Raw genomic sequence first — 71348 nt, 5'->3', positions numbered from 1 at the left:
CAAGTAGAGATACTGGGAGACCAACGAAAGACCAACAAAAAAAATACCAATATAGGGATGAGGTAGTTGGGTGGGCTATTTACAGATGGGCTGTGTACAGGTGAAGTGATCAGTAAGCTGCTCTGACAACTGATGCTTATAATTAGTAAGGGAGATATAAGAATTCCAGCTTCAGTGACTTTGGTAATTCATTCCAGTCATTAGCGAGGGCCAGAAAACAAAAAGATACAGGTCGCAGCGGTGGGTAGTATATGGGGCTTTGGTGACAAAACGGATGGCACTGTGATAGACTGCATCCAGTTTGCTGAGTAGAGTGTTGGAGGCTATTTTGTAAATGACATGGCCAAAGTCAAGGATCGGTAGGATAGTCAGTTTTACGAGGGTATGTTTAGCAGCATGAGTGAAGAAGGCTTTGTTGTGAAATAGGAAGCCGAATCTAGATTTAATTTTGGATTGAAGATGCTTAATGTGAGTCTGGAAGGAGAGTTCACAGCCTAACCAGACACCTAGGTATTTGTAGTTGTCCACATATTCTAAGTCAGAACCGTCCAGAGTAGTGATGCTAGTCGGGCGGGCGGGTGCGGGCGGGCAGCAATGGGTTGAAGAGCATGCATTTAGTTTTACTAGTGTTTAAGATCAGTTGGGAGGCCACGGAAGGAGAGTTGTATAGCATTGTAGCACGTTTGGAGGTTTGTTCACAGTGTCCAAAGAGCCAGATGTATACAGAATGGTGTTGTCTGCGTAGAAGTGGATCAGAGAATCACCAGCAGCAAGAGCGACATCATTGATGTATACAGAGAAAAGAGTCTGCCTGAGAATTGATCCCTGTGGAACCCCCATAGAGACTGCCAGAGGCCCAGACAACAGGCCCTCCTATTTGACACACTGAACTCTGTAGTAGTTGGTGAACCAGGCGAGGCAGTCATTTGAGAAACCAAGGCTATTGAGTCTGCCGATAAGAATACGGTGATTGACAGAGTCGAAAGCCTTGGCCAGGTCGATGAAAATGGCTGTACAGTTCTGTCTTTTATCGATGGCGGTTATGATATCGTTTAGGACCTTGAGCGTGGCTGAGGTGCACCCATGATCAGCTCGGAAACCAGATTGCATAGCGGAGAAGGTACAGTGGGATTCGAAATGGTCGGTGATCTGTTTGTTAACTTGGCTTTTGAAGACTTTAGAAAGTCAGGGCAGGATAGATATAGGTCTGTAACAGTTTGTGTCTAGAGTGTCTCCCCCTTTGAAGATGGGGATGACCGCAGCAGCTTTCCAATCTTTAGGGATCTCCGACGATATTAAAGAGAGGCTGAACAGGCTAGTAATAGGGGTTGCAACAATTGCGGCAGAATTTTAGAAAGAGGGTCCAGATTGTCGAGCCCAGATGATTTGTAGGGATCCAGATTGTGCAGCTCTTTCAGAACATCAGCTATCTGGATTTGGGTGAAGGAGAGGCGGGGGGGATTGGGCAGGTTGCTGCGGGGGGTGCAGAGCTGTTGGCCGGGGTAGGGGTAGCCAGGTGAAAAGCATGGCCGGCCGTAGGAAATGCTCATTGAATTTCTCGATTATCGTAGATTTATCGATGGTGACAGTGTTTCCTATCCTCAGTGCAGTAGACAGCTGGGAGGAGGGGACCTTATTCTCCATGGACTTTAGTGTTACAGGATGCAAATTTCTGTTTGAAAAAGCTAGCCTTCGCTTTTCTAACTGACTGTGTATATTGGTTCCTGACCTCCCTGAAAAGTTGCATATCGCGGGGGCTATTCGATGCTAATGCAGTACGCCACAGCCCTTCACAGCCCTAAATACGGAAGACACATTTCAGTTGTTCAACTGACGAGGTATCCCCCTGTCCCCTCTATCCTTTCTATCACAGCAACCTATAAAAAACACATTTTACCTCAGTCATCTTGTAGTGTCCTATCTCAGAAAAGAAAGAAACACTCAGATATCTGCCATGTTTGTCCTGATCATATCAGACATCTGACTGCCCTCTTTCTGTTCTGAGATAATCATCTTGTGAAATGTCCTGTGATATTGTGCTTTTCTGGATCTGAAAGTCCCCCAGGGTACCCATTTTCACGCAAGAAGGGCTGAAGCCGGGGACACTCATTGACTTATGATCTACCTCCATATAACGTTAATCTGTGTGCAGTGCATTACACATCCAAAGTCTTTGTGCATCTACAACAGCTGTTGCAAAGAGCCTTTAGCTGTTTTGAATGATGACATAAAGTCTATTTCACACTACAAGTGGGATAGAAGGCACTGTAAGTAGCTTGAGCACAGGTGGTTCATAGTGTGTCACCATTTACGCCCTACATGTGGCCTTACCTTGTCAATGATGGTGGCAGAACTTGATGCACTGACGGTCATGGACACGATAGCACGGGTGATTCCCACCGCTGCCACCACAAAAACCTGGGAGGACAAGGGTCAGACATCCATTAAAAAAAGAGGGGTTGTGGGCAAACAGGTTCGTCATTATCCATATTTGTCAGTGTCATTGTGTTCATATCAGTGTAAGGTAAAAAACCAATATCTCAAACACATGTTTGAGATAGCAATTACCATCTGATATTGTGAAATGAATCAATATGAATTCAGTTAACCCACTATGTTATCCCTTTATTTTTGCTCAATTCTATATTCAGCATCTGAAGCATGTCAGAGCTGTCAAACTACATGTAATTAGTCTTTTGAAAAATCTAGCAAGAGCCTACTTTTTGTGTATGTCTCCACTTCTCTTATCTGCACAAGTCCTATTTCCAGAGATTGGATATAAGTGGTTACCTACCAGAATGTAGAAGGTAATGAAGATGGGGCTGGAGGCGAGTGTGATTTTAGCCCTGGCTGAGGGCAGTTTCCACATCAAGAACATGAAGAAGATTACATTGGGAATGAGCAGCATGAGGTCCCAAAACCGCACTCTGATGTGGAGATGGGGAGAGACAGGCAAAAGGACATGAAAATGTCTTGGAAGCTTGGGCTGTGAAACTCAACCCTTATTATTGACCAATCCAAACCCTGTCACCTGCTGTGCAGTCTACACAGTGTAAAAAACATTAGGAACACCTTCCAAATATTGAATTGCACCCCCTTTTGGCCTCAGAATAGCCTTAATTTGTCAAAGGCACTTAAATCTTTTGTTTTGCCCATTCACTCTCTGAATGGCTGGCACACACACACACACACACACACACACACACACACACACACACACACACACACACACACACACACACACACACACACACACACACACACACACACACACACACACACACACACACACACACACACACACACACACACACACCTCAAGGCTTAAAAATCCTTCTTTAACCAGTCTCCTCCCCTTTACACTGATTGAAGTATATTTAACAGGTGACATCAATAAGTGATCATAGCTTTCATCTGGATTTTCTTGGTCTGTCATGGAAACTCAGTTTGTTTTCTACAGTGTATATGCTTGTTATTTCAAAAGAGAAAGTGTTGTTCTTCCTACACTACAGTCTTTACAACCACACTAAATACACAACTCAACAGTTCCAGCAATGTGAATGAGCTGACACCTCGTCTTAACATGTTTCAAAATGTTGCATTGAGGTAATGCAGTACGTTGAAAAGAAGCACAATTATAGTGACAGGACCAACATAGCCCCAACTGGCTTACCTTAACTCGCCAATGTCCTCGTATAGGACCTGCAAACATCTGTGAGGCTCTGGTCCCCAGGTTGGTGTTGCTGATGTGTTCTCCACTGGGGTAGGCAATACACTGCCATTGTATTGCGCAATCATCACCCCCGCAGTCACGGTGTCAAACATAATGCGTTCAAAGCCTAGTAGTAGGGGCAGATATGTGTTACAGGGGATACAATTGCCACAATGGGTTGTTGTTATTCAAGGTCAATTAATAGCGGTTTTCTTGTTCCCTAACGTAGGTATATTTACAGATGCAGATAGATTGGGAAATTATTCAGCAAGGTTTTCTTCGACACGCTTGTTGTGTCCGCTCTGTAGCCACACAACCTTAAATTACTGGCTGTCTGTTCAATCTGGTCTTTCTCCACGTCAGGCGGTAAACATTACGTGTCCGTGGAAGGACCGGTCAGTGTCACGAAACTTGCTGTTAACTTAGTTGGCTACTAGTAACGTTAGCTTGCTAACGTTAAGTATAATGCTGACTGACGCATCTAACAGTAAGTTAGTAGTTACTAAGTTAAATGCTGACGTTAGAGAGCCAACTTACACTTTTAGTAGATAAGAAAAAGTTAACTAGCTAACGTCAAAACTGAATAACATAACTTAGCACGCTAACAATCATCTTACCGTTTCAGTAGTCTCAAATTCAAGGGGAAATTGTTTATTGTGCAGGACTTTTCGCGGACAATAATGTTGGTACAAACAACCAAGATATCATACTTTTGTCGACTGTTAAATTCATGAATTATCCGAGCCAGCTAGTCACCTGACAAACCGCTTTCACTTCTTTACCCTCGCGTCATCACTCTTCGCCTCTTTCTCAAAACTGGATGAGAAAGCGAGGTCCCGTCCCCCTGAATTTCTCCTACTATGGGTTTTTGAGAAGATGCGAAAATTGTGCGATTGAGATTCTCCCTTTCACTTCGATTTGGTTCAGTTTAGGGATCGACATATGCAAACGTGAAAAATGCAAATAAGCATTATTATTGCAATTATTAGTACCTATCATGATAAGTAACCAGTAATATGCGATACTGTACAATTCGTATTACAGCTATATGAATAAACTATTTAGGTTGCCAGTATTGCATCTTGTCTTTGAATCAGCTTGGTTGGAAATGAGATTTAACATTTTGATGCCATATTTATAATTATATAAAACATATTTTCCACCAACAGGTTTCTGTGCCAATAAACCACACAACCAATAAACAAAGCATACCAACTTCGGGCACTTCATTATCATGGTTTGAGTATTCAACACCACAATAAATAGACTATGTCAATCTCAACAAACAGAACATTCCCCTCCAACCTTGTTTCGAAGGCTTGGCAATCTCCGAAAGTAATTCAACTTATTGGTGTTTTGTAACAGATGTCTCTATCCATTCATCAATTAGCCTCTGCACAGTTTGGATTGATTGATTGATTTTATTTGTCAGTAAAAAAAGAAAAATACATACAGTACCAGTCAAGAGTTTGGAGACACATACTCATTCAATGGTTTTTCTTTATTTTAAAAAAACAATTTTCTACATTGTTGAACAATAGTGAAGTAATCGCAACTATGAAATAACACATGGAATCATGAAGTAAACCCCCAAAAAGTGTTAAATCAAAATATGTTTTATATTTAAGACTAAGTAGCCACCCTTTGCAAACACTGTGTAGCCTCATAACATGGTTAAAACTATAATTGTTTTATCATGGATGGTCAGTCCTTGCATCCATAGCTACTAATCCAAGTCCATCCCTCAGCTTTTTACCAAAAGAGGCGGGTCAACTGTTTTGTTATTGTTTCATCTGTGGATTTGCCCTTTAAAACAGCTGCATATTATCAAGTGTCAGCAACAAAAGGTAAATAATAGGACTATGGCAAATGCAGCATATGACATTCATTTTTCACATGTAAATAGCACTTTTCAGTAGTGCTCAAAGCATGTCATTCCATGAGTGCAGCATTTTTCAACTGGAATCAATGAGTCCAATCAGTCCCCCATGACAACAAAATCATAAACAACAGTAGAGCTGGCTAACAAATCCTTAGTTTTGGGGTCATGCTCAAGTAAAACAATTTGGCTAATCTATACTTCAATATTTTCAAGTCCTATTCTTGAAGATCAAGGGGTATTAACATTTATTGGAATGACTGGAATTCTGTTAGACTTTGGTTTTTAATGTAAAGAGGCTACATGTGCACCACCAAGTCAGAACATTAAGCTACGTTATGAGGGGGAAAGGGACCCAATTATTAGGATGAACCACATGGGCTACTAACAGCTTACTACACAACATACACTTAGTATTACTTCCTTAGCTACAGTATACATTTCTCCCTGGCAAATTACATAATTTACATTGCATTCAGAAGGTATTCAGACCCCTTGACATTTCCACATTTTGTTACAGCAGCATACAAGACATTTTTAGACTCACCTGGTTGTGCTGTGCTCACAAAAACAGAAAGGTGGCGCGGCGCGGTGGTCCTCGTGTGCACATTTTGTCATCAAAGTTAGTCATTCTCTGGATTTATGGTGCTTTTAAGACAACTGGTAACTCTGGGGGGGAAAGAAAGTTGAATCATGGATGTCAGTGATCTTCAGGTCAGAACTCTAGAAAGAGGCGCAAGTTGGATGACCATTCAAAATGTTTTTTTTTCTGCCAGTCGGAGCTGTTTTTTACCGAGTTCCCAGTTGTCTTGAACTCACTGAAGTCTGAGATTTCCCAAACCCGAGTTTCCAGTTGTTTTGAACTGTCATGCTGGATTGACAGAAACCTTTCTGGCCCATGTTGTTGAATGTTTATCCTTTTAAGTTTGGAAAAGAGACCCTTAAACCCAGACTTGGATCACACACCCACTCCACTGAATAGCAGGCTAGTGATTGCTTTGCAACACTTTCAGTTAGCCACACTGATTCCATCCAAACTAATCATTGTTGAATTTGCAATTTCCAACTTGATGTGTAATGTTTATGTCCAATGGCCTATGAGCACTGATACGTTTTATCCATAATTTCTCTCCATATGACATGGATTGAAAATTACTTTGCCAATTGATTATCGACTTGATTCGTGATGGTGACTGCTTATCTAGCTTGCTTGCTAAGACTTTTAAAGTATGATGTTGACAAGATCAATTCAATCAAAGCTACAGTAGCTATAATGTGATGTGATGTCATCTTATTTGTGGCCAATGACCTTGAGCCTTCTTGGATGGGAACTTCTAATGTAACTCTATAGCAGCACCCAACAGGCTTGAATTTCCGAGCTCTCCCCATAGATTTTGCAGTGACGTTGTGTCCCCATGAGTGACAGTACACTGAGACAATCACGGCGCAACTAGAGAACATTATCAACCCCTACACTCTGTATTTTCTGATGGCTGCCCCACCACCACAGAAAGCACTGAGCGAGGCTGAAACACCTGCATTTTGGGGCTGCCTTAATATACATATCTCACTGGCATATTACACCATTTACAGTGCATTCGGAAGGTCTACAGACCCATTGACTTTTTCCACATTTTGTTACAACCTTATTCTAAAATGTATTAAACAGTTTCCCCCAATCTATATACAATACCCATAATGACAAAACAAAAACTTTTTTGAAAAATAACATTTACATAAGTATTCAGACCCCTCACTCAATTATTTGTTGAAGCACCTTTAGCAGCGATTACAGCCTCAATTCTTCTTGGGTATGATGTTACAAGCTTGGCACACCTGTATTTTGGAAGTTTGTCCCATTGTTCTCTACAGATTGTCGCAAGCTGTGTCAGGTTAGATGGGGAGCGTCGCTGCACAGCTGTTTTCAGGTCTCTCCAGAGATGTTTAATCAGGTTCAAGTCCGGGCCCTGGCTGGCCCTCACAAGGACATTTACACTTGTACCGAAGCCACTCCTGCGTTGTCTTGACTATGTGCTTAGGGTTGTTGGCCTGTTGGAAGGTGAACCTTCCTCCAGTCTGAGGTCCTGAGCACTCTGATTTTCATCAAGGATCTTTCTGTACTTTTCTTCGTTCATCTTTCCCTCAATCCTGACTCTTCAAGGACTCTCCCAGTCCTTGAAAATCATCCCCACAGCATGATGCTGCCACAACCATGCTTCAGCGTAGGGATAGTGTCCATCTTCAATCTTGGTTTCATCAGACCAGTAAATCTTGTTTCTCATGGTCTGAGAGTCCTTTAGGTGCCTTTTGGAAAACACCAAGTGGGCTGTCATGGCTTCCGTCTGGCCACTCTACCATAAACGCAGAGATGGTTGTCCTTCTGGAAGGTTCTCCCATCTCCACAGAGCTCGGTCAGAGTGACCATCGGGTTCTTGGTCACCTCCCTGACCATGGCCCTTCTCCCCAATTGCTCAGTTTGGCTGGGTAGCCAGCTCTAGAAAGTCTTGGTGGTTCCAAACTTCTTCAATTTAAGAATTATGGAGGACAGTGTGTTCTTGGGGACCTTAAATGCAGCAGAAATTCTTTGGTTCCCCAGATCTGTGCTTCAACACAATCCTGTCTCGGAGCTCTACAGACAATTCCTTCATGGCTTGGTTTTTGCTGACATACACTGTCAACTATGGGACCTTATATAGACAGGGGTGTGCCTTTCCAAATCATGTCCAATAAATTGAATTTACCACACGTTCAAGTCTCATAGCAAAGGGTCTGAATACAAATATAAATGTGATTTTTTTTTAAATATTTGTAATAAATTTGTAAACATTTTCTAAAAACCTGTTTCAGTTTTGTCATTATAGGTTACTGTGTGTAGATTGAGGAAAAATGGTTATTTAATCCATTTTAGAATAAGGCTGTAATGTAACAAAACGTGGAAAAAGTGAAGGGGTCTGAAAACTTTCGAATGCACTGTATGCAGCAGCATACAATATATTTTTGGACTCACCTGGTTGTGCTGTGCTCACAAAAACAGAAAGGTGGCGCGGTCGTCCTCGTGTGCAAAGTTTGTCATCAAGATTTGTCATCAAAGTCAGTCATTCTCTGGATTTATGGTGCTTTTAAGACAACTGGCAACTTTTTCCCCCAGTTGGAACTGTTTTTTACCGAGTTCCCAGTTGTCTTGAACTCACTGAAGTCTTGAGATTTTCCAGTTTCGAGTTCCCAGTTGTCTTGAACTCACTGAAGTCTTGAGATTTTCCAGTTTCGAGTTCCCAGTTGTTTTGAACTGTCACGCTGGATTGACAGAATTTTTTTTGACCCATGTTGTTGTGTAATGTTCATGTCCAATGGCCGATGAGCACCGATACGTTTTATCTATAATTTCTCTCCATATGACAAGGATTTTGCCAATAGATTGTCGACGTGATTCATGATTATGACTGCTTGTCTAGCTTGCTAGCTAAGATTTTTAAAGTATAATGTTGACATGATCAGTCCAATCAAAGCTATGGTAGTTATAATGTGACATTTAACATTTAAGTCATTTAGCAGACGCTCTTATCCAGAGCGACTTACAAATTGGTGCATTCACCTTATGACATCCAGTGGAACAGCCACTTTACAATAGTGCATCTAAATATTTTAAGGGGGGGGGGAAGAAGGATTACTTTATCCTATCCTAAGTATTCCTTAAAGAGGTGGGGTTTCAGGTGTCTCCGGAAGGTGGTGATTGACTCCGCTGTCCTGGCGTCGTAAGGGAGTTTGTTCCACCATTGGGGAGCCAGAGCAGCGAACAGTTTTGACTGGGCTGAGCGGGAACTGTACTTCCTCAGTGGTAGGGAGGCGAGCAGGCCAGAGGTGGATGAACGCAGTGCCCTTATTTGGGTGTAGGGCCTGATCAGAGCCTGGAGGTACTGAGGTGCCGTTCCCCTCACAGCTCCGTAGGCAAGCACCATGGTCTTGTAGCTGATGCGAGCTTCAACTGGAAGCCAGTGGAGAGAGCGGAGGAGCGGGGTGACGTGAGAGAACTTGGGAAGGTTGAACACTAGACGGGCTGCGGCGTTCTGGATGAGTTGTAGGGGTTTAATGGCACAGGCAGGGAGCCCAGCCAACAGCGAGTTGCAGTAATCCAGACGGGAGATGACAAGTGCCTGGATTAGGACCTGCGCCGCTTCCTGTGTGAGGCAGGGTCGTACTCTGCGGATGTTGTAGAGCATGAACCTACAGGAACGGGCCACCGCCTTGATGTTAGTTGAGAACGACAGGGTGTTGTCCAGGATCACGCCAAGGTTCTTAGCGCTCTGGGAGGAGGACACAATGGAGTTGTCAACCGTGATGGCGAGATCATGGAACAGGCAGTCCTTCCCCGGGAGGAAGAGCAGCTCCGTCTTGCCGAAGTTCAGCTTGAGGTGGTGATCCGTCATCCATACTGATATGTCTGCCAGACATGCAGAGATGCGATTCGCCACCTGGTCATCAGGGGGGAAAGGAGAAGATTAATTGTGTGTCGTCTGCATAGCAATGATAGGAGAGACCATGTGAGGTTATGACAGAGCCAAGTGACTTGGTGTATAGCGAGAATAGGAGAGGGCCTAGAACAGAGCCCTGGGGGACACCAGTGGTGAGAGCGCGTGGTGAGGAGACAGATTCTCGCCACGCCACCTGGTAGGAGCGAGCTGTCAGGTAGGACGCAATCCAAGCGTGGGCCGCGCCGGAGATGCCCAACTCGGAGAGGGTGGAGAGGAGGATCTGATGGTTCACAGTATCGAAGGCAGCCGATAGGTCTAGAAGGATGAGAGCAGAGGAGAGAGAGTTAGCTTTAGCGGTGCGGAGCGCCTCCGTGATACAGAGAAGAGCAGTCTCAGTTGAATGACTAGTCTTGAAACCTGACTGATTTGGATCAAGAAGGTCATTCTGAGAGAGATAGCGGGAGAGCTGACCAAGGACGGCACGTTCAAGAGTTTTGGAGAGAAAAGAAAGAAGGGATACTGGTCTGTAGTTGTTAACATCGGAGGGATCGAGTGTAGGTTTTTTTCAGAAGGGGTGCAACTCTCGCTCTCTTGAAGACGGAAGGGACGTAGCCAGCGGTCAGTGATGAGTTGATGAGCGAGGTGAGGTAAGGGAGAAGGTCTCCGGAAATGGTCTGGAGAAGAGGGGAGGGGATAGGGTCAAGCGGGCAGGTTGTTGGGCGGCCGGCCGTCACAAGACGCGAGATTTCATCTGGAGAGAGAGGGAGAAAGAGGTCAGAGCACAGGGTAGGGCAGTGTGAGCAGAACCAGCGGTGTCGTTTGACTTAGCAAACGAGGATCGGATGTCGTCGACCTTCTTTTCAAAATGGTTGACGAAGTCGTCTGCAGAGAGGGAGGAGGGGGGGGATTCAGGAGGGAGGAGAAGGTGGCAAAGAGCTTCCTAGGGTTAGAGGCAGATGCTTGAAATTTAGAGTGGTAGAAAGTGGTTTTAGCAGCAGAGACAGAGGAGGAAAATGTAGAGAGGAGGGAGCGAAAGGATGCCAGGTCCGCAGGGAGGCGAGTTTTCCTCCATTTCCGCTCGGCTGCCCGGAGCCCTGTTCTGTGAGCTCGCAATGAGTCGTCAAGCCACGGAGCGGGAGGGGAGGACCGAGCCGGCCTGGAAGATAGGGGACATAGAGAGTCAAAGGATGCAGAAAGGGAGGAGAGGAGGGTTGAGGAGGCAGAATCAGGAGATAGGTTGGAGAAGGTTTGAACAGAGGGAAGAGATGATAGGATGGAAGAGGAGAGAGTAGCGGGGGAGAGAGAGCGAAGGTTGGGACGGCGCGATACCATCCGAGTAGGGGCAGTGTGGGAAGTGTTGGATGAGAGCGAGAGGGAAAAGGATACAAGGTAGTGGTCGGAGACTTGGAGGGGAGTTGCAATGAGGTTAGTGGAAGAACAGCATCTAGTAAAGATGAGGTCGAGCGTATTGCCTGCCTTGTGAGTGGGGGGGAAGGTGAGAGGGTGAGGTCAAAAGAGGAGAGGAGTGGAAAGAAGGAGGCAGAGAGGAATGAGTCAAAGGTAGACGTGGGGAGGTTAAAGTCGCCCAGAACTGTGAGAGGTGAGCCGTCCTCAGGAAAGGAGCTTATCAATGCATCAAGCTCATTGCCATTTTTTTGTGGCCTTCTTGGATGGGCACTTCTAATGTAACTCTATGGCAGCACCCAACAGGCTTGAAATGTCGAGCTCTCCCGGTAGATTTTGCGGTGACGTTGTGTCCCCATGAGTGACAGTACACTGAGACAATCACAGCGCAACTAGAGAACATTATCAACCCCTACTGTATTCTCTGCTGGCTGCCCCACCACCACAGAAAGCACTAAGCTAGGCTGAAACACCTGCATTTTGGAGCTGCCTTACTCAAGAAAGCAAAAAACAGACCATGTTTGTATGCAGCTTTATTAACTCAATTATGTTTTTTTACATTGTTTGCAAACTGATGTGACACATATCAATGCCAAAATAACATGCAAAACAGGCAACAAAAAAACAAAAGGTGGGGCTCTGGTTATATTGTATATCTTAAATGTATGTCTACATTCAGATATACCCTTCCATGTAGTTTCGATGGGCCAATTTGTGGGGAAGTTCTCTGCATTTGAAGCTATTAAACCCAAGAAACTGGTGTGCGAGATTCTTAATATGTTTAACAAGCTCGGACTCCATGTTATCAGATCAATTGTGTTGTGTGCCTCTTTCGCAAGACCCCTGCTTGTTTTACACTTCTATACACAGGGTATGATGATATCTGCAACAATAAAAATGCACCATCTTGATTCCATATGGATGACACATTGCAAAAATAATATACATATTATTCATAAACCGGAGACTCTGTAATCACCATTTGGATGGGGTATGGTGATCATTGGCTCAACTTACCCAAAGGAAAACATTTTGACCATATTAGCCCACACAGCTACAAGGATGCACTTTCATGCTGGGTTTATTCCATGCAGCATAAAGAGAACCAAACTGATTTATAAAACAAATCTTAAAACTATCTGGTTTAGATACAAGAATCATGAAACCTATAAGACAAAATATTAATTTGACTTTGTGAAAAGTTTTTTGGACCAGCTTGCTTACTACTTTATCCATGTGGTTTTCCATGTGGTTTCTAGACTCCATTAAATGATAATCTATTATACATTTTGTGTATGGTTTCCTAGAAAAAAGGGGTGGCTCAACTTACTCCACTCTCCCCTACCGCTAGTAACAGACCAAAACAACTATGTCTCTACAACCATGAACAACATTAAATGTAAACAAGAAATGTTTGGTATTAATACAGGATTAATAACACAAAATTATGTAATCTTGCTAGGTTCTCTTTTGTACCAATGACCGTTCAAGAGCATACTGTTATGCGTGCCTTCGGTTGGCCTGACATCATCCTATAAGCCAGATGCACCGGCTCCGTGAGGTTCGCCTTAAAGGTGTACACGTGAGTCTTCCCACTGCACTGGCTGACGTTATAGAAGCTCAACCTCTGAGTCTTAAAACTCAGCGTGATCTCCAGTCTATGTACTGCCGGGGTTCTCTTCAATGGGACATCATGGCCCTGCTCAAAGGACCTGAGCAGGTTATCGAACCACATCAGGCACCAGGAGCCACGGCTACTCTCTAGGGCACTCGCTAACCCGCTGCGTGCTAGCGCCCCGCTGTAGCATATCCCTATGATCCAGGGAGAAGATCCGTCCAGCTCCACCTCCCAGCGATGCTCGCCTCCGTAGAAGCTCTGGGTGCTCAGCACCTGGAGGAAGTTGCTAAACCTTGTTGGCAGGGCCGGGTAGGGCTGCTTTTTGGGGCTGAAGGTCACCGTCTTCAGGTCCTCCGACAGCACCAAGCTGGGGTGGGCAGTGTCTAGGTCAAAGGTCACCTCTGAGGGGTTGAGGACATTGCGTAGGGAACGCTGGGCCGTCCCGAGTCCCTCCCTCAACTCTGCGCTCCTCCGTTCCAGCTCGTCGCAAGCTCGGCCTGGATTAACTTTCGACTCAGGACAGGTGTTGTCATGGTCCAGCTCCTCAAGAGGTTGCTGGGCCATCAGCTCCATGATGCGCGGTTGTGCCTCCTGAAGCCCCTCACTGAACACCCCACTGTCTTCCTCGGTCAGGAGGGATTTGGCTCGGAGTTGGGCATCCCTCAACTTCACTCGGATCTCGGAGACTTGGTGTACTCGGCTGCCTAGGCTCTCCTCGGTGGGGCGCAGTTCCTCTTCAATCAACTCTGTCATCCCAGTAACATAGTTGATCGTCATCTCAGTCATCCGCTCCAGCAGCTTGGCTGCCTGTCCTCTCAGAAGGGCATTGGCGGCCCGGACCTCAACCTCCCTCTCCTCCTCCCTCCTCAGCTGGTCCTCAGCAATCTGCAGCCTCACCGCCAACTCTGTTACATGAGACGCTAATAGAAGTTTAGACTTCTCCATCTTGGTCGGTTGGTTTTTCAGAAAAGTAGGGGGCGCTGCAGCTGCATCTCCCAAGCCTGTGTGTTGTAACTCTTCTTGCTCTATGTCTAATAGACGTTCAGAGGTCTTACCATCATTTCTCTGGTTAGGTGACAATACCCCCTGTTGGCAATCACCACCATCTCCATCTGTGACAGATCTGACCTTTCCTGTTGTGGTGGCTTTATAGCTCTCGATGATGCTGCACATCTTGAAGTTCTTCACGAGGGCCTGGAGGCCCGGGTACTCAACCTGGCATTCGGGACAACAGTGGTGGGCCGTGTCAGTGTCCATGTACTTCTCAAGGCAGGCAGAGCAGTAGACGTGGCCGCAGGGTAGGGACACAGGGTCGGAGAAGAGTTGCAGGCAGATAGGGCAGCTCAGGTCCAGAACGAGGGGTCCTTCAGTCTCAAACAGTGACATGCTGGCAGCGGCAGGCTCTAGAATGCACAATAAAAAAGCAACAAAGTTGTAAAAACACAAAATTCATGTAAATTCAGGTAGCTTTGCATGCAATTAGTAGTATGTAGGGATTTCTTACTTTGAATTACATTATATATAGTTCAATACAACTGAAGGAGACCTTAATGTATGAGTCAAGATCACTCCGAGTCATAATACAAGCCAAGATCTACCTATATATTTTTTACATTTGGGCTTTTCTAACAGTCAATTTCTGTGTTCTGTTTGTGCTAATAACCCATTTCTTGTGGTTATTGTTCATGCAACGCCTGAGAGAAATCCTCACTATAGTATCTGCAATTTGGCAGTACGCCCAGACCCTTTTTTGAGAACGATATCTCAGTTTCAATGTCTCAGCTTGGAGAGAAGAAGAGGTAGGTATTGGTCTGTCACATGCATGAACCAGTATTGGTCTGTCACATGAATGAACCAGTATTGGTCTGTCACATGAATGATAGCAAACATGAATGATAATTCATTAGTTATGAATAAGCTAAATCATGCAATTACTACTTTTTGTGTAAGTATATATGAGAACTAACGGGACTGCCCCGTGAGAGCTCCTGATCGACATGTGTACTTGGTGCATTGAGTTGGTTGGAACCTCTCCAGTGCGCTGATAAAGAATGATTAATTTAAGATTGACTGAGTGTCCCAGTGTAAGAATTTCCACAACATAACGCTCCAATTTTTAAAAATCACGGCTTTAAAAACGTAAGCCTATGCAACATTAACCAACAAAAACAGTTCTGTAGCAATGAGGTTTGTGGAGTAGGCTGTGGATCCAATACATTAGCACGGCATATTGGCTATGCTTGAATTGCCCTGCCAATGTTGTTCTTCTCTGACCATTTTGAAATTATATTTCAACATGCTAGGTATTGGATCACACTGGTAATAGATCATTTGTTGTATTACTTGTGAGGCACAGCTGAGTGAGCATAATAATTTCCAGATATGTTTTTTACTGGACTGATGACCTGCATTTAATGGTCAGTCTGAGGGGTGGGCGGGCGCAGCGGTGAGGTTAACTCTCACCTGACTCATATCCCGCTGCTCGCTTTCCCTCCCTCCACTGAGCAAAGTGGACACCGTCTTCCAGCTGATGGTGAAACACAAGTCATACTGCATTATTTCTGCCTCATGCACCAATTCATGTTGTTAATCCAATGACCAGAGAACGTGAAATATTCCTTGATATTGCAAAAGACAAGCCGCTAATAATAACAATGCAAGCTCTGAACACTTTGCCATACTCACTCATTACACTACAACCAGCACTGCAGATGCAAGTAGGGAGAATGCACATTTTATGGCTTATAAGTGTTGAACGAAGTGTTGACAGTATTGAATAACAACTTAAACGTGAACTTAAATTTAAAAAACAGCAGCTTTGTGCTGTATTCGTTGAGTGTCTCTGTAGTCATGGTTTTAAAAGATTTGCAGTCACAGTATCAACTTTGCGGTACATTCAATACTCAATTTTACAGTCTATGGCTCGAGGAAACTGTGCACACAGGGTGATCGAAGCTATCTGATTGGCCAGTGGTAGCACTATAGGTACACTTAACAATGTGAACACTTTGCCTTCCTGGCGCTAGCGCTGCTGAATCAAGTGCAACTACTGCCAAAAGCGCAGAATTCTTTTAATAGAAATGTTGGATTTTTTTACAGAAATGTTTGGTGATTGACTAGGAATGCTTTGGAGATCAGATCGACCAGTTGATCTCATCAGTTGGTGACCACTGCCTTTTAGGGACAGCTTGAAATTTACTGTGGGGGAGCTGGTCCAACTCAAGGTGTCAAAAACAAAAATGCAACCCCTCCCCCCCAACGTTAAAAATATTTTCGCATGACCCTCCCCTTGTACTGTAAATAAACTGAACACTCCCCCCCACATATAATTAACTCAAAATAATATTTACCACCACAAATAACAATAACATGGATATTGACTTTGCCACTTCAGCATGCTTTTGTGGCAAAGCCAATGCTACGCAGGGCTACGGTCCAGAAGGTTGAGGGTTCGCCAACCACCACAGACGAGCTCACTCTCTCTGCCTGTTTCATTACAATATAATCAGAGCTGGCTGCAGATAATGATCAGCTACGTTTGAAATGAGATTTAACATTTTGATGCCATATTTACAATTATATAAAATATATCAAACAAATTTTCCACCAAAAACTTTCTGTGGCAATGTACCACACAACCAATAATTCAAAGCATACCGACTTCTGGGACATCAATATCATGGTTTGCATATCCAACAACACAATAAATAGACTGTCAATCTCCGAATGTCATTCAACTTTTTGCTGTTTTGTAACAGATGTCTCTTTCCATTCATCAATTCCCGCTGCACAGTTTGGATGGATTGATTGATTTTATTTGTCAGTAAAATAAAATAAAAACATATATAAAGAAAGATTTTTCAAAGTGCGCAATAAAGTCGGGAATTTGCATATTATATACATATTATATACTATATTGAAATGCCAATATGCAATCTACAAAAAGGTGGAATAGGCAAAATATGATAACACAAATGATGGCAGTAGCGAACTACTGTAACTAACTAGAAAGCTAACGTCTGTAGCTAGCCAGCAAGCTAGCAAGCAACGCTAAAGAGATTGCAAAAGGGTTAGCATAACTCCTTCCAAACAAAAAAAAATAGTTTTTCTAAATATTAATCGAGCTGGCTAGCATTTATGAGGCCAGCAAATACGTTCCTTGTGTATTTCCTCCAACGTTATAATGAAAAGGTACCACTCGGTCCCGAGACTTGTGGGAGGAGTGCTGATGACATCGGTCACTTTATGCGCTTTTCGGTAGCCTGATTGGGTCCAGACTGAGGAGAAATCTACACAACACAACACATCCATGACCACCTCCTGAAGTGGTCAGCCAGATCTGAACACAATCTGACCAAAAGTGACTTTTGTGCGTCTAGATGGGTCTTTTCAATGCAATTTTCGTATTCTGATAGCAGAAGTTGCACATAAGTGTCAAGTGTAGACAAAACCTTAGGTGTCCACTGTATTACACACGCACACAGTAACAGTCAAAAGTTGACACACCTACGCCAGGGTTTTTATTTTTTACAATTTTCTACATTGCAGAATAATAGCGAAGACAATCTATTAAATAACGCATATGGAATCATGGAGTAACCAAAAAATGTGTTAAACAAATCAAAATATATTTTATGTTTGAGATACTTCAAAGTAGCCACCCTTTGCCTTGACAGCTTTGCACACTCGTGGCATTCTCTCAACCAGCTTCATGAGGTAGTCACCTGGAATGCATTTCAATTAACAGGTGTGCCTTGTTAAAAGTATATTTGTGGAATTTCTGTCCTTCCGAATGTGTTTGAGCCAATCAGTTGTGTTGTGACAAGGTAGAGTTGGTATACAAAATATAGCCTTATTTGGTTAAAAACCAAATCCATATTATGGCAAGAACAGTTCAAATAAGCAAAGAGAAATGACAGTCTGTCATTACTTAAAGACATGAAGGTCAGTCAATACAGAAAATATTTGGGATGAAGGAAAAGCAGCTAACAAGTTCTCAGCATATGTGGGAAATCCTTCAAGACTGTTGGAAAATAATTCCTCATGAAGCTGGTTGAGAGAATGCCAAGAGTGTGCAAAGCTGTCAAGGCAAATGGTGGCAACTTTGAAGAATCAAATATATTTTGTACACTTTTTTTGGTTACTACATAATTCCATGTGTTATTTCATAGTTTTGATGTCTTCACTATTATTCTACAATGTAGAAAATAGTAAAAAAAGAAAAACCCTTGAATGAGTAGGTTTACAGAAGCTTAGGCCTAAACCCAGAGATAGAGATATGACAGGGGCATTCTACGACACAGACATGCATGTCTTTAAGTCAAGATGGCTACTGCGTCTGCTATACATAAACTCAGCAACGTAAAAAATAAAATAAAAACTTTTCAGGACACTGTCTTTCAAAGACAATTAGTAAAAATCCAAATAACTTAACAGATGTTCATTGTAAAGGGTTTGAACACTGTTTCCCATACTTGATCAATGAACTGTAAACAATTAATGAACATGCACCTGTGGAACGGTCGTAAAGACACTAACAGCTTACAGACGGTAGGCAATTATTGGTCACAGTTATAAAAACTTAGGATACTAAAGAGGCCTTTCTACTGACTGAAAAATACCAAAAGAAAGATGCCCAGGGTCCCTGCTCATCTGCGTGACCGTGCCTTAGGCATGTTGCAAGGAGGCATGAGGACTGCAGATGTGACCAGGGCAATACATTTCAATGCCCATACTGTGAGACGCTTAAGACAGCGCTACAGGACAGACAGCGTCCTCACAGTGGCAGACCAGTGTAACAACACCTGCACAGGATCGGTACATCTGAACATCAGCCTGCGGGACAGGTACAGGATGGCAGCAACAACTGCCCGAGTTACACCAGGAACCCACAATCCCTCCATCAGTGCTCAGACTGTCCGCAATATCCTGAAACAGTCTTCCTCGCGTCACGTTCAACTGTCGGAGACAATTGGAGCACAATGGTCTGCCTTTATATCATAGGCCTGAATGATCTAAAGCTTAATAATAGCCACACCATACCAAACTGTCACAAGCATTTCTAAACTGTATTAGGGTAATATCAAAAAGTCAAGCTATTGTTTATAGGGAAAATACGAGCAGAAGAGCAACAGTAAACCAGGCAAAAAACACACAACCCTCCCATGTGCTCAATAAAGCCTTCCCCAAAATAAAATCTCCCCTCAGTAAATTTCGATCTGTCCCTTAGAGTATGTTTGGATGGCCAAAACACGTAGTTACGTCTCAAGGTTGTCAACTGAGAAAACCTACAGCCAGGAGAGGTTTAATCATTTGATTAATCCAACTGACACCTCAAACAGCTACCATCAAACAATAGTATTAAACCTACTTCCTCTTGTACAGTAGAGCAGGCCGTATTATATCATGTGGATGTGTCAGGGAAATTTATTTGACTCGATCTAGTCTAGAAATGAAACAAACCTTACCCGCATGCCCTGTAGCCCTTCTGAATGAGGTAGAGCCTATATTAGTTCATAATTCATAAAGAAACTCAGACATTTGGAAATCTTAGAACACAATCCCAAATGTATACCGAGTGACTAGGCTAAACATAGGCAACATATCAGAAATCTCCAAACTATGGCCCTTATGAGCTCAATGTCCAATATGTCTACGACAGGAGAGGAGTCGCAGATAACTTTCGATTTCCTGGGAATTCCGTTTCTAATTCACGCTGCCGCGCAACATTCACGTAACCTCGCGGGATTAGGTGGTTTTGGAATTTTCTATTCCCGGTGTCGCTGTAATACAAAACATGCAATTAACCATAACAAAAGTATCTTACCTAAAATCCTGTTTAGTAGGACACGATATTTTCAACGTGGAGACCTTGTCGTTGTTGATATTTCATTAAAATTCGACTTTTTTTTCTCACGCTCATTCGGATAGGAACTGCACAGATCAGCACCTGTTCATCACCGCACAACTGGGGATGGTAATTTAGATCAATACTAATAGTGAAGACAAACTAGAAACATGATAGTTGTCTTGAATTAGCCGTAGCCTATTTCCACCGTGACATCAAAAGTGCCTGTCCATGATGAAATGAATTATTAACCTACTTCCTGTTGTGTTGAAAGTTACCTGGGCGTTCACTGTAATTACAGTCAATACAATAAAGTGGAACAGTCCTATCCTGTAATATTAAAAAGGAATAGCAAACCCAGATTACAACATTTATTTTCGGTTCCCTTACCGTATAAGCAGTCCATGCTTAGAAGTCCCTGGAATTGTTTTCACATGCTAACGTTTTAGCATTTGTGGCATAAATCCCATTATATCATTTTTTGGCCATCATATTCAAATTGCCAGGGAAACTAAACCAAAGCATGGCTTGCTGTCAAAGGTGTTCCATAGACTCCTTAAACCTTCCGCATGCTTCGAGTTTAAACTCGGCAAGGCGAACACCATAACCAGAATTAATCTAAGAACGCAAAAAAGTGTCATTAATTTTGACATTTGTCAAGGAGATTTTACATCCAACTAAAATGTTTGATGCAGTATTTCAAGTGATTTTTTTTTTTTTTATAAAAACGATTTGTAAACACTTAATTGAAGAATCCCTACTGTTAACCAATCACCTACGTAGGGGCGTAGACTTCGGCTACTGACTTTGGCTTGCCCAAGACATTTTTGTGTGTGCACTAGCAGCCGAAAACCAAAACAAACAAGTCATAAAATGCTGTTGCCAGTTAATTGAATGTTCATTTATCTTCCATTTTAAGTAAATAATTTGGCAGTACATCCAACCAGCCTCACAACTGCAAACCATATGTATGGCATCGTGTGGGTAAGCGGTTTGCGGATGTGAACAGAGTGCCCCATGGTGGCGGTGGGGTTATGATATGGGCAGGTATAACCTACAGACAACACAATTTCATTTTGATGGCAATTTGAATGCACATACCACAACAAGGTCCTGGGCCCATCGTCATGCCATTCATCCGCCTATATCACTTCATGTTTGAGCAAGATAATGCACGGAACAATGTCACAAGGATCTGTCCAGAATTCCTGAAAGCTGAAAATGTCCCAGTTCTTCATTGGCCTGCATACTCACCAGACATGTCACCCATTGAGTATATTTGGGATGCTCTGGATCAACGTGTACTACAGCATGTTCCAGTTCCTGCCCATATCCAGAAACTTCACACAGCCATTGAAGAGGAGTGGGACAACATTCCACAGGCCACAATCAACAGTATGATCAACTCTATGCAAAGAAAATGTGTTGCACTGCATGAGGTGAATGGTGGTCACACTGACTGGTTTTCTAATTCACACGCCTACCTTTTTTAAAGGAATCTGTAACCAACAGATGCATATCTGTATTCCCAGTCATGTGAAATTCATAGATTAGAGCCTAATGAATTTATTTAAATTGACCGATTTCCTTATATGAACTGTAACTGAGTAAAATCTTTGAAATTGTTGCATGTTGCTTTTATACTGGCACATTTACTAAAACATTGGAGGTGGCTTAAGGTAGTTTAATGTTAATTTCTCTATCTGGCAACAGCTATTGTGGACATCCGTGCAGTCCACATGCTAATTGCACGCTCCCTCTAAACTTGAGACATCTCTGGCATTGTGTTGTGTAAGAAAATAGCACATTAGAGTGGCTTTTTATTGCCCCCAGCACAAGGTGCACCTGTGTAATGATCATGCTGTTTAATTAGCGTCTTGATATGCCACACCTGTCAGGTGGAAGGGTTATCTTTGCAAAGGAGAAATGCTAATTAACAGGGATGAAAAACAAATTAGTTCACAAAATTTGAGAAATAAGCTTTTTGTGCACATGGAACATTTCTGGGATCTTTTATTTCAGCTCATGAAACATGGGCCCAACACTTTACATTTTGTCTTCAGTGTAGTAGATCATTTGAAAATAACAAGGATCTTCGGGTCCAATGCAATGTCTCTCTAAACAGAGTAATTGGTATCACTTAGGATGACAAAAATATATATTTCTAAATATAATTAAAGGGATACTTTGCCAAAATGCCGATGAGGCCCTTTATCTACTTCTTAAGAATCCAGTGAACTCGTAGATACCATGTCTATAGCTGTGTTCGAATACTACATTTGTCAAAATACGAAGTATACACGCAGTGGACACTCTTTCCGTGCTTAAGGGCCTATAATGTAATTATTCAGAAAATGGGCGTGACTTCAACATTTTCAGACTTGAAGAAAATAAGCAGCCGAAGTCCGAGAGCGGATACAAATTCATTGGTTTAACTAATTATGACAAACGCTCAAGAACATGAGAAATGTAATAAATTACTTTTCAAATAAGTTACCTTATTGGCTGACAATTTGTTAGCTACACCATCCTTACAATGCGCATAGCATATCATTACAGAACTATGTACCAGTATGTTAGCTAGCTATCTAAGGTTAGTTGGCTACTAATACATCGAACTTGCCAGTATATTTACTATATGCTATCTAACTAACTACCCAACGTTTAGTGACTTGATTACTCCCGTTATTCTTAGTTTAGCTAAGTGGTATAGTCATTGTGCGTTCACAATGGACATTTGTGCGTTCATAAATTCGCTCTGGCCATCTACTTTGATTCCAGAGCACTCTCGTCTGAGTGCACATGTGGCAGAGCGTAGAATAACTGATGAATTTACTAACGCTCAACCCCCAGTTGAATATAGCCACTGACAGTGAACATCGGCCAAAAAATGCATAATTAGATTGTTTCCAGCAGCACGGTCACCAACGCTCTGGAAAACCAGCTCTGCTTGGGCGAGTAAATGGTCAGAGTGAGGTGTTCTTTCATCTGTGTCTGGAAGTAGCTAGCACGTTAGCTTGAATGTTTGACTGCCCTTGTGTGGTCAGAACGGGCCTGTATCCAGTGTGTGTTCTGAAGCTCAGAGTGAAACGCTCTGAATTTATGAAAGGACAATCTGACAACGCTCTGAATTTACAAACGCTCAGAGCGCACTCCATGTTGAATTTACTCGTAAGATGTCTTGCTAGTAATTTGTTTGCTAGTAATTTGTTATGCTAGCAAGAAGTTGCGGTAGACAGGGGAAGCGCTAGTACGCTCACCTGAAAGGACGTTTACAGTATGTATACTAAAATGAACTAATAGTATATACTCATTAAGTATGTTAGTATGGGTATTCGAATACAGCTTCTGGCTCTGTGTCCAGTATGAAGGAAGTTAGAGGTAGTTTTGTGAGCCAATACTAACTTGCATTAGCACAAAGTGGTAGCAGATACCAATAGACATCCAGTCAACTGACAACGTGTGCTAGTTAGCAACTTCCTTCAAACTGTACACAGAGAGATACAAATTGTATCCATGAGTTCATCTGACCCTCGGGAAGTAGATACAATCCCTAAGTATCCCTTTAAATATGAAAGCATATAAATCATAAGCAAAAAGGCACCGTTTCAGACCAGAACATGGCCATTTCAATTACCCAAACAGTCAATTTACTCAACCCTGGAATGTATTTGGGATGTTCCCAAATACTGGAAAGGTGGGCCCGAGTCAAAAAGTTTGGAAAACCCTGTGCTAAACGACTAAAATGTAAATATAACTGGAATTGTTGAGCAGCACAAATGCACATTGCGCCAGTATCATTTGGATAATGGCAATATGGTATGGCCAGTGCAGTGTCTTTTTGTATTGCACAATATGAAGTCTATAGTGTTGAGTAAAATGCAGTGTCATCTGTGCATTTAGCTGAAAGCTAGAAACTTTAGTTTTCAATTGCATCAGATGAATCAACATAAAACAGAGTATATTAAATGAGAACCTTGCACATCTACAATATTCCTGGCCATCAATGCTTATCAATTAAAAATATTTCTGAACTCAAAGGGATCGAAAGAGGGGAAAAAAGGGGTGATGAGAGGGGAGAAAGGAAAACCAGTCAGTTGTACAGTTGTCTAGTCAGTAGTACAACTGAAAGGATTCTACTGAAATGTGTCTTCTGCATTTAACCCAACACCTCTGAAACAGAGAGGTGCGGAAGGCTGCCTTAATCAACATCCACGTCTTCAGCGCCTGGGGAACAGTGGGTTAACTGGCTTACTCGGGAGCAGAACGACAGATTTTTACCTCGTCCTCTCGGGGACTCGATCCAGCAACCTTTTTGGCTAGGCTACCTGCCGCCCCAGACAGTGTGTGTGTCTAATCCAGAGTGGACCGGTCCAGTGGCGAGTGTGTGTGTCTAATCCAGAGAGGACAGGTCCAGTGGCAAGTGTGTGCATGTGTCTAATCCAGAGTGGACAGGTCCCATGGTGTGTGTGTGTGTGTGTGTGTGTGTCTAATCCAGAGTAGACAGGTCCCATGGTGTGTGTGTGTGTGTCTAATCCAGAGTAGACAGGTCCAGTGGTGGTAGGGGCTCTCTCCAGTAGGAGAAGTGGCTGAACTCGGGGAAGTCGAAGGAGGACGACCTCCCATCCTCAGAGATCATAGGGAAGAAGTGCTCCACCAGCTCGCTCAGGTGACTGTACCTGTGGCACACACACACGCACAATAATGTGCCGGAGCTATCACAGCTCTATAAATTCAGCTGTAATTATTAGGAGTGATCGATTCTGCATCTTGGAACAGACATGACAGCAAGCTCTAAACCAAAGCATGCTGTTATCAGGAGCATTTTAACATTTTTAAAATAATTATTAAATCAAGACAACTGTACTGTATGTATTTAGTGTGCACTTTTGAGGGGTGGACTGATGACCGTCACTCCTCTGTGGCTAGTGTACTTACGAGGACTTGCTCCCTTTGTTCTTCTCCTGAATGAGCTCTCCCTTGGGGTTCACAGTGAAGATCCTGGTGTCAGGGACACCCACTTCCTTATAAGCATTGGCATCCTGGGAAAGCCCAGACAACACTTGATTTAAGGTAGATTTAAAATACAAAAAATCCATCCCCCAGGGAATGGATTGAGAAACGATTGCCAAACACAGACAGTGAGTCAGCGGTGTGTGTGTGGCAGTGTCTAAAATCTGTCTTACCTACTAAAACTACATACGGTGGACTAATCATACTACATACTATTTAGAAAGTACTGTTTAGTAAAAATGTATACAGTGGGCCTCCCGAGTGGTGCAGCGGTCTAAGGCACTGCATCGCAGTACTAGTGGCGTCACTACAGACACGGGTTCAATCCAAGGCTGTCTCGCAGTCGGCCGCAACCGGGAGACCCATGAGGCGGTGCACAATTGGCAAAGCGTTGTCCGGGTTAGGAAGGGTTTGGCCGGGCTGGGATGTCCTTGTTCCATTTCGCTCTAGCGACTCCTTGTGGCGGGCCCGGTGCATGCACGCTGACTTCTGTCGCCAGTTGTACGCTGTTTCCTCCGACACATTGGTGCGGCTGGCTTCCAGGTTAAGCAAGCAGTGCGTCTAGAAGCAGTGCGACTTGGCAGTGTCATGTTTCAGGAGGACGCATGGTTCTCGACCTTTGCCTCTCCCGAGTCCGTACGGGAGTTGCAGTGATGGGACAAGACTAACTACCAATTGGATATCATGAAAAGGGGGTAAAAGTACAAAAATATATATGTTTGGTATACAGTGAGCAAAAAAACAACACACTTGGCTCAAATGCATGTGTTATTTCCCGCCATTTGTTCATTTGGTACAGCCCGTCCCCTATAAAACGTTATAGTTTCCTAAAAGGCCTGTGTGTGTGTGTGTGTGTGTGTGTGTGTGTGTGTGTGACTGTGTGTGGCTCACATTGGTCCTGTTGCCAAAGGCTGCATAGAAGGGCTTCCTGTGGGGGTTGAACAGGTCTCGGATGTCGGTGAGGCAGGCAATCTTGAACACCTCCGGCTTCTTCTCTACCACCTCTCTGTGCAGGGCAGAGAAGAAACTGCTGGGGGCCAGCAGCACGGGGCCCTTGGGGAGGACGGTGCCTTTGTCGTTCACCCACTGCAGGTAGCCCTTAGTGATGTCAGCCATGCCGATGGCCCGCGCCGAACAGTAGAGGAACTTGTATCCGTTTCTGGAAGGGAGAGCGAGAGGGAGAGGTTACCCATTGATAAAACAACAACTGGATACAAGCATCTTGTAAGTTATCACTGGCTTCCAATGAGAGGCACAGAATGGCACATGAATTTAGAGCAGGTTTCACGATTTTCTCATTTTGGCTCAAAATAAGAGTTTTGGAACCAACACATGCACAGTAAATACTGATGGTGGAGGGAACGGCTGCTTCTTGTTCATTATGAACCTAACAGAAGAAAACAGACTGAAAAAGAGAGGGACTATCTAGACATCTACTGAACAGGACCCTGGTGTGACTTACTGGTGGATTTTGTGGTAGAGACGGGCAATGCCGTGGTGTGTCCAGTCTTTCCCCAGCTGAGGTAGGATATGACCCAGGGCATCAGACCTGTAATGGGCAAGGAGAGAGATCATAAAGCATTGAACACACATTCACATGTACATAAAGATTGGATCATACTGGGCCATGATGGTGCTAAACAGTCTCTAAAAGCACAGGGTAGTACCTTTCTTACACACACAAACACACACTCACTTTGTGATGGTGCCATCAATGTCTGAGATGACGACGTGGTCGTCCCAGTTCCACAGGTAGATGGCGGCTTCGCAGCGACAGGTGCCCTGGTACTGAGTGGTTACGCTGAACATAACCTTGTTGGCCCCCTCACGCAGGTTCAACCGCTCCTGATCACAACACAGGGTAGGGATTATGAGGCAGTGTGTATGACTGTGTGTGCAGGTTTTTTTCTAGATCAAATGGGCGTAGGTGGTGGAAGTGGCAGGGGGACACAGTCGGCTCGTCTGCCATGCCAACATTTTGGAGGCCCCCCATCTTGGTGGTGTAGAGAACGTTTAGCATTTTTTAAAACAATTTACTGCAATTCTGCACATTTCTCCATGGACCTGAGAAATGTTTGCAGTTTTAAAGCTAATGTCCTGCAATTCTACATATTTTGGCCTGGAGCTGAGAGAATGTGGCCATTTAAAAAAAAAAAAAAAAGGTAATTTCCTACAATTCTATGAATTTTGCCATGGCTAATATTTTGCTCAAACTTCTTTTTACTGCTAAATAAATTGCTTTTGGAATGTTCAATTCTTCCTGACGGTCTAACTTTTATTTTTGTGATTGTTAGTTAACAAACACCAAAAGTTTAGACCTCCTCATTCCAGGATTTTTAAATGTATTTTAAATATTTTCTACATTGGTCAAATAATAGTATAGATATATCAAAACTATGAATCATGCAGTAACCAAAAAAAAATGTGTTATAATTCAAACAATATATTTTAGATACTTCAAAGTCGCCACCCTATGCCTGGATGACAGCTTTGCACGCTCTTGGCATTCTCTCAACCAGCTTCATGAGGTAGTCACCAGGAACACATTTCAATTAACAGCTGTGCCTTGTTAAGTTCATTTCTGGAATTTCTTTCCTTCTTAATGAGTTTGAGACAATCAGTTGACAAGGTAGGTGTGGTATACAGAAGATAGCCCTATTTGGTAATAGACCTAAGTCCATATTATTGCAAGAACAGCTCAAATAAGCAAAGTGAAATTACAGTCCATCATTACTTTAAGACATGAAGTTCAGTCAATGCGGAAAATGTCAAGAACTTAGGTTTCTTTAAGTGCAGTCACAAAAATCATCCAAGCATTCTGATTAAACTGTCTCTCATGAGGACCGCCACAGGAATGGGAGACCCAGAGTTACCTCTGCTGCAGAGGATAAGTTCATTAGCGTTACCAGCCTCAGACACTGCAGCCCAAATAAATGCTTCATAGGGTTCAAGTAACAAATCTCAACATGTTCAGAGGAGACTGCGTGAATCAGGCCTTCATGGTTGAATTGCTGCAAATACACCACTACTAAGACACCAATAAGAAGAGACTTTCTTGGGCCTCGAAACACGAGCAATGGAGTCCAAATTTTAGGTTTTTGGTTCCAACCGCCGTGTCTTTGTGAGACACAGAGTAGGTGAACGGATGATCTCTGCATGTATACTTCCCACCGTGAAGCATGGAGGTGGTGGTGTGATGGTGTTTGCTAGGGACACTGATCTATTTAGAATTGAAGGCACACTTAACCAGCATGGCTACCACAGCATTCTGCAGCGATACGCCATCCCATCTGGTTTGCGCTTAGTGGGACTATCATTTGTTTTTCCACAGGACACTGACCCAACATACCTCCAGACTGTGTAAGGACTATTTGACCAAGAAAGAGAGTGATAGAGTGCTGCATCAGATGACCTGGCCTACACAATCACCGACCTCAACCCATTTGTGATGGTTTGGGATGAGTTGGACTGCAGAGTGAAGGAAAAAAAGCCAACAAGTGCTCAGCATATGTGGGAACTCTGTTCGAAAAGCACTCCATGTGAAGCTTGTTGAGAGAATGCCAAGAGTGTGCAAAGCTGTCAAGGCAAAGGGTGGCTACTTTGAAGTATCTCAAATATAAAATAGATTTAGACTTGTTTACTACATGATTCCATATGTGATATTTCATAGTTGATGTGTTCACTATTATTCTGCAATGTAGAAAATAGTTTTTTTTTTTTTTTACAAAAAACTTGAATGAGTAGGTGTTTCCAAACATTTGACTGGTACTGTTGATCCATCACCTTTTCTATACAAGTTAGTGCTGTTAAAGTATTTGCACCCTTTCTGATTCTCTGTTTTTGCTACAGAATGTTAAATTTGATCTTCAAACAAAACTTAGTAGATAAAGTGAACCAGAGCGTACAAATATGTATATATATATATTTTAAATTAACAAAGTTATTCAACAACAGATTCCCCTGTGTAAAAAAGTAATTGCCCCCTTACACTCAATGACAGCAACCAAATGCTTACTGTAGTTGTTGATCAGTCTTTCACATCGCTGTGGAAGAATGTTGGCCCACTCTTGTATGCAGAACTGCTTTAACTCAGTGAAATGTGTTGGTTTTCAAGCATGGACTGCAACAACATCTCAATTGGGATTAGTTCTGGACTTTGACTAGGCCATTCCAAAACTAAAAATGTCTAGTTTTAACCATTTAATGTTGACTCGATTGTGTGTTTTGGATCACTGTCTGTTTTGTTGCATGTTCCAGCTGCGCTTCAACTCACAGATGGAAGGCCTGACATTCTCCTGTAGAATTGTCTGATACAGAGCAGAATTCATGGTTCCTTCTATTAAGGCAAGCTGTCCAGGTCCTGAGGCAGCAAATAATCCCAAACCGTCACACAACCACCACCATGCTTGACCAAAAAGATGACTCAAGTTTGCCAAAAATAACCTGGATGATCATCAAGACTCTTGGAAGAATTCTATAGACAAGATTAGTCAAAATAATAACTTTTTTGGATGAGATGGGTCCCATTATGCCTGACAAATCAAACACTGCATGCCATAGTAAGAACCTTACACCAACGGTCAAGCATGGTGGTTGTAGTGTGTTAATTTGGGGATGCTTTGCTGCCTCAGGACCTGGACGACTTGCCTTAATAGAAGGAACCATGAATTCTGCTCTGGGGACAAATACTTTTTCACAGCACTGTATATCCTGTATATCGGGTTTCAGTCATTTAAGTTTACAGGGAAAACATTTTTCGATCCCAAAAAAGGAATGGACTTAGGCGATCTGAAAAAATGCTTAGGCAGCCCACCCAAGGATATCAATGGCAGAAAAATGACTGGCGTGTGTGTGGCAGTGATGACGTACTATCTGTTCGGAGGTGAGGCGTAGGGACTTGCGGTACATTTGGCTAAAACACTGGGCAGTGTTTATGGTCTCTGATGATAGGTTGCCCACTCTGCCTAGGCCCGCCTCCTCGTCACTAGTCAGGTCATCCAGAGTCGCCCTGAAAAGTCACACATGGCAGAATTACTAGTCCATCAGCTAAAATAAACTCAAATCGGTCATATGCGTTACGCATAAGGAACTGTGTGTGTGTGTGTATATATGTGTGTAATCACTCACAGTATGGTTGTTGAGGGACCAGTGACAGACATAGAGGTTGAGACATCATTCTTGGTCTGTGCCTCCTCTTGGTCCTGCTTAGAGTTCTCTCCAGTCTGCCATAGGGAAAGACAGAAACATATTGTTGTTGTTAGGCGGCTCTTTACCGTTATAAAACGGGTAGTTTGGACCCTGGATGCTGATTGGACGAGCAGTGTTCAAAGCTGTGGCGTATTTGCTGAAATTGGCACACCTATGCCTGCTAACAGTTCCTTCAGAGTTATCACTGCGCCGCCATAAGAATATCATCATGTCCACGATGCTGTCCGAACCTTCTCTTGAATTTCTTTCAACAGCATTTATCTGTGACTATATTCATGATATAGCACAGCCTTTTGTGCCTTATTGCTTAATTAAATACGATGATGATTCATGAAATTCCAAACTGACTAAAAAGTTAATTATAAGGTGTGCTGGACAGGAACAACATGTGTAATGGCTGGGGGTTCCCAGAAAACCTGGGTCGTGTTAATTATGTGACACCCTAGCAAAACATGTTGCAAAATGATTGTTTCTTATTGGACAAGTTCAGATAGTACCTTCCTTTTTTCTTCCATTTTGTGCATACTGAACACAACCCTAGCATGGATTGAGAAACGCTGTGATCGTCTACCTGGTTTGAGTTAGTGTCCATGTCCTTCCTCCTCCAGGAGAACCACCAGCGGCCAGACTTTTTGGGCATCTTGTCCTTCACCAGCTGGTCAATGGCACTCTACATACAGTACAATGTTAAAGATAACACCTGTCACCACTTTCCCTACTTCCTCCTGAAGTGTGCACTCGTACACTACTCCCCATACATTGGTGTCAGTAGGTATGAGCCAGAGAGAAACTTCCTTCATATTTATTTATACTTGTCATTTCATTTCAAATTCACGAAGGGAAGTGAACAAGGGTAGAGATTAGAGATTTACCTTTGGTATATTCTTTTGAAAAACTTGCATTGACAGGACCATAGGGGCAGCCACTGCCCAGTTATAATACCTAAAAGAGCACAAAAAAAAAATATGAATGTGTCAATGGACAGACATTCAAAATATGATGGCAGAACTACAAGCAAACAACGTATTGTACATCACCAAATGCAACTCTAACACTTACTTTGAGTTGATGCAGATAACCAGGTTTGGATCTTCGATGATTCCAGGGTTGCTCACCAAATCCTGGTAGTTCACAACGTGCTCCATAAACTGATCTGGAACAGAGGCAAATGGCAATAGAGAAAGTCAAGAAAAAGTCTCATCAATCCAACTGTTAGAAATTGGTAAGAATGCATAGGTTACCACGTGTTCATTTCATCTAAAAAAGGTCCGTCTTCATTGTTCTCTCTAGCTTGTTAAAGATCATCACTAGAAGCAGCTAATGGTGAGCGGATGTGGTTCCTTCCATCGGACACATACACAGCTGCACAGAAATAGACATCGCAGGAAAGTTCTTCTGCAACAGGGTGATCAAATTAGGATACACACACACCTTTGTTGATTTGACTGGTGTGGCCGGTATGGCCGCAGAGGGACATTGTAACGTCCATGTGGTCGGTGGTAGAGTCAGACAGGTACTCTGTGCCGCTGTCCATGGCCCCACTGCCCACCGACTGGGGAGACTGGTTACCAGAACCGGACCCTTGCTCCGCACTGAGCCGCGAGCATCCTTCTGCCTCACTGAGTGGAGAGGCATAACCATTAGCAAAATCTTCTACCACTATGCATTTTACGTGTTTACTTGAGAAGTGAATTGCCTGAGTTGAAAGGGAATTGATCCCCATGCTAATTCCATGTACATAATGGATAATCTAACACTAATATTTCATCACTATGAGGGAATAGAAAGTTCCAAGCTGTTGCATTTATCAGGTGCTATTCAGGAGTGGGATCAACAGGTTCTAACTTTGAGAAACACTCAAAAATGACTTGATTTGGTATAGGATGTGATACAGTCTATGACATCTTATGTTTGCTGATGTCCATGTGAGTCCCTACCAGTGTGACCTGCCTTGTGAGGACAGTCAAGCCTAAGATAAGATAACATTACTCATGATCTGGTTAGGGAACGCATCCTGCTACATTATACACATAGTTAACTGATTTGTGTCATCCTTGACACTAAGTAAGTGTGGATTGCGGAAGGTATGCCAACTGGGAACTTGGGTCATTTCTCGACAGAAGTGGGGGAAAGGTGACAATTTGGGCTACATATTATGAAATCCATTGCCTGTTGACCTTCATTCCATGGGAAATACCAAAACATAATTCTGTGGGGCATGAAAACTCCAGTTTATAAAGAGTAATGTCCGTTCTAACTATAAGTAGCTCCATGTTAGAATCCATGCACTCACCTACTATGTAAGCTCACTGGCCATGTCCGAATACCTGTAATTGCATTCTAAATAGTAGGCATTTTGGGTATACAAAAATAGAAAGTTAGATAATGTGACATTAAATATTTTGTATGCTTTAACCATCTAGAGGGAACATTGAGTTTTGCATTACTGCTATTAGCCAATAGAAATGCATTGAATAACAGAATCACTACATGTTACAACAGATAGTCCCCCCAAAAAATCTAAAGGAAGTTTGTTCTGAAATGTCGGTCCTATTTCTGAGAGACATAAGAAATATTTTATATTTGGTTTTATATGCATTTATCTCCATATATACACACTTCCATTCATTTTTAAAACTAGTACTGGGGAGCTTCAGAGGAGTCCCAAGAGGCTTGTGGGGGTCGTATTGAGTCATCTGTCAATATAGGGTTCATAATAGTTCAGGCCAAACCGTTCGGACGCTACAGACGTTTTCGTGAGAAGACCGATTTTTGGAATGTATCATGGTCTGACAAACACTGCTCCAGCTCTACCTCATTTCACCGCTGATGTGGAAGGGTGATATCAGCAGATTTGGTGGATTGAGAAGCAGACAATGCAACAAAAAAAGCATCTCTCTACCTTAAGCAAATCAATTCTAAATGGAGATTTTATTATTTGATTTCCACGGGGTGGAGGGTGTGGGAAAGAGAATTGTAGGACAAGGGTTAAACGCAGGTTTACGTTCACTGTCATGAATCTTGCCCTGGAGGCAGAACTGAGCAATTTTCACTAGATGGGCCAATTTGAGTCAAAATTGGCTATATACATTCCTGAAAACAAAAAGGAGATTTTTTGGTCTTGGTTAGGGTTACACTTTAGGGTTAGTAGTGTGGTTAAGTTTAAAATCAGATTTTCTGACTTTGCAGAGCTGCCTCCAGTGCAAGATGCATGACAATAAATGCCAACCTGCACTTTCAATGCTAGGATGTCATACTTGTTTCTTCTTTTCGTCTAATATGAATTCACTGCATGCTATTGAGGAAGAAAATGAAGGACGGACGGAAGGAGAGCTGGGAGCCCTTTACCTTTTAGGTGGGAAGTAGAGAGCTGCCACCTCTGGGTCCAGGTTAGACAAGTCATCCAGGTAGATGTCAGAGGGTCCAAGGTGCTGACTGCGTTTACCTGTGTTCACACAGCACAGCAGCAGAGACAGACCACACAATTCAATGTCATGTCAAAACCAACACTCAAATCCTCTTGAAAATGTTACTATAATTTGTATACCTTTCAAATCCTCTCAGATCTACAGGATGCGTGCCCAGGGTTTAGGAGTGAGACGAGATCGGTTTCTCACCTTTCTTCTTGTCCTGGTGCTCTGCTGAGCTAGACTGCTCCTCCCCCAGAGCCTCAGTGGCTAACAAGTCTGTCACTCCGACACTCTCTGCAGCCTGATTGGTCAGGGAGCAATCTGTGGCTTTGTCCATCATTACAGAGCCATTCTCTGTGTTCTCCCCTCCCTCGGTGCAGGGCTCAATCCCGCTGCCACCCTCACTCAAGACAACTTCTGGCCCTTGTCCATTGGGTTCTAGAAAGGCACTGTGCTGTTCTGGTTGTGCTCTGCTACCCAGGTACTCTGTGGTAATGAGACCTAAGTTGGCTGCACTGGCATAGCTAGTTGTGTTAGCCAAACTAGCCTTGTTATCTAAAGCAGCTGTGCTGTCGCTAGCTAGCCTGTCTGCGCTATTTGTGCCAGCTTTGCTACCTTTTATGGATGGGATATGTGTGTCTATACAGTCGTTTTCAACTTGGCTAACCATGTTGTCAGCTACACATTCAACATTTGCTGTGCTTTCTTCGCTAGCTTGTCTATCAGTGTTGTCTACATTAGCCATACTAATTGTGTTAGCCAGGGAGTTTCTGGAGTCTTCCAGCTCCGGGTTGGATGGGGACTCCTCGGCTACTTCATCCCCTGCCTGCTGGGTCTCTACTTGTGGCTGCGTTTTTGTTTTTCTAGGCCCTGGGGCTTGGGGCGATTCTATGCTAGCCATCGCTAATGATGCCAATGTTAGCGGCTCTGAGGTGTGGTGATTCGGGGTGGAGTGGGTCATATTGGAGGATCTCTCCAGGTCTATGCGTGAACTTTCTGTGGGTTGGACCGCTGGTCCAGTCCTGGGCGTGGGCCTGACCACCACCGTGACGCTACTGCTCTCTCGGACAAAGTGGACCCCGGGCTCCAAGCCCATGTCGAAGGAGTCCTGCCGCTGGATGGTGCGGAAGTGGGAGCTGTCCGAGCAGTGGATGCCAGCAGAGACATGCTGCACCTCCACCCTCCCTCTCTCCGTTGGACACATCTAGAGGGAGCAGGGAAAACAAAGCAGTGTGGTGATGGGAGCTACTGAACAAACTGTTTATAACACCTGTACGTCCTGTGTCATGTAGGGATGTGCCTTTCAACCACGATTCGATTCGCATCTAGATACATGGGCTCTGATACAGTACAGGAACGACTGTACTGTGTGAGTGTGTGGGAGGGGGGAAATCCCCATCACCCACCAATTAACTTGGCATTTTCGCAGCACATTTTTTGGGGCGCTTAGTAATATGTCAATATTTATCTGTAGAAATTAGCAATTATTATAGAACAGCTTTGGATTTCACCAGTCTTAAAAGTGAACGGTTTTGACCATTTGGGGCGGTAGGTAGTCTATCGGTTAAGAGTGTTGAATCCCACGAGCAGACTTGGTGAAAAAAAATCTGTCAATGTGACCTTCAGCAAGGCACATAACCCCAATTGCACCTGACTAAATCACTCTGGATGAGCATCTGCTAAATGTTTAGAACATTGAGAGCTGCTCTACTCCGACTCCCGCTCAGACCATAGGCCTACAATGCAGCTCAAAATAAGTACAGCCGAAATTACAACTTTACCCTGTCCATGTAAAAATGACCAAATAAACTGACTATTTAAAGCAAAACTACCTTCATCTTTCCAATGGTGAACCTGGCAATCGAAAAGCCCCAATCAGCAGCAGTGAGTTGTGACACACCGGTAGTATACACAACTCTGTCGGTAAAAAAACAATTCTACAGTGCATTTGGTAACAATGACCAAGCAAATAACATTGGGTGTCACCCAACTAATAAAGCCTATGAGTTGACATTGCGAAAGACATTTTACAAACATTTGAATGCTGAAGATGCTAGGAATATTAGATCAGGGAGGCTCTGGTTGGCATGAGCACCTGCACTCTGCGCAGTTGTTATCAGACTTAAAGATCAATGACTCATACACAGTTACATGCGTAGTTAGTTAGGCTACTGAAGTAAAAGACTTAAATGTAAGGAGAGTACACATCAACTCAGTCACAAAATATTAGATATTTTTGGAGGGGGGGGGGGGGAATACAATTATACGAGTAAAAAAAAAAACAGTGAAGCGCCTGTTGATGTGTTAAATAATTATCGGACCAATTCATGCCACTTTTGAACTGGGGATGGACGCCCATCAGTGAATTGTTACATCCCTAATGTCCTTTTATGACACCTGTACTTCCTGTTATGACCCCTCTGTCCCATTATGACACATATGGCGTGTTATGATACCCATATGTCCTGTTATGACACCTGTACACCCAGTTAGGGCCTCAATATGCCCTGTTATGTTATACCTCGGGAAAGCCGCCCCAGTTCCACTGCATCGGAGGCCCTGAAGACTCCGGAGGCTTCACCAGCAGCTCAGAGTCACTCTTGGGGGAGGAAGGACGACTATAGAACACACTGGAAATAGAAGACACAGAGAGAGGCTAATTAACTAAAGGAAAGAGAGACAGAAAGAGATGGGGGCGGGGGGGTCAGAAGAAGCTCCCAGAAGGCTCTGATGAAGGTCATGCATACGTAAGCTAAGCTAGATAAACAAATGATAGCGGCAAGCGGAGCGTGCAGGTTTTTTTCTTTCTTATTTCAACAATAATTACAAATAATTTGCACACACCTGCAACAATTAACCTCAGATGTGTGACTGTTTTTCCTAATTAGAGAGAGCAGGAGAAAAAAAGACAGGAGGGGAAAAGTGACAGAGGGTTCATAAACTGGAGAAAGAGGGGGACAGGCAGTAAAAGAGAATGAAAATACAAACTTATTTTAAGTGACTACCAGGGGCGGTTGCTAGGACACAGATTAGACTATCCTAGTCCTGGTTCAAAAAGCAAACTCATTGGATAATTTTTTTTAGGGTCTGGTAAATTGTCTGACCTGTTGTCTGGCCAAATGTACTCTTAAGTCTCTAATTGGTACAGCCAGAAGAGGACTGGCCACTCAGAGCCTGGCTCCTCAGTTATTTTTTCGTGGCCACGGTGCTTCTGCCTGCATTGCTTGCTCTTTGGGAGTTTAGGCTGGGTTTCTGTAAAGCACTGTGACAACTGTTGATATAAAATGGGATTTATAAAATACATTTGATTGATTGGTGGTGTGATTAGTGGTGTGGGGGCTGTGCTTTGGCAAAGTGGGTGGGGTTATATCCTTCCTGTTTGGCCCTGTACGGGGGTGTCCTCGGATGGGGCCACAGTGTCTCCTGACCCCTCTGTCTCAGCCTCCAGTATTTATGCTGCAGTAGTTTATGTGTCGAGGGGCTAGGGTCTGTACTTCTCCTGTCCTATTCGGTGTCCTGTGTGAATCTAAGTGTGCGTTCTCTAATTCTCTCCTTCCCTCTTTCTTTCTCTCTCTCGGAGGACCTGAGCCCTAGGACCATGCCCCAGGACTACCTGACATGATGACTCCTTGCTGTCCCCAGTCCACCTGGCCATGCTGCTGCTCCAGTTTCAACTGTTCTGCCTTATTATTATTCAACCATGCTGGTAATTTATGAACATTTGAACATCTTGGCCATGTTCTGTTATAATCTCCACCCGGCACAGCCAGAAGAGGACTGGCCACCCCACATAGCCTGGTTCCTCTAGGTTTCTTCCTAGGTTTTGGCCTTTCTAGGGAGTTTTTCCTAGCCACCGTGCTTCTACACCTGCATTGCTTGCTGTTTGGGGTTTTAGGCTGGGTTTCTGTACAGCACTTTGAGATATCAGCTGATGTACGAAGGGCTATATAAATACATTTGATTTTGATTTGATTTGATTGATTGTATTGACCTCTCTGAGGGGGACCACTCTCCATCAGAGTGAGGGTGGACGTCCCTGGTCTGCACGGCCACCAACTCTTCATGCGGCTCCTCTGACAGCGAGAAGTACACAGACTTACTGTTAGGGAGACAAAGAAATATATTTAAAAAGTTAGCCACAGGGTTTCAGAACACTAAAGCTGATCACTCAAAGCCACATACCGGATGCAAAATCTAACAATTAGACCTGGGTTGAATATGTATTCGCCTTCCACCTGCCTGATTTGGCTTGGACGGCACAATGAAACCGATAGAATAGTAATTTTCAACCAAAGAAATCAATGTTTTCAAATTGTAGTTGATAGGTTGTTCAACGAAGAGTACATTTTACATCCCTTTGATATTTTAAGTAACATTTTTTCACCAATATTTAATTTTTAAAAGCCTGTTATCTTACATGAAGTGCCCTTTATTATAGACCACATGTAAAATTCAATAAATTAGATTTTTTATATTAATAAAGACTTTCTTTATTGCCAAAAATCTGTCTCTCTTCTAGTTTTTCAAACTTCTAGCAAGATTTTAACCCACTTATCGCCACCATTTGTCCACGTTTTCACCATCATTGTAAGGCCCTACTTACGTTCTGGCTTTGACAATCATTTCTGAAGATGATCATTTATTTCATGTGATTACTTTACTTCAGTCCCTCATTTTAAGGTCAACCCTGATAGGTGAACTTAACTCTTTTTAATATGATGAAATTATACCTTTAAAATTATATTTTCAAAAGAAACATTGAACATGGAATCAAATTATACTGTAAAAGCAGGACAGCTGGATGTAATCTTTTTGTCCATTTTCTGGTGTTTTGTGGTGGGAAACTGAGCCTGTCGAGCATATCATGTCAACCGTTGCCCACAGATAGTCATGAGGTCAGCTCGGTTTGAAAATTAAAAATTATCAAGTTTTCAATTATACAAAAGTCCCATGACAGTAGTGACTGCTTATCACTTTTTAACCATCAGTTATTTACATTTCTAAAATATTTAAGTTGTTGTGTATCTTACATTTGTTTCATTTGTTGTTAACCTTGACTAACCTGTGCCCCCGCACATTTACTCTGTACTGGTATTCCCTGTATATAGCCTTGCTACTGTTATTTTGTTGCTCTTTAATTATTTTTCTATTGTATTTTTTAAACATTTTTTTTTAAGGGTGGCTACTTTGAAGAATCTCAAAATGTAAAATATATTGATTTGTTTAACACTTTTGGTTACTGTATGATTTCATAGTTTTGATGTCTTCACTATTATTCTACAATGTAGAAAATAGTAAAAATAAAATATAAACGTGAAATTAATAGGTGTGTCCAAACTTGGACAATTAGACATCGAAAAATAACTGACATTTCGGTTCATCGCTGAGCACTAATAGATAGTCTAGAAATCTTTAAAAAATGTAAACTTTTTGGTGAAGCTTGCATTCAATTGCTCTCCCTGTTGCACACACCAAGCTTCTATTCCCCCTGTCACAAGGTTATTTATGGATGATTTAAGATGGAAAAACTCAACTGTCATTTTATTTTGAGATGGGAAAAATATAGGTTTTATTAAGTTGAACGTGTGCTCTATATAATATATAGAATATAAAAAAACAAAAATTTAGTTTCAGAAGTGTCATGTTTTTCACGCTGCGTTTTGTCATTTCTGCTCAGACTAATTTTGTGATTCAGCTGCACTCGGATGAGAATTCACGAATGGGCATTCTATCAGCAGAGAGATGTAGGCTACAACCAAGAAAAGTAGCTACACTTTTCTCGGGTAAAATGCAAGACTAATTTCAAGCAAACGTAGCTGGCTACATTCTTTCTATGACAAACATTAGAAATATGCATCGTTTTGGCAAAAACATACCTTGCCTTTTCATTGTAAGCTCAATTACATTTGTGGCTGCCAGCCAACTTGTGTCAAATTGCATCTGATGAATGAAGCTATTTTCTGCCAAATGTGTTGCAGCAATGTATTTTCATCAAAGGAAAATTATAGTTGCACGCCCCTGATCGAAGCAACAAAAACAAAGTGACTTTCAATATAAAATACAGGTGAAAAAGTTTCAAATGCTGATTTCTGAACTCTAAAACGACACCTGTTACACTACCCAAAATGTACTCTATTCGTGGAACAACCCTGATAGTGACCTGGCAAGCATGGGCGTGCTGGGCTCTTCTTTGGAGTGGCTCTCCTGTTCTCCTGACTGCTCCCTCGCTCTCTCCCTTTCGTCGGACGAAGAGCTACCATCTTCTCTTAGGTGGGAGTCGGAGCGTATGCGCACTCGCCGCCTCTTTTTCCTTCGTGTGCTTCCGGAACTGGGGAGCCCCTCTAAGGTTTCCTCGGCCACCTCCAGCAGCTCCATGTGGATGGGCGACGTGCAGAGGTGGGCTGGCACTCTGGACTGGGGGGGTGCACATGTCAAACTAAGGTTTGAATTACATTGGGAAAGTATTCAGACCCCTTGACTTTCTCCACATTGTTACGTTACAGACTTATTCTAAAGTTAATCAAAGTTGTTCCTCATCATAAAAAAACAAAACAGAAATACCTTTTTTACATAAATATTCATTCCCTTTGCTATGAGACTCAAAAATTGAGCTCAGATGTTTCTAAAACTTGGAGTCCACCTGTGGTCAATTCAATTGATTGGACATGATTTGAAAAGGCACACACCTGTCTATATATGGTCACAGTTGACAGTGTATGTCAGAGCAAAAACCAAGCCATGAGGTCCAATGAATTGTCCATAGAGCGCCGAGACAGAATTGTGTCGGGGCACAGATCTGGAGAAGGTTACCAAAAAAATGTCTGCAGCATTGTAGGTCCCCAAAAATACAGTGGCCTCCATCCTTCTTAAATGGAAGATGTTTGGCACCACCAAACTGAGCAATCGGGGGATAAGGGCCTTGGTCAGGGAGGTGACTGACAGAGCTCCAGAGTTCCTCTGTGGGGAGGGGAAAAACTTCCAACAGAACAATAATCTCCGCAGTACTCCACCAATCAGGCCTTGATGGTAGAGTGGCCAGATGGAAGCCACTCCTCAGTAAAAGGCACATGACAGCCCGCTTGGAGTTTGTCAAAAGACAACTAAAAACTCTTAGACCATAAGAAACAAGATTCTCTGGTCTGATGAAACCAAGATTGACCTATTTGGCCTGAATGCCAAGTATCACATCTGGAGGAAACCTGGCACCATCCCTACGGTGAAGCATGGTGATGGTGATGGCAGCATCATGCTGTGTGGACGTTTTTTACAAGCAGGGACTGGGAGACTAGTCAGGATTGAGGGAAAGATGAACAGAGCAAAGTACAGAGAGATCGTTGATGAAAACCTATTGCAGAGCGCTCAGGACCTCAGACTGGGGCAAAGTTTCACCTTCCAACAGGACAATGACACGAAGCACACAGTCAAGACAATGCAGGAGTGGTTTCAGGACAAGTCTCTGAATGTCCTTTAGTGGCCCAGACAGAGCCTGGACTTGAACATCTCTGGAGAGAACTGAAAATAGCTGTGCAGTGACGCTCCCCATCCAATCTGACAGGGCTTGAGTGGATCTGGAGAGACGAATGGAAGAAATTCCCCAAATACAGGTGTGCCAAGCTTGTAGAGTCATACCCAAGAAGACTCAAGGTTGTAATCGCTGCCAAAGGTGCTACAACAAAGTACTGAGTAAAGGGTCTGAATACTTATGTAAAATATGATATTTTAGTTTTATATTTGTAATAAATTAGCTAAAATTTCTAAAAATGTGTTTTTGCTTTGGGGGGGGTACAAATTCAGCCATTTTAGAATGTATTTATTTATCCGTTATTTTACCAGGTAAGTTGACTGAGAACACATTCTCATTTACAGCAACGACCTGGGGAATAGTTACAGGGGAGAGGAAGGGGATGAATGAGCCAATTGTATACGGCTGTAACGTAACAAAATACGGAAAAAGTGAAGGGGTCTGAATACCTTCCTAATGTACTGTACAGCATCAATAAGCTACAGAAGAAACAAAATAGGTTACATCATGTCACCTTCCCTATTAGCTCAACATAACTATAAAGAGAGGTTCACCTCCATGACTGAACAAACCTATAGGATCAGATAGTCAAAACAAAATGTTTAAAAACATACCTCAAAATCCTCATTTTCCTCCACAAAAAAAGCTTCTCCATTGTCCCCCAGTTTCATTTGCAGGTGAACTGGCTCCCCATTGATCTCTATGTCCACCTGCAACACACGGTCACAGGCAGTGTGTGTGTGAGAGACGATCCGCTTACATACAGTACATGCACCCTCCATTTGTAAACACCACCACCCACTCCAATCTTCTTCTTCATACTCACCACTTTCTCCTTGGAGCGCAGCACCCCCAGCTTGCCAAAGCGCACATGGAACGGAGAGCACTGGAGGCTGCCGTCGGGCTGACGCACCACGATGACGTCGATGGCCCCCGTAAGTGTGGCCGGGTTCAGGCCCCGGTATAGTTCTTTGACCGTCACAAACACAGTCTCCGCCAGCTGCCCCACGTAGTTCATGGTCTGGGACTGGAGGGGAGAGAGCAGGTCAAGGGGCAATTCTTGTCCAATGTTTACACAATTCTTTACCAATCTTATTCATTTGAGATATATCATCCAAGTTTGTTGGCAAAGCAGAATATTTACATACACTGAAAGTACAAAACATTAGGAACACCTGGTCTTTCCATGACATAGACTAACCAGGTGAAAGCTATGATCCCTTATTGACATCACTTGTTAAAACCATTAAAAAAAATATCAGTTTAGATGAAGGGGGGGTTTGGTTTAAAGAAGGATTTTTAACCCATGAGACATGGATTGTCCATGTGTGCCATTCAGAGGGTGAATGGACATTTCAAAGTCACTTACATGTTCTGATTTAGGTATGGTAATAGGTGCAAGGCGCAACGGTTTTGTGTCAAGAACTACAATGCTGCTGGGTTTTTCCTTCTGAACAATTCCCATGTGTATCAAGAAGTGGAGAGGATAGTAAGTTAAGATCCTCGGCGTACACATCACGGACAAACTGAATTGGTCCACCCACACAGACAGCGTTGTGAAGAAGGCGCAGCAGCACCTCTTCAACCTCAGGAGGCTGATGAAATTTAGCTTGTCAGCAAAAGCACTCACAAACTTCCACAGATGCACAATCGAGAGCATCCTGTCGGGCTGTATCACCGCCTGGTACGGCAACTGCTCCGCCCACAACCGTAAGGCTCTCCAGAGGGTAGTGAGGTCTGCACAACGCATCACCGGGGGCAAACTACCTGCCCTCCAGGACACCCACACCACCCGATGTCACAGAAAGGCCATAAAGATCATCAAGGACAACAACCACCCAAGCCACTGCCTGTTCACCCCGCTATCATCCAGAAGGCGAGGTCAGTACAGGTGCATCAAAGCTGGGACCGAGAGACAGAAGCTGTTTTTCAATCTCAAGGCCATCAGACTGTTAAACAGCCACAACTAACATTGAGTGGCTGCTGCCAACATACTGACTCAACTCCAGCCACAATGGAAATTGATGGAATTGATGTGAGAAAAAAAATGTATCACTAGCCACTTTAAACAATGCCACTTAATATAATGTTTACATACCCTACTCATCTCATATGTATATACTGTACTCTATATCATCTACTGCATCTTGCCATCTTTATGTAATACATGGATCACTAGCCACTTTAAACTATGTGTTCCTAATGTTTTGTGTACCAGGATCAAGTCCACTGTCAAATCTTTTGTCATGCTAAACTAAGATGCTAATAGGCTAGCCTAAGTGTTTGAAACAAGCTTTACTGACCTTTGGAATGAAAGAAATAGGTTAAAGATACTCTGATCAAGATCAAGGTTCAGCACTGCAGAACCAACACAACAATCTAGCGATGTGATTTAATTGAACTACTCATGATGATGAATAAACACACCTTATATAGTTCCTATTCATTGGGTGAAATATGATAGATCTCGCTCTCTTAATTCAAAGGGGATAGCTGCACTTGCTACATCCATTTTTAGACACTTAAATGTATTATACATTTGTCCATTTAAATCAGTGTTTGGTTGACACTTTCTTATTGTTTGAACTGCAGATTACTGCTAACTATTTTGTTACTAAGACAGGTCTGAGGTTATGACAATGTAACAGGCTCTAGGCCTAACAAATCAATACATTTAGAGATAGTGGTACTCTACTTAGACCTATTGTCTGAAATTCTATAAATTCTATGTTAAACAGCTTAGGCTACAGTAGGTATTCTTCAATAAAGGTGAGTTGGTGCACACTTCACAAGGGGGTGAGGAAGAAAGTATGGTGTGAGTAGAGGTCCACACAGTGCAATTGACCTAATAACCTAGCCATGCTGCTTCTAGAAAAGTAGGCCGGGACACTGGAAAGCTCCTGGGCTAGAGCGATGGTGGTGTGATTGTGTTCTTCTCTTTGCTATTTCAGGCTTTTCTAGTTGTGGTTGCTAATTTTTGTGATACATTAGGCTATTTTGTGAAATAATACGTGCGGTCAGAAGTATTTTTATTTTTATTTTACCTTTATTTAACCAGGCAAGTCAGTTAAGAACAAATTCTTATTTTCAATAATGGCCTAGGAACAGTGGGTTAACTGCCTGTTCAGGGGCAGAACGACAGATTTGTACCTTGTCGGCTCGGGGGTTTGAACTTGCAACCTTCCGGTTACGAGTCCAACGCTCTAACCACAAGGCTACCCTGCCGCCCCATGTAAAATTAAAGTAAAATGGAGTCTGGACACAAAGCCCACAATGGACAAAATGGAGGTAGAGCAAATTGAGTATGGGGGTGTGGTAAAACTGACATTTGATGATACATTTCTTACAAACCAAGAGTAGGCATATTACTTTACATGAAGACGTCCATCCATGATTAAGCTAGTTGATCTGTAGTACTACTGCAGTAAGGCTTCTCAGATCACTATGAATGGCCGGTATGCGAATGACTTGTGACTTTGCTGCTGATCCTTTCAAGCGTTAGACAAAGCATGCGATTTCTACATGTCCTGATGTGTCAGACAGGCTACAACATGCATCTTAGCCACGACATGCATCATAGTCATGGGGAACCATTCATTCAGATTAGCCTAAGTGGTAGAGATAATTCAAAGGCAAACAAGCCCAGAGGCAAAAAAATTAATAGACTCATCCCATCTGTTAATGTCATCCACTTACTGTGTGTACCTCTGACATATATGCTACCAGCATGCCCCTGATGTGGAGCAAATAATGGCCATGACATGACCTGTAAAACAGGTGTAGGTGGAATTTGCCATGGTCACATGATCTAATAGCATCAAATTTGATGCCAAAATCCTCACTCCCTCAATAGTGAGTTTGTTAATTTAAGGGATGGGTCAGATTTCAAACAAGGTATTATTTGGACAAAAACTGTGACATGCCTAACTGGGTGAGAACGTCAGATGTCTTGAACAGAATTGACCTCGGGGCAGGCAGCCCAATTCTGATTTGTTTGCCCATTGTTGGAAAAAATATCTTATCTGATTGGTGAAAAGACCAATGTGGGAAAAACTATCAGAATTGGGCTGCCTGTGTAAATGTAGCCATAATATTCCAAAAATAAAGTTGACATTGTGGCTGTGCTAACTAGCTATAGTAACTAACTAGTCAGTCAAACAAACCGCGCTTCCAAATTATGATTAATTTATTATTTTTATAATGACGAACATCCAGACACTTAGCCTGGCAGTCTGCATGTCTAAAACAGACTACATTCGGTAACCATCTATCGTTTTCAAACCAGTTGCGTAGCTAAAAGCAGTTGGTGGTAGGCTACCAGCTAGCCAGCCATCATAGCTGATTTAGATAGTTGTCAGGGAATTCATATTCTGGATAACAACAGGATCGACCCAACTCCCCGTCTCTTGCGACGCGGCTGGCTGAAATAGCAACTATTAGATTCACTTTACAAAACAAAGCTTTATAACATATCAACGTATGATTGTCTCACACATCAACGCCAATTGTCATTTTGGAACTCTTAAACAACACTAAAGTCACGATTCTGTTGATTTTTATCTTACCTGGCAGACAGAGTTTCCGAAAAATTATTAAGTGATACTTCCTACTTCAGGCGCATGCACACACGATTCTATGAATGGAAGAAGACGCAAGTCAATCATTCGAATAACCAATTAAAATATATGGGGAAAAAGCAAAGAACACGCCTCTGGTTTGTTTTGTAGTCAATGCGTGCACCCAGAGCTACGTATTTAGACGTAAAGGGTTAATCTGGGGCAAACGCAATAAACATGCCGTAGTTTAATAAAATGTATTAAACTACGGTATCAATAGCCTTTATTTACACTTGTAAATGAAAGTAATTCTTATTGAACTTATATAAAGGTTAAATAAATAAAACATATATTATCGAATGCTGGTTGGGGAGTAACAAATTACATGTCATTCCTTACATATAAGGGATTACAAAAACTAATTGTAATCCGTTACATTACCAGCAAAAATATTGTAATCAGATTAGATACTTTTGAAAAACTATATGATTACTTCGAGGATTACTTTGAAATTCAGAAAATATGTTTGTGAAAAAAATCTTTGACAATTCTTTATTTTCTCAATGACATTCACATCAGCATCGAAAAAAGGCTCACATTTATATTTGTTCCACCTGAGCGAATCTGACCACAAATCAGAGACCCGTATGATGACACACCACCGATCGCGGAAAATAGCAGGAATAGGTTTTTGTCCGCTACAGTCGAAGCAATGTCTTCCAATGGTGCGACTGCTGTCGGCATCCACATATTATCCAATTAGAACAAACGCTTGGAGGTAAGGATGACAGCAGTGGTGAAGTCGATAAGGATGTCACTTATTATTGTGCTTTACAGATGGTGGTTGTTGTGGATGGCTGTTCACAAGTCTAAATGTGTATTTGAACCCAATAATGGTTAAATTAAAGAAATAGTAGCTGCCTATCAATCATTGTTTTTGAAACCAGTGGACAGCCAATGAAAAATGCGCTACATAGTGCGGATCCAAATCTATGGAATAGAAATTGGGCTTTTATTGCACAATCAAATTCATACGGATAAAAAAAAGCCCATGTGCCTAATGGACACATGTTCAAACGTGCACACTTTTGATAGATTTAAAGGTCCAATCTGTAGTTGCTACATCAATATTTTGTACATTTAAATTATATATACCCTACCATTAAAAAGTTTGGGGTCACTTAAAAAATTGTCCTTTAAAATAACCTCAAATTGATCAGAAATACAGTGTAGACATTGATGTTGTAAATTACTATCGTAGCTGGAATGGCTGATTTTTGTATGGAATATTTACATAGGCGTCACAGAGGCCCATTATCAGCAACCATCACTCATGTGTTCCAATGGCACGTTGTGTTAGCTCATCCAAGTTTATAATTTTAAAAGGATAATTGATCATTAGAAAACCCTTTTGCAATTATGTTAGCACAGCTGAAAAGTGTTATCCTGATTAAAGAAGCAATAAAACTGGCCTTTAGACTAGTTGAGTATCTGGAGCATCAGCATTTGTGGGTTCGATTGCATGCTCAAAATTGCCAGAAACAAACAACTTTCTTCTGAAACTCGTCAGTCTATTCTTGTTTGAGAAACGAAGGCTATTCCAAGAAACTGAAGATCTCGTACAACGCTCTGTACTACTCCCTTCACAGAACAGCGCAAACAGTTTCTAACCAGAATAGAAAGGAGTGGGAGGCCCCGGTGCACAACTGAGCAAGAGGACAAGTACATTAGTGTCTAGTTTGAGAAACATACGCCTCACAAGTCCTCAACTGGCAGCTTCATTAAATAGTACCCGCAAAACACCTGTCTCAACATCAATAGTGAAAAGACGAATCCGGGATGCTGGCCTTCTAGGCAGAGTTGCAAATAAAAAGCAATATCTGAGACGGCCATTAAGATGGGCAAAAGAACACAGACACTGGACAGAGGAAGATTGGGGTAAAAAGTGTTAAGGACAGAATCTAAGTTTGAGGTGTTCGGATCACAAAGAACAACATTTGTGAGAAGCAGAAAAAATGAAAAGATGCTGGAGGAGTGCTTGACGCCATTTGTCAGGCATGGTCTAGGGGTGCTTTGGTGGTGGTAAAGTGGGAGATTTGTACAGGGTTGAAGGAAGGCTTGAAGAAGGAAGGCTATCACTCCATTTTGCAATGCCATGCCATACCCTGTGGACGGGGCGCTTAATTGAAACCAATTTCCTCCTACAACAGGACAATGACCCAAAGCACAGCTCCAAACTATGCAATAACTATTTAGGGAAGAAGCAGTCAGCTGGTATTCTGTCTATAATGGAGTGGTCAGCACTGTCACCGGATCTCAACCCTATTGAGCTGTTGTGGGAGCAGCTTGATCGTATGGTACGTAAGAAGTGCCCATCAAGCCAATCCAACTTGTGGGAGGTGCTTCAGGAAGCATGGGGTCAAATCTCTTCAGATAACTTCAACAAATTGACAACTAGAATGCCAAAGGTCTGCAAGCCTGTAATTGCTGCAAATGGATGATTCTTTGACAAAAACAAAGTTTGAAGGACACAATTATTATTTCTATTAAAAAACATTATTTATAACCTTGTCAAAATAAAGAAAACAAGGACATTTCTAAGTGAGCCCAAACTTTTGAACGGTAATATAAATATATATCTTCATTGATTTTTGAAGAATATAACTTAAATGTTTCATGAGCTTAGTTCAACTGTCACACTCACGAGAACCAAAAATATAAGCTTGTTTTATTCCAATGTTTGTAAACATTGTAAATGTAAACAAACACTGAATAGCCTCATAACATGGTTAAAACAAAACAAATTATATCATGGATGGTCAGTCCTTGCATCCATAACTACTAATCCAAGCCCATCCCTCAGCTTTTTACCAAGAGGCAAGGCAACTGTTTTGTTATTGTTTCATCTGTGGATTTGCCCTTTAAAACAGCTGCATATTATCAAGTGTCAGCAACAAAAGGTAAATAATAGGACTATGGCAAATGCAGCATATGACATTCATTTTTCACATGTAAATAGCACTTTTCAGTAGTGCTCAAAGCATGTCATTCCATGAGTGCAGCATTTTTCAACTGGAATCAATGAGTCCAATCAGTCCTCCATGACAACAAAATCATAAACAGTAGAGCTGGTGAGTAAATCCTTAGTTTTGGCTAATCTATACTTGAAGATAACAGATCAAGGGGCATTACATTTATTGGAATGACTGGAATTCTGTTAGACTTTGGTTCTTAATGTAAAGATATACTTTAATCATATTATTATATGTAGTAGAAAGCGATGGGTTAGAAGAAGCCTACATAACCAACACATAAAGTAAAATTTAACATCCATATATAGCCAGCAATGTAAACTTTAACATTGATTTATCCTGCAATAGATGTCGTTCAAATGTCCTTGCCGTGTCTGAATCCTGGCTTAGGAAGGCCACCAAAAATTCTGAGATTTCCATACCCAACTATAACATTTTCCGTCAAGATAGAACTGCCAAAGGGGGAGGAGTTGCAGTCTACTTCAGAGATAGCCTGCAAAGTAATGTCATATTTTCCAGGTCCATACCCAAACAGTTCGAACTTCTAATTTTAAAAATTAATCTCTCCAGAAATAGGTCTCTCACTGTTGCCGCCTGCTACCGACCCCCCTCAGCTCCCAGCTGTGCCCTAAACACCATTTGTGAATTGATCGCCCCCCATCTAGCTTCAGAGTTTGTTCTGTTAGGTGACCTAAACTGGGATATGCACCCAGGCAGTCCTACAATCTAAGGTAGATGCCCTCAATCTCACACAAATCATCAAGGAACCCACCAGGTACAACCCTAAATTTGTAAACAAGGGCACCCTCATAGAAGTTATCCTAACTGGCCCTCCAAATACACCTCCGCTGTCTTCAATCAGGATCTCAGCGATCACTGCCTCATTGCCTGTATCCGCTAAGGGTCCGCAGTCAAACGACGACCCCTAATCACTGTCAAACGCTCCCTAAAACACTTCTGCGAACAGGCCTTTCTAATCGACCTGGCCCGGGTATCCTGGAAGGATATTGACCTCATCCCGTCAGTTGAGGATGCCTGGACATTCTTTAAAAGTAACTTCCTCACCATCTTAGATAAGCATGCTCCGTTCAAAAAATGCAGAACTAAGAACAGATATAGCCCTTAGTTCACTCCAAACCCGACTGCCCTCGACCAGCACAAAAACATCTTGTGGCGGACTGCAATAGCATCGAATAGTCCCCGCGATATGCAACTGTTCAGGGAAGTCAGAAACCAATACACGCAGTCAGTCAGGAAAGCAAAGTCCAGCTTTTTCAAGCAGAAATTTGCAACCTGTAGCTCTAACTTCAAAAAGTTCTGGGACACTGTAAAGTCCATGGAGAACAAGAGCACCTCCTCCCAGCTGCCCACTGCACTGAGGCTAGGTAACACAGTCACCACCGATAAATCCATGATAATCAGACTTGAACAAGCATTTCTCACCGGCTGGCCACGCCTTCCTCCTGGCTACTCTAACCTTGGCCAACAGCCCCCCCCCCATTTATCACTCCAGTGTTAATCTGCTAAATTGTAATTATTCACCTACCTCATGCCTTTTGCACACAATGTATATAGACTCTCTTTTTTTCCTTTTTTTTACTGTGTTATTGACTTGTTTATTGTTTACTCCATGTGTAACTCTGTGTCGTTGTCTGTTCACACTGCTATGCTTTATCTTGGCCAGGTCGCAGTTGTAAATGAGAACTTGTTCTCAACTAGCCTACCTGGTTCAATAAAGGTGAAATTAAAAATAAAATTAAAAAGTATAATTTTTGAATGATGGGATCGATTAATTAATAAGATGAAAAATTATATAACAGATCAGAATTGTCACAATTATAGTACTGTATTGTTTTTCAGGGTTTCCCAAACTGGGTGGGGTGCACGTTTTGGTTTTTGCCCTAGCACTACACAGCCGATTAAAATAATCAAGTAATCATCTAGCTTTGATCATTTGAATCAGCTGTGTAGTGTTTGGGTAAAAACCAAAACGTGCACCCCTTGGGGTCCCGAATAGAGTTTTGGAAACACTAGTTTATGATAGAATCAGAAAACGATCATTATTATTGTAGATTATACAAAAAAAAATAACTTTCTCTGGCCACCAGATGGCATCCTTTTCTTGTTTACAGGCCATGGTATGCAATGGACTCCAGTATGCTCTGCACACATTAGTAGCATAGGCAATATAAAGCAAAGTATAGGAGTTTCATAGGAGCATCATTCCAGGCAGACATTTATACCCATTGCATGTAAACAAATCAAATGTGTATTTGTCACCTGCACAGGATACAGCAGGTGTAAACAGTACAGTGAAATGCTTACTTGGAAGCTCAATACACAATTGTTTTTATTTGTACATATGAAGTACAGGTTATTCTGCAAATGTAAAAATGTGGTCAAAGCAAAACTCTTATTGCAAATCTATATTGATAAAAAACACAATTTCCATAAACACATCATTTGCACAAGTCCACTGAAAGAGAGAACCTGAAAAGTCATTGACAAACCCTTCATACACTTTAAACTTACATCCATAATACCCTATTTTATACTTCTCTTAAAGATGTCCTACAGCCATTTTTGAACTTCTCCCGTTTGAAAAGCAATATCCCAAGTATTAGTACAGTAAAGTACACACACTAAAGCAAAATAGTGTTTTTTAGACAACTGCAAACTTCCAAGGAGTAGGGCATTCAAGGAGTTGGTCTAATGGTCAAATGTGATGTCATCAGCCGTCCCCCTTGGTTGAGGAACAATAGAGGAGGATGGAGAATAAAAGAGGAAGCCCCCCCGACCTGGACCACCTATTGGATTTGCCATTTGTTAATAAGTAAATCAGGTGTTAAAAGGTGAAACGTAAAAGACATTTACCAAATTATGTTAATACAATTACTGTGTAGTTACAAAAAGTGCATCTGTGCAACTCATGTGACCAGATATTTTGTTTCTTGGTATTTGCAAGAACAATAACACAATCTAAATGTGTAATTTCATTGGAACAGAATAACAGTTGTTCTCAATATGGCAGAGAACAGTACCACAGAAGAACTTATGCTACTGTACAGCAATGACATGATAAAAAGGTGTTCCCTAGAGATCCAGACAGTAGCTTGGCCAGACAAACTGCCTTATTAAGGAGTCCCCCAGGCAGCTTTTCAAACAACTGGGAGCTTCAGAACACAGCTCCTATCATCATCGTCTCCCTCCCTCCCAGATGTAAAACCACAAACCATAGACAGATCGTCCGCACAGCGGCCCTTTAGCTTTTTCTCTAAATAAGGCAGCTTATCAGAGTTCCTGTCATTTCAGCCATATTCCCATTGCCAAACAACCCTGGCTCCGCAGGCCTGCACATTCTTTTCCCTTGTATGGGTAAATGCCTGCGCAGGGCTGGCTCTGTTTGGGACAGCCGGGCAAGGCGATTGGCCAATGGAGGAGTGGGATGGGCCGGTTGAAGACTTTCTTTAAACAAACTTTTCAGTGGGACTGCCTGCTTCCCTTCCAACTAAGCACTGAGACCCAGACAGAAGGCCTCAGAGAACCCCCCAAAACATCTACAATTCACCTGAAGCCAAGGTGAGATGGATTTTTAAAAACATTTTCCTTAATGTTGTTTATCTTAGAGGGATTTTATGTTGGTATTAGATGTGGCACTTTTAAAACATTAGTCAGAATTGTATGGGAAACTGTCAACATTTGTAAAAGCTGTGTAAAAGGTGAGGGCTGGATAGGGTTTCTGAGTTCTTTTTGTATGCCTAAAGCAACCAGTCACAGGTTTAGGGTCATCTGGTGTAGCTACTCATCGCGGTGTTGTGGAATTACGATTTGACCAGTTGTCACCACTCTGTGCACCATATAGAGCTTTTTAAACACTAGAGCAGGGGTATTCAACTCTTCAACTCCTACTCGAAGAGGTCAGAAGCCTGCTGGTTTTCTGTCCTACCTAATAATGAATTGCACACACCTGGTGTCCCAGGTCTAAATCAGTCCATGATTAGAGTGGAACAATGAAAACACGCAATGGAACTGCCTCACTTCTAATCTAGAGCCTTATGTTTACCTGTTTTTAGACACCGAAAGGTTGGTTTGGTCTGTTGAAGTATGTCGCATTTAGGAACTTCCCCAGTGCTGACCCCTCAGAAGTAGTAGTGGTGTCCGTGATGAGAGGTTAGGTGGTTAGGTCAAGACAGTGATTGACATAACTGCTAGTGTGTGTGTCTGGTCAGTGGGGCCCTGACCGCAGAGATGAGGTGTGGTTGGTACACTGATAAACACACAGTACATCCCAGAGAATAACAAACCAATGATGATCTTGAAATGTTTTCTAAACTTAATCGGTGAGTCAGCCAGTCGAGAAACCTGAGGAATTCAATTGGTTGCAGAAGCAGTGAAGAAATAATGGCCTAGAAATTAATTCTAGAGTGAAGTTGGGAAACACATTTCCAAGGTGGCTTCAGACTAAAGATCTAGTTAGTTAGAATGAGATGAGGGTTTGGACAAGACTAATTGATCCGTTTTAAATGGTTGTGCAAGATGTGCTTACAATGACATAGGGATCTAGTCATCCCTCTACAAGAATGTGAAATATTACAGGAAATCGGGCAACTCAACCCTGAGAGATTCACCTCTAACATTCTCATTTTTGAACAGCCCCCTAGTCATAGTGATGTGTTATAAACGCATGGAAAAGAGGACTGAGAACTTCTGAGAAGAAACATTTGCCCGCAGGCCCAAATCTTAAAATTCCTTAATTCTTTGAAATGAAACTGGACAATGAGCAAGCAGTTCGCCAGTGACAACTCCCTTACATCTCTATTACCTCCAATAGCAAGCGGAGACACTGAGTGAGAGAGACTTGTCGTTTGCCTAACATTTGACTGGGTTATGTCACTGGACAACTGGGTCTTGTTCAGTAGGGATGAAATGGTAGAAAATATGTTGGTACCAACTGACATTGCCCCAATGAGAACGTTTTGACATTTAAAAACAATCTCTAATTTGTGCCTGCTGAACACAGCCATGATTTTGTGATCTACCTCTATCACACTCATGCAAACACACACGTCGTTCCCATCTATGCTCAAATAAGGCTTGCTAAATGATGTTATGGTAGCCTGCTTTATATCTTGGTTACCAGTGATTTTATCTCCTGTACCACATGCCAGTAGAGAGAGAGAGTATATTTTGTTTCTCTGTCAGTCATCCAACATGAGGAAGAGATTTTGTGTGGAGAGCGTCCCTGAGTCTAAGCGAATCATTGATATGAATAACATGCTTCAGTGGCTCTCAATGCATTATGTCATAGTCTGGCAGTCAATGAACTCATTATACCTCTAAATGACTCAACCTTAATGACATTACTTCCTGTGTGGTATTGGCTCTCGCTCTGTCTGTATTCTGATGTGCCACCACCCAGCAGCACTGTCCCCGCCTGTGCACACATCGTCAATGACGCACACTGAGTGACGGGTCTAAGTTTGGCCTGTTCTCCAGGATACCAGGTGGCTATCTTGTGACCTCTTCACACTGCTCACTGCAGATGACAGTTAGCAGTGGCACAACCTGAATCTTTGGTGCGGAGAGAAAGTGTCATTTGGAGGTCGATGGCATCTGGCACCAATGCAGAGACTGAAAATTGAATAATTGAGACTAAGTAATCAATTTTCTGGCACCAAGTGAAGTCCCTAGTCTTACCTAGACAATTTCTGTACATTTTTGCTCATGTATGATCCTATTCAGTGCATATCACAATCACGCTGATGAGGTTGACATGTAACTAAATCATCACTGTCAGGCTTTTGCATTTATACTCTTGTGCCATGATAAATTAAAGGCATTTTTCTTTATTCAATCTTTTTTGGGGGGAGACATTTCCCGTGGGAGAGATGAGAACCACCCTCTTCCCCAATACAACAGCCCACTTTGGGGAGTCGTATCTTTCATCCAACCGTAACCATCCATATCCTATTTTGCACGCCTTAGGCCCATCCAACCACCATCATGTCGAGCAAACGTGCAAAGGGGAAGACCACCAAGAAGCGGCCCCAGAGGGCCACGTCCAACGTGTTCGCCATGTTCGACCAGTCTCAGATCCAGGAGTTCAAGGAGGCCTTCAACATGATCGACCAGAACCGAGACGGCTTCATCGACAAGGAGGATCTTCATGACATGCTGGCCTCACTGGGTAAGACATAGTCCAAAGGGGAACGCATAGGAACCTGTTGTTAGTGGGTTGACTATATTCTATATACAAAACCTAACGAGCGTATACTCTAATTCTAGACTGAAACATCCTTCCCAAAAACAACCTTAGAGATGTATAGCAACAGAATGTTTCCCAGTTAAATACCAGTACTGTCAGATAGAGCACTAACAATAAGCATGCAGACCTGTAATAATGTCCAACCGGGCACATAAGTCAATTTAACATTGGTTCAACGGACATCGAAAGTATGTCCCAATGGGGATTGAATCATAATATTCCTATTTCCTCAATGTCTACCTTCAAACAGAATTCAGATTTTACCACTTAATGTTGACTATGGTGTGAGTGTTCTGTTGTGGTCCCCAGGTAAGAACCCGTCAGATGAGTACCTGGAGGGGATGATGGCGGAGGCGCCGGGGCCCATCAACTTCACCATGTTTCTCACCATGTTCGGAGAGCGCCTCAACGGCACCGACCCCGAGGACGTTATCCGCAACGCCTTCGCCTGCTTTGACGAGGAGGGTTCTGGTGAGGCACACTCACAAACACTCTTCAATGTCAACCACTAGCATCCACCTTCACAGTAATGTCAAACACTAGCATCCACCTTCACAGTAATGTCAACCACTTGCATCCACCTTCACAGTAATGTCAAACACTTAAAAGGGGAAAAAAAACATTTCTTATCCTCGATTCTTCTCAGCCTCTCTTCTTACCACCTTCTCAACCGTATTGGGAAGGTTCAAGGTCCCCCCCACTCGGACCTTCTTCTCCAATGTTTAGAGAAGGAGAGAGGATGAGAAGAATCAAGGAAAGAGCCAGATGATGACCCGCCTCACTCTCCCGTTTGCAGGAGTGCTCCACGAGGACCACCTGCGAGAGTTACTGACCACAATGGGCGACCGCTTCACTGATGAGGAAGTGGACGAGCTGTTCCGTGAGGCGCCTATCGACACGAAGGGCAACTTCAACTACGCCGAGTTCACCCGCATCCTCAAACACGGAGCTAAGGACAAGGACGACATGTAGGGAGAGACAACTGCTTTGCGGCCCGCACACACAGTGCTTTTTTAGATGGAATGGACTTCTCTTTTATAGTCAATGGTGATTATCCATTGAGGAGTGTATCTCAGCTAAGTGCATCTCAATAAGTCTGTAGTGGCTTCCTCTCTGTATCCTTTCTGAGATTCCCAGTGATCTGAAAATTGCTTTACTCTAATCCATTCCAGGAAAGGTGAAAAGGTGAAAGGAAGCAATATTAGACTCTTGAGATGCACTGAACGCCTTTGTATGTGTGCCCCACTCCCCCTAAAAAGCATTCCGCACTACGTACCAGCCAAGTACCTCTTCTTGCCTCACACCAGCACCACCTCTGTAAAGAACTGCACCTTCTATCCAGGAGCTGTGTTGGAAAACCACATTGTAATGGACTTTCTTCTATTCTATTAATGTAATGTTTTTGACCGGTTGTATGTTACCTTCATTGCTTAAATGCTTATCATTCCACCCTTCTTTCGTTGGACATGTTTCCCAGTGCTAGTCATATCTCCTTGTCATCTGGTCAGGTCTATTCCAACTCTGTCTGCATTGATGCACCACAGCCTCATTCAAGATAAAACACTCAACATGAAGGGTCAGACCTGTACAAGAAAGCGAGAGATGATGTCGTGAAGAAAGTCAGCCTTTTGAAATTGTTTACTCGTTGCTCTTTCATAAGAGAGAACAGAAGGAAGAGGTTGGGCTTGGTTGTGTTCAGGTATAATCATGGTTGGGTTGAATTATTGTTTAAGGAAAATGATCATGCTTGTATAGGACTAACGAAGGACCCTGAAGTGACATTCCACTGTGTCCTTTATTCCAGATGAGTAATTTCAATGTCCTGTCCTTCAAAACCTTTTAATATTCTATCAGAGAAAATAAAATATAAACTGATTGATATTCTCTTACATTGCAGTTGTGACACTTCACACCACTTTGAGAAGAATACTTAATATTTACTGTGTCTTCAACTCTGCATTGTTGGAAAAGGACCCGCGAGAAAGCATTTCACTGTTAGTCTACAACCTGTCATTTAAGAAGCATGTGACATAAAAAATGTATGATCGAAAGAAGTGGTCCAGGTTAAAGCACTAGCACCAGATGTGGACTAGGCAGTATTTCAAGAGTCACCGAGTCTCAGGTGAAATCAGTAGCAGTGAAAGTGCCACCCCATTTGCGATATTACAATATGTTACTTCAAACAGTGAACACCCCCCCCCCCCCCAGGACATCATTGCACATGAGAGAACAGTTATGTACAGATTTGTTATGATGCAAAACCAAAAATGTGCCTGGGGCAGCCAGTGGGGACATTTCTCCTAATGCAGATCAACTTTAAAGGTCATTAATATTGTTTCACCTCATGCATCAACAAAAAAAAGCTAAATATAATAAAGGAAAAATATCAACTAAATAATGAGGCTATATACAAGGGGCACTGGAACCAAGTCTATGTGCAGGGGTACGGGTTAGTTGAGGTAATATGTAGGTAGGGGTAGTGACTGCATATATAAACCTAGAGTAGCAGCAGCATGTGAAGGAATATGAATGTACAGTGCATTCGGAAGTATTCAGACCCCTGGACTTTTTTCACATTGTTACATTAGCCTTATTCTAAATGAAAAATCCTAAATCTACACAAAATAGCCTGTAATGACAAAGAAAAACAGGTTGATATTTTTGCCAATGTAAAAAATAAAAATACCTTGTTTATATAACTATTCTGCCACTTTGCTATGACACTCAAATCAGCACAGGCGCATCCTGTTTCCATTGATCATCCTTGAACTAGGAGTATGTCTGTGGTAAATTAAATTGATTGGACATGAGGTCCCACAGTTGGCAGTGCATTTCAGAGCAAAAACCAAGCCATGAGAAGGAATTGTCAGTAAAGCTCAGAGACAAGATTGTGTCAAGGCACAGATCGGGGGAAGGGTACCAAATTATTTCTGCAGCATTGAAGGTCCCCAAGAACACAGTGGCCCCCATTCTTAAATTTAAGTTTGGAACCACCAAGACTCTTCCTAGAGCTGGCCACCTGTCCAAACAGCAATCGGTGAAGAGCCTTGGTCAGAGAGGTGACCAAGAACCCAATAGTCACTCTGACAGAGCTCCAGAGTTCCTCTGTGAAGATGGGAGAACATTCCAGAAGGACAACCATCTCTGCAGCACTTCACCAATCAGGCCTTTACTATTTAGTAAAAGGCACATGGCAGCCCGCTTGGAGTTTTCCTAAAGGCATCTAAAGGACTCTGACCATGAGAAACAAGAATCTCTGGAGTGATGAAACCAAGATGGCCTAAATGCCAAGCGTCACGTCTGGAGGAAACCGGCACCGCTCATCACCTGGCCATTACCATCCCTACGGTGAAGCATCATGCTGTGGGGATGTTTTTCAGACAAGTCAGAATCTAGGGAAAGATGAACGGAGCAAAGTACTGAGATCCTTGATGAAAACCTGCTCTAGAGCTCAGGACCTGAGACTGGTGCAAAGGTTCACCTTCCAACTGGACAACGACCCTAACTACACCCAAGTAGACTCGAGGCTGTAAAACGCTGCATCAAAGTACTGAGTAAAGGGTCTGATTACTTATGTAAACGTGATTTTTTTTAAACATGTATATTGTTTGCTTTATTATGGGGAGTAGTGTGTTTAAATTTTAAATAAGGCTATAACATATGGAAAAAGTGAAGGGGTCTGAATACTGACCAAATGCACTGTTTGGCATCAATATAAATGAATTTGCTTTTTGTGTTTATCCAGGTATTGTGTGGTTAGAGTCCAGTGAGTGTACGTCAAGCCTGTGCTAGGGTAAGTGCAGAGGGGGGGGGTGCAAATAGTGCAGGTAGTCATTTGATAATTTATTTAACTATTCAAGTCCGTTAAGAACAAATTCTTATTTACAATGACTGCCTACTCTGGCCAAACCCAGACGCTGGGCCAAATGTGCGCCGCCCTATGGGACTCCCAATCAGTCGGTTGTGATACAGCCCGGATTCGAACCAGTGTCTGTAGTCACGCTTCTAGCATTGAGATGCAGTGCCTCAGACCCCTGCTCCACTCAGGATGCAGATGAACTGTTCCAAGTCTTATGGCTTGGGAGGAAGAAGCTGTTCAGGAGCCTTTTGGCCCCAGACATGGTGCTCCTGTACAGCTTGCCATGCAGTAGCAGAGAACAGTCTATGACTTAGGGAGTTCCTCTGACACCGCCCAGTATAGAGGTCCTGGGTGGCAGGAAGGTGACCATCTAAAAAGGTTCAGTAGACCTTCGGACTCAACTTAGATGAAAATTGTTGTCTTGGATAGAACTGGGGGAGGGCATCCATGGTACAATATCTTGCGCATGTAAATTCGGTGTCATTAATCTTAGTGCTTCAAGACAAAAGGACATGGTAATGTGACACTACAGTAATGTGACACATATATATATATATAAAGAAACAAAGCACATGGATCAGCATATGAAAAAGAAAAACTTTTATTCTCTGAAATGCTTGTACAAAACACATTTAAAGTTTAAGGCATATATTGCACAGACTATTCAAAAGTTTCTATGTAGAAGGGGTATATCCCTCAATCCCATGTTTAAGGCACGATAGCCAGTTATACTTTCAATACATCAGCCATGATTCATACAGTGAAATGGAAAAACATCTTTAGGATGCAATTGGTCATATTGAGAAGATACATTGTCATTTCAGCTACAATTCATGCCAAAAGAAAAACACCTGACCTTGATGAATTTACATGCATTTTCACATTGGCATCTACGACCCAAGTTTATTCTGCATCCAAAACCTGATATATATATATATATCTTTCTAAATAAATGTCCAGTATCCAGGTTGTTTCCAGTATCACAACAAGTAACATGAAGTCAGTGGCATGTAGTAATGAATAAACCACGTACCCGCTTAATCTATTCACACCATTATCTCTTACAAATCACAATGACCAGGAACCCTTCCTTCCCCCCAAACTGTTTAAGGAGGAGTTAAGGGCTCAGACGCACCAAAAGTGTTTGCTGGCCGAGAATACTTAGCACCTGTGAACATAATTTGCCAACCGAGTGCGCACCGATTTTACACATAGAAACATTAAACATTTTGGCAGTCAATATACAGCAGGTCCCCAAAAGACAGCGTGCTGAATGACAGGCAGAATGCTGTCCCCAAAAGACAGCGTGCTGAATGACAGGCAGAATGCTGTCCCCAAAAGACAGCGTGCTGAATGACAGGCAGAATGCTGTCCCCAAAAGACAGCGTGCTGAATGACAGGCAGAATGCTAGATCCACATTGGGTGCAGCGTGTTTGAGCCTCAACTCTTCAGCAAATCTCCGTTAGTGGAGTACCTGTACGATCTACCTTTCCCAACGACAAATCAGGAAACAATGCCGACATCCAGCCGTATGAAAGAAATCCAGGGGTAGCCTACATATCTGGGAGACATGACGGAGAGAATGGGATCAGTGCGCGTCACAAACCCAGGCTAATAAAAACAAAAAAAGCTCTTCTCATGCTTCTTTCTAGCTGGAAGATCAAACATGTTCTGGAATTGTAACACAATGGTCTTTTCAAAGCTTAAGAGTTGAAAAGAATAGAGAAAAGTCTAAGTTAGACCTGTTTGAACTGACCTGACAGAATATAAGGCTTTGCAGCAGCACAGTGTGTTGACGTAGGGTCTCACTACTGTTTGTGCTGTGTCAAAAGTTAGGATTTAGCCATAAAATGTGGTATATAAACTAAGACCGTTTCATGGAAACTACAACCGTATAAGAATGAGTAACACTGAGGAGAGGATATAGTCGACTAACAGAGAGAAAATACAGAGAGGAGAGTCAAATTTTCCAGACAGTTTGCTTCTCAATAACCTCAACATTGATCAATGAATTCAATACAACACTGACCAGCCTTTGTCATCCGAGGGAACAACTAAGAGTATTTCAATTAAGACATTTTGGTTTGAAATACAAGGACCAGATCTTAAGGCTCCAATGATTTGCTAATTGGGTCAAACCCTCTCCAAACAGGATGACCCAAAAGCTTGAAAATATTTGTAACAGTCTTCATCCATCAACTATGGCATAGTAGGGCACTAGCCTGACGGCGTCACCCGAATAAGCCTTCAGCGTCGACCACAGAAATTGAGTTCTGTTACATGACCTTATGTTCACACACACAGGGATGTCACCTCCTTCACATCCACACTAAAACCATCCCAGGAAATCATACAACATACATAAAGATAACAGAGAGCGATACAAAAAAAAACATTCCTCTTTCATATATATATATATACACACAAATACTGCTTACCTGCTGAGATACTATTTTGGAAATGGGTTAAAATTAATATTTTTTTTAAGTAAAACAAAAATGGTAGTGTTCATATACTTTGCGACTGATTTTGGGTGCGTGTCTTCAATGTAGAATCCCTGGTGGCCACATGTTTACAGTCGCTTTAAGGCAAGGAGAGAAGGACATTGGAGCTGTGCAGTCAGGCACACTGCAGTACAATCAATTTCCCTTCCGCCTGTCTTCCGGCATTGTGAGGAGGGGGAAGGGGGCGTCGGAATGCTTGAGATTGTGAAGGCCGGACTAAAAAATGAAAATCTAAAGTGCATAAACTGTACTGGAGGAGCACGACACTAGCGCTTGAAACAAACAAACACTGTTGTCTCCGCCCCAAGTCCGCCCTTGTTTAGCCTTGGTGGGAATGATTGACAGGCTAGACAGCCAGGGTTTAAAGTCATAGAGTCCCGCTTTATACATTCAACCAAGTCCGGTACTGCTACTGATGAGGCTAGATCTGCTGGTGCTGGCTTCAAAACATTAAAAAATGTTTAACAGGGGAAGGAAACGTCCTCATTTGGAAATGGTTGAGATAGTAAGAGTTCAAAACTACATAATATAACTTTGTGTTGTTGTTCTTATGTTGACGTCACATTTAACCTATACTCTGGAATGTTGACAAGTTGACAGCTTCTGCCCAGCAACAGGCTCTATTGGATAAAATATTTTGTTAAAGTCCTGATTTTAAAAATGCTTTTAAAAAAGCACATAGTCTTTAAAACACTTGTATTTCCATCCGTGTCTGATGTATATGACAGTCCTGTCATATTCAAACTGCAGAGCAGAGACATACAGGATCAGTGGGTTGATGAAAGGAATATGTTCTCAGATATACAGACCAGGTTGTGGGCCGTGGCTCTAGTTGACTGTCTCGCTGACAGCATGCAGGGTGTGCTGCGCCCCCCACACTGTGGCTATGGGAGTCTGTGCCACGGGACCAGGCTGTCGAACTGGAACATCGCTGTGGACCATGCTCCACACACTGGCCACCGACTGGGCCCTCTGGACACTGCTGCTGCTGGGGATGGAGGAAGAAAGGCCTAGGAATGGGGTGAGGGCTGGCGGAGGTGCTTGGACTAGGGCTAAAGTTGGGGATGAGATTGGGACAGGGGATAAAGTTAGTGAAGGGGGGAAAGTTTGAACAGGGCTTAGGGCTGACACAGGAGGTTTGATTGGTGCTGGGATGAAGGTTGGGACAGGGGTTGAAACTGGCACTAGGACTGGAATTTGGGCCTGGCGAGGAGGCAGACTTGGCGCAGGAATGAAGGAAAAGGCTGGGGTGAGTGTAGGTGCTGAAGAGACCGTGCCGGGGCTTGGGACTGAAACTGCGGACACCACAGCCTTTTCCGTGGGACTCTGCTCTCTGGGCGAGTTCAGCGTCGCTTGGCTCAGCTCTGGTGGAAGGGTCAGACCCATAGCACTGCTGCAGACCGTGGCCTCTGTTGTGGCATTAGTCTGACTCTCATGCTCAGCGGCCCTCTGAAGAGCTGTGTCCACCAGCAGCCTCAGGTCACTGAAGTCCTGGCCGGGGCACAGCTCCGGAGGGGTGGGGGGTGGCGTGTTGAATAGCCCGCCAGTGGGACTGGCGCTAATAACCGTAGAGCCCTTCTCCTCGACCTCCCTCAGGAGAACGTGCATGTCCAGCTGCATCAGGGCCTGGACGCAGCAGCCCTCTTGGCCTGGGTAGCCGGCTCCCGTCAGAATGGCCGTGGCTGTGTTGCCCAGGAGGCTGAGGTCCAGCGTGGGGGCTGGCCGGATGACCGAGGGCCGGAGTGGGGGCAGGGCTGGTGAGGGGACCGAGGAGGTGGGGCTTTCAGGGGAGCTACCTCCACCACCAGTGGATGAGCGACCCTCACCTTTTCCTGCCCGCCTGGAGATGGTGAAATGGGTGGGGTCTTTGCCGTCCTTGCGGAGAAGGTCAGGGAGGAGGCGGCGACGGGCGTTGATGAACCAGTTGCATATCTGGAAAGTGGAGGAAGTTCCTTTAACAATGCCTGCATGACTGGGAAAAACAAACTGGGTGCATCTCAAGGGCCCAACTAGGCTTCCATCAAGAGCCAAACTACAGATATAAATCTCAAGTCACTCTGAAAGTTTTTTGTTTGTTGGTGTGTGTGCCAAGTCAACTAGAAGACCCTAGTAATTAGCTCAACTGACCAGTATAAAGTGTTAAAACTGGGCCGAGGCCAGTTGTTTGGGAATAGACTTCCGCCCACATATTCTCAGTCTCCCTCACGTTTAGGCCTGGTTTTACCGCCCTCTAGTGGGAAACACCTCCCCCACACACAGTGAGATTAGGGGCCTCAGACTGTTGGCATTAAAGAAGTCTCAGGTGAAAAATTAGCCACAGAGAAGTGCACAGCCAGCCAGGGGCACAACACTGCAGCCCAGTTGTCTGCCGGCTTCAAGTCAACTAGAAGACCCTATCAATTGGCTCAACTGACTCATATAACAAAGAGTTAAAACTGGGCCGGCTGTCTGCTCTAGCCTCCTGCTCTGTCTGCTCATGTCACCAACTCCTGGGTTGTGAGAGTGTGTGTGTGTATTGGAGGGAAGAGGAAACATCACATGGTTGGCCTACAAGGGCTGCTGTAATGGTGTCAAATTCATCTGTACAGTAGTACATCAGTCATGGGACATTTGCTACACTGTTGTGAAACACCCAAGGGCTGAAGTACGATGATAAGTACGAAGTAAATACCATGGGATGGATCGCTGTTTATAGAATACTTAGCAACGGCCTGGAGTAGGCCTATAGGTGCTGCGGCATTTATCGCCCCGCACACGAGGCCAATAGAGAACACAATATCTGATAAGCAACCATCTTCGACAGGGCGAGTAGGTGGTCATGGCTTCATCTTGTCCCAAGTGTCTGCTGTGATCAACTGTTTACACTGCATCAGGAGCTAATCAGCATATCTGGAACCATTCAACTGGAGGAGATTGTAAACCATTCATTTCAACACTACACTTGTAACGGGAGCATTATGAAACCGAACCTAAAATGTATAAAACATTTGTAACAGTTCAAATAGTGCGAGTTTAAATCTATCCAGCCTTGTTAGGGTCAGTGTGAGATCTACCCCACAGCACAATCAGAACTTAACATGAACTATGAAGGCCACAATGATTAATAGTAATCACATTGTATAACCTTACAGGCAGTTGGGACATTTTACCATGTGCATGCTTTCCTTCATTCGTTTTGCTTTAACAATGTTAGGCCGGTCCACTCACCTGTAGCACGGAGAGGCTGGTCTGAACTGACAGGCTGAGTTTCTCCTGCTCTGAAGGGTAGGCGTTGTAGCGGTGCTCATACAGCCAGGTCCGCAGCACAATCACCGCCTCCTTGGGCAGGTTGCCACGGCGACGCCGCTTACCAGAGGCCACGCCGCCCCCTGACAGGTCAAGGGGAAAGCCATCATCCTCAAAGGGGTCACTGTCAGACATGGCTGACGACAGCTCCCGTATCTGCTCCTCTTCCAGAGCTGAGGAGGGAAGGGGGGGGGTCAGTTTGGCCATGCCAGTGTTTATATGGTGGACACCGTTCACACGGTTGGACATTCACTCATTTGTTATGCAATGTATTGTGTTCACCAACCTATAAAGAAATAGGTTTGGTGAAGGGTTAAATTGAGACGCTTGTTAAGAGAAAACAGGGGCTGCCCTGTGCCAATTAGCTATCCTTGTATGCTCTGAACACCTGTGTGTAAGCTTAACTCTGAAGTGTAGTGTTGTCAGGTGGAGGCACCCATAGCTGGTATGCATCTGTCCAAAACTGCTACAATAAGTGCATATTTTTTTGTTTGGAGTCTTTCGCTGATGTACAATAATAATAATGTTCAAACGCCGTACCGCAGGCGATGAATTACATTTCTAAACGTTTACAATCCAGACGATTGTGGTTCACGTGGGTCGAAGTGAATGGTTGCGAACTGTATGGAGAAGACAGAATGCCGCCCAGAGCTAGAGACCTAGTATGGGTGAAGCAGTCAGGTAAGCACAACTAAAAGCATTCATCAATGACAACTTACTATTAAAGTGATGTGCCATTAATTGAACTAAAACACATTCAGAACCCCGGAGGCAACTCAAAATGGAGCATGCTTTCTTCTAGGGTATAGAAGGCAGTAAATGTCTTTCTCTGGTTGAAATCTGACCCCCGGGGGGCAGCCTGCCCTTACAAAGGAGATTGTGTGCATATCACCATCTCCAGCGGCGGTGAGCTATAGACTGTGCAAGGGACCATTTTCACCTCTTGCAAGGGAAATTCAGAGTCCTGGAGACACTCCTCACTTGTTTGTATGCCCAAATTGAATGTCCATCCAATTGTTTACAGTACGTTGCGGCTATAATCTTTTTTAAAGTGTAAAGTGCATGAAAGGGCAAAACTGATCATTGATTATAGCGAACTAATTGGTAAACTAGTTATTTTTACTGTCTAAAACACTGGATTTTCAGTGGTTCGAGTTGTGCTGTCAATATTTTGTCCAATGAACAGCTTGAAAGTAGCAATTAAAGTTACTAGCGATCCCGTTACACAGCTGGTAATGACCTGTATTTTAGCTAGTAGCTAATGAATGCACTCCAGGTGGGTCATAAAACGTGGGATCATTTGAGCTAACTAGTTTGAGGTTAGCTTGAAGTCGGTTAACTTACATGTCACACGTTGCTCCTCTATCAAACCTCAACTGTCTACAAAGCCAAAGGCCGTTCTTATCTTAGAGCTAATATGATATTTTCTAAATTACTCAATGCGTTAAACTTCAAAGGCGTGAGTAGAAATCGAGTTGCTAAATTCACTAAAATCCTCAAGGCGAAAGGGCATTACAGCCAACGTAACTTAGCTAGTTAACAAGTTAGCTGTTAATGCTAGCAGGCTACAAAGCAAACAATGAAGTTCGCGTCAATGATTGGTATTCTGTTCTGTTCCATTCAATCTCGTCTAGTGCAGTTAACATTGTTCCAGAGAAATCAAAATTATCTAGCTGAAAGCAATCAATTTCCAAATGCAAAAAAATAGAGAAATAAGAAAATCCTATTAGAGATCGAAAAATGAGCAAAGAAAACATTGACTAAGTTTGCTAGCCATCTTCACATCGTCACGTAGCAAACGTACAAAGAACCCTTTGAACGCACGCCATAGCGCATGTAGGACTGTTCTGTCGCTCCGCCAGATGGACACCATGCTTGCTTCCAAAGATAACTAGCTGGTTAGCTGTCCCTCCAAATTCAAACAAACACACGCTGCATTTGCTCGCAACAAAAAACTGCATTCCATTTAACACCAAGGGGCGAGCACACCAGGCAAACCGTCAGACACGGTCAGAGCAACAATTAATACCTGGAAATAAAAATAACATGGCTCATTTCTGCCTACCTCGTTTTAGGGGTTTCATTCTTTGTTGATGGCTTGCTCGAAAACACGCAGCTGTCGAAGTTCCTTGTAAAATGCGTGCCCCGGCTGAATGTTGACAAAGCGAGATTTTGTTTCCAAGCGCCAAAGGTGTTGCACGCTTTTACTTTGCTTTTCAAGGCTTCAAATCTGTTTTTCTTGCGACATAAGCGTGCTGTTGTTCTATCGCGTTTCGATGTCTTGCTAGAACAAATGTTTCATAATTTGTGTCGCTCAGTTCTTTTTACCTGCAGAAGAAAAGCCAACTCTATACCAATCTGACAGTAGAAGATGGAATGATCCCGCCTCCTGTATCTGCGCGATCCAATCACAGCTCTTTCTTTCCAGTAGACATCCCGTGTCATCATTCCTGAGTGACTGACAGGCGAAGCATTTAATTCAAAATCTAGTACAAGATTTTATTGAATAATGTTGTTTTGTTTTCGACATTATTGAAATTAACACACACGAACTATTATTTTGCCAACATATTATAGTGGCCAGCAAACCAAGGGGGTTTCCTCAAGTACTCGGAATATGCGTTTATTATGTAACCGAAACGATCATGTTTTCTTGTTACATAAACGGGATCAAAAATCTTGACAGCAACGGTGGGCCACGGCCACTAATGGATGCAGTAATAAAACAGTCAAAAGTATGGTCAATAGAACAGCAGAATCTTCCCAACAACTGCAGGAGAAAGTCGAAGCTTTCTCACCTTGCGCCCATCCTCTTTCATATGCAGCAAAATACTCTAGGTGCTGTACGTGGGGCTGCCTCGGAAAGCTTGTTGTTGCCACTGCAAAATATCTACATTTCAGGCAATATTATTTTAGTATTTTAGTTTTTGTATCGCACGTAGGTAGGAATTTGCATTATGTGATAATACAATGTGACAAGAATGTAAATAGTCACTGGTGTGGAAGACTAACCAAATGACGCACTAGACAGACTACAATCTCTAGATTGTCTAGATTAGATTATAGACTAGCCTATATAGCCTAGTGTAGATTATAATAATCCCATTACTCACTATAATAAAATCATCTCTGACACCATCAACCTGATAGAGGATTAACAAAATGACCATTGTGAACGGTTTGAGAAAGTATTGTGTGCATTTTATTGAATGATATTCTCTCTTCATAGTATTTTACAGTACATATTTTAACAAATGAGCTCATTGTAATTGTATAAATAAATCTACAGGATTGTAAAAGATGGAGTGGTTCTCTGCATTCAGATTTCATTTTTATTTACAACAGAATGTGATTTGACTTGCCTCGTTAAATAAAGGTTAAATAAAAAATAAAATAAATTGATTAGCACATGGGGAATTACTAGCTGGTCTCAGATCTGTTTGTGCTGCCTGACAATGACCATAGTAGTTGGCAAGCCAAGACACAGCACAAGCAGAGACCAGGCTATGGAATTGCTTTATCATAAAATTATATCATAAAATCTTAACATATACCAATTTTACTTAATTTGGTATTCCACAATATGCATTAATGTTACCAGAGTAGATATAAATACAAGAGTCATAGTAAATCTCATTTTATGAACAAAACAGCCACTCATTCACATTTTATCTCAACCCTTTATACTAAACCAAAACCCTGACATACACAGTCTACCTTGTAAAGCATTATCAATATTGAACAAATCCTAGTCAATAAAATATATGCTTGTTTCATAAAATATTTCATTATTGTTTGTTATAGTAAAAAAAGAATTGCTACATATCTCTTCTGCTAAGAGTGTTGGTTCTTCTACACTCCCAACCCTTGTAGGCCAAGGGTACAAACCACAGTGCACAGACAATTCAGGAGGGGGCTTCTTTTTTTACTTTGTGGGCCTTTGAACCAGGGGAGTGGGTTGACAGGTACCCTTACCTTGGGCTACCCTGTCCGGCATGCTGTGACCCAACAACCCCTCAAAAGTCTTGTTAAAGCCTAGCGTTGAGAGTAATGTACTGTAAATCAGTTCAGAGGGACTTCACTCTCACAGAAATTAGTTTGCTATTAGTTGGCTGTATTCTCCAAGCGATTATGGCAAGTGTACACCACAACAGTCATGTCCTCTAGAAGTTCGAAATTATCAAAAAATGTACAGGACATTTTTCTGCAGTCAGAATTCCATAGTGAACACATCCAAAAAATATTGTTTCCTCCCCTAATATTTCACACTTACTAACAGCAGAGGTGTGTTGGGTCAAAACATGTCCAGTGAAAGCTCCGAAAAATAAATGGTGAAAAAACCCTGCTGAAGTATAGGGAGTTAGGGTGTGAAAGGCCAACAGCAACACTAAATAAAGAGGACCCAGACCATGGCCACACATTACACATTTTGTAAGTCTTGAAAATATAAGAGCTGTGAATTATAAGAGAGTCTAAAACATCTCTTCCTTGTCAGGTTTGCTACAAATGTACTGTTTGGTAGGCCTATAACGCATAGGAATATCAAGTGAATACTTAACACATAGAAACAACATGGCCAAATGCAGTTTCATAGAACACATTAACTCAATATACAGTACACACATTGTGTAATCCACACCAAAGAGACCATGATGAAATTGTTGTTGGTTTTAGAGTACTTCCAACTGCCATTTATAAATTCCACAGCCACTTCACCTGGAAACTAGGAAAGTGAATAAATAGCCTTGTCATTTTAAGCAAATGCGACAGTATGTGAATAAATAAAGCAATTCAATGCTCTTAGGCTAGGCATATATCTCCAAAACAATAGCATACAACAACAAAATGAAGGGGTACTATATGCATGTCACTATGGTTTAAAACACTTCAACAGTGTGCCATAGGATATGATCTTTCACAGAGAGTCAGGACCTTGATGAAATAGGCCTAGGTGGCCCTCTGGTTTGTGTATTGGACCAGGGCCTTGTTAAATGTATGAGACAAACCCCTTAGTCTCTCAGTGAGATAGTTTCTGTCATTTACATATTAATGTCTTTGCAGTTTAGAGCAGCAGCGGACTGTCTCTCTGTCACCCTGTAATAGCTTTCTGTCCTTGACATACCTTTCTCTCTCACTCTCCCCATATGCATATTGAATGATTTAAACTCAAATCAAAATAGAGCTGATAGGGTCGACCGATCTCTTTCGTCTGAAGCTGTTGGGCCTGGTTAGAGCTTCAATGGGAGACCACCTGGGAACAGTACTTCCAACTGCCCTTTATCAATGTCTGAGAGGGTTTTTTGAGGGCCAGAACAGTACCACCAACTTTTTATATATTTTTGTTTATTTAACAAGGCAAGTCAGTTAAGAACAAATTCTTATTTACAATGATGGCCTAACCCGGCCAAACCTGGGCCAATTGTGCGCCGCCCTATGGGACTCCCGACCACGGCCGGTAGTGATACAGCTCGGGATCGAACCCAGGTCTGTAGTGACGTCTCTACCACTGCGATGCAGTGCCTTAGACCGCTGCGCCACTCAGGATCCCTGAATTTCCCAGGTTAGTGATGGGGACATCCAATGCTATCAATATGGATACAGTCTGCTTTTCGACTGTAACATCAGTGTTACACTAATGTATACACCCTTATGTTATACTAGGGAAATTGTTTCCTTAGCTAGGGCTGACATGGAGGACTTGTGAAGAGCAGAATCAACAACCTCTGCATAATCAAAACTGTTGCTTTGTGAGAAGGTAATAAAGTCCACAGTTAACCATTGTTATGTAAATGACAGCTGAGAAGTACCAGTGGCCGGGCTTTGGCCCCAAGTGAGAGCAGGTCCGCTGGAGCCATGACTCGGTGAAACACGGGTGCTGGACAACGTAGATGGAAACAGAAAGGTCTGAGCCTTCTGGGTAAAACACAGGGGTAAATCCTGTATGGAAATTACATTATTTTCTTTTAACTCCATTCGATGTAAATCATCTCTTTGCAATCTAGCGGGAATCCTATATATTGTTAAAAAAAGCATGTTATATGTTATAACAGATTGTGTCCAGATCCTAGTACATGTCGTTGGACTACAAGAACATCAGAAAATAGTTAGGACTGTTCCAGGACTAGCAATGGAAAAACAAATAGCCAGTACTAACTTCGTTGGTCACAACAGCAAATCAAGAACACAATTTAACAGACACAGTCACACAAACCCCCTCGTTGGTAAAGGATCACACCAACGACAGACCACTGTCACACAAAGCCTGGAGGCGCTAACGATTGGAGCCGTGCTCAAATGGAGGAGCATTCAGATGCCTCAACTAGGGAGGGGCCAGAGCCATTGACACCCTACCTTTTACTAAGCAGAGTAAAGGGGCCATCAGCAGCTTAGGCAAACACACAACAGCAAACAATAGCATGCAATCAAGAGAGATCTCTTCCCAGGAGGGAGTGGATGATGGCCAATACAGCCAGGCCTTTTCAATGCAAAGCCTCAAGACAAATTTAAAAGAGACATGGAGCAACTAGGTAACAAGCAACCCTTTTTATTCAAGTGAACACATAGTATGTGGCCCATGCAGAGACCCTGGTGTTGCAATCTTCCAAACGACGGAACCATTGTAACATAAGAACCACTATTTGATTAGCTGGGAAAGGTAATGTTCATTTGCTGGCCATTTGATGCAGCACAACAAATGTGGGGGGACAAGGAGAAGAAATGTAAAGAAAACAAATTAAGCTGTATGTCCTAGCCATGTGTACGTC

At 42.7% G+C, this 71348-nt stretch overlaps 5 protein-coding genes across 12 annotated transcripts in view; 1 reads left to right on the top strand and 4 right to left on the bottom strand.

Moving 5' to 3' along the window:
* The window catches only part of LOC124027371 (transmembrane protein adipocyte-associated 1 homolog), a 12292-nt gene extending 7727 nt beyond the window's left edge, over positions 1–4565 (bottom strand). Inside the window, exons 1-4 of one of the 3 annotated variants that reach the window (XM_046339827.1) lie at positions 4469–4565; positions 3674–3839; positions 2795–2927; positions 2332–2418 (exon numbers count right to left, since the gene is read on the bottom strand). In XM_046339827.1, the coding sequence (XP_046195783.1) occupies positions 2332–2418; positions 2795–2927; positions 3674–3825 (372 nt within the window). In that variant the 5' untranslated portion in view covers positions 3826–3839; positions 4469–4565. Of the gene's footprint in view, positions 1–2331; positions 2419–2794; positions 2928–3673; positions 3840–4329 lie in introns of all 3 variants that reach the window. The other 2 variants (XM_046339831.1, XM_046339822.1) reach the window with 2 other exon arrangements.
* Positions 4566–11979: 7414 nt separating this feature from the next.
* On the bottom strand, positions 11980–20525 carry LOC124027326 (zinc finger protein RFP-like). 6 transcript variants are annotated; one of them, XM_046339812.1, is made up of 3 exons: positions 20320–20524; positions 15546–15609; positions 11980–14485 (listed from the first exon to the last, which is right to left on the bottom strand). In XM_046339812.1, exon 3 carries the CDS (start codon positions 14466–14468, stop codon positions 12951–12953), a length of 1518 nt encoding a protein of 505 aa, XP_046195768.1. In that variant the 5' UTR covers positions 14469–14485; positions 15546–15609; positions 20320–20524; the 3' UTR covers positions 11980–12950. The 6 variants fall into 6 exon arrangements, with proteins under 6 accessions (XP_046195768.1, XP_046195760.1, XP_046195742.1 ...); XM_046339804.1 differs by lacking the exon at positions 20320–20524 and adding an exon at positions 19909–20179; XM_046339786.1 differs by lacking the exon at positions 20320–20524 and adding an exon at positions 19550–19767.
* A 1400-nt stretch (positions 20526–21925) lies between these two features.
* Positions 21926–45782, bottom strand: LOC124027315 (phosphatidate phosphatase LPIN2-like). The gene is made up of 19 exons (XM_046339778.1): positions 45648–45782; positions 41909–42109; positions 41697–41792; positions 39721–39974; positions 37552–37659; positions 36082–36190; positions 33768–34764; positions 33499–33595; positions 31582–31769; positions 31210–31303; positions 31023–31092; positions 30722–30820; positions 30070–30164; positions 29812–29950; positions 26639–26787; positions 26405–26491; positions 25834–26101; positions 24868–24971; positions 21926–24608 (listed from the first exon to the last, which is right to left on the bottom strand). Exons 2-19 carry the CDS (start codon positions 42098–42100, stop codon positions 24461–24463), a joined length of 3294 nt encoding a protein of 1097 aa, XP_046195734.1. The 5' UTR covers positions 42101–42109; positions 45648–45782; the 3' UTR covers positions 21926–24460.
* A 6353-nt stretch (positions 45783–52135) lies between these two features.
* On the top strand, positions 52136–56811 carry LOC124027305 (myosin regulatory light polypeptide 9). The gene is made up of 4 exons (XM_046339770.1): positions 52136–52249; positions 54656–54857; positions 55245–55406; positions 55732–56811. The coding sequence occupies exons 2-4, from the start codon at positions 54674–54676 to the stop codon at positions 55905–55907; spliced, it is 522 nt and encodes a 173-aa protein (XP_046195726.1). The 5' UTR covers positions 52136–52249; positions 54656–54673; the 3' UTR covers positions 55908–56811.
* A 2560-nt stretch (positions 56812–59371) lies between these two features.
* LOC124027299 (homeobox protein TGIF1-like) lies at positions 59372–66968 on the bottom strand. The gene is made up of 3 exons (XM_046339760.1): positions 66650–66968; positions 64507–64757; positions 59372–63231 (listed from the first exon to the last, which is right to left on the bottom strand). Exons 1-3 carry the CDS (start codon positions 66666–66668, stop codon positions 62128–62130), a joined length of 1374 nt encoding a protein of 457 aa, XP_046195716.1. The 5' UTR covers positions 66669–66968; the 3' UTR covers positions 59372–62127.
* Between the last annotated feature and the right edge of the window lie 4380 nt (positions 66969–71348).

This window comes from Oncorhynchus gorbuscha, linkage group LG03 (assembly GCF_021184085.1).
Source record: "Oncorhynchus gorbuscha isolate QuinsamMale2020 ecotype Even-year linkage group LG03, OgorEven_v1.0, whole genome shotgun sequence".
NCBI classification, from domain to species: domain Eukaryota; kingdom Metazoa; phylum Chordata; class Actinopteri; order Salmoniformes; family Salmonidae; genus Oncorhynchus; species Oncorhynchus gorbuscha.
This window is presented reverse-complemented; position numbering and strand designations above follow the sequence as displayed.

Excerpts from the sequence above, each read along its gene's own strand:
- LOC124027305 (XM_046339770.1), top strand. The coding sequence starts at position 54,674 with ATGTCGAGCAAACGTGCAAAGGGGAAGACCACCAAGAAGCGGCCCCAG. Across the intron at positions 54,858-55,244 it reads TGACATGCTGGCCTCACTGG|GTAAGAACCCGTCAGATGAG; the intron begins GTAAGACATAGT and ends TGTGGTCCCCAG. Across the intron at positions 55,407-55,731 it reads CTTTGACGAGGAGGGTTCTG|GAGTGCTCCACGAGGACCAC; the intron begins GTGAGGCACACT and ends TCCCGTTTGCAG.
- LOC124027326 (XM_046339786.1), bottom strand. Across the intron at positions 14,486-15,545 it reads AGCAGCGGGATATGAGTCAG|AGCCTGCCGCTGCCAGCATG; the intron begins GTGAGAGTTAAC and ends TGTGCATTCTAG.
- LOC124027315 (XM_046339778.1), bottom strand. The coding sequence starts at position 42,100 with ATGAACTACGTGGGGCAGCTGGCGGAGACTGTGTTTGTGACGGTCAAA. Across the intron at positions 41,793-41,908 it reads TGCGCTCCAAGGAGAAAGTG|GTGGACATAGAGATCAATGG; the intron begins GTGAGTATGAAG and ends CGTGTGTTGCAG. Across the intron at positions 26,788-29,811 it reads GCCTCACCTCCGAACAGATA|GAGCGGTTGAACCTGCGTGA; the intron begins GTACGTCATCAC and ends TGTTGTGATCAG.
- LOC124027299 (XM_046339760.1), bottom strand. Across the intron at positions 63,232-64,506 it reads CCAGCCTCTCCGTGCTACAG|ATATGCAACTGGTTCATCAA; the intron begins GTGAGTGGACCG and ends TCCACTTTCCAG.